Here is a 71,016-nt window from a genome sequence, read left to right on the forward strand (position 1 = left end):
GCTTCAGTTCTTGAGCACCTCAAAATCATCAGCCAAATCTTGATTCCAAAATAGCCAGTGTAACATCACCAGTCATAGTTATGGAGCTGTGTGTTGACATGAAAAATACGTAACACAAGAATTGATTGGTTGATGTCCAATATAACATGCTAGGGTTTTATTCAAAAAAAATCATTCAAAATCAATGCTTGAGAAGTTCCCCTCAGAAAATGAAGGAAATCAGCATCTTTATAATTATTTTTAATAAATAATACTTATTTTTCACAGTGTGAGAGATTGTTCTATGTAGAATATGGTTAAACTCTAAAGAGGAACTGATTGACTGATCAGCAGGACAGGATATGTACAAAATTCTGGTATGATTAAAGAGAATTATTACATGTTCTGTGCTGTAAGAATGCCATTTCTTTAAAGTTATTTACACTGTTGGGACATGCTTGGGCTTCAGTGCTGTTTTTAAATAATGCACAAAAAACATAAGTTTTTTTTCCTGATGCGGTGTTTTTCCATTGAATTTTCAGCTGGGCCATCACACCCTCTAAAAAGACACAAATCTAATTCCACCCAACGCTATCCACTGGCAAAAGATAATGACAACATGGCAGCACTTTTGAGTTTGCATCAGAGCTTACACGTTGTTTCCCTGATGTGCAAACCAAGTTCACAGACCTGGGCTTACGGACAGGTAAAACCCTCCTCCATCAGGTTGTGGGCAGGTACACTGCACCTGCCTGATGACTTTTGAAGGTACTAATCTCTGAAATCACAGGTTTTCTGGCCTTTGTATTTCACTGGATCAAATTACACTCCTGTCCACAGCAAATGTGCTTTCTCCCCTTACTGGATCTCTAGGTCTTAATGCTGCTCTTCCTCACCATCCTCCAGCTGGCAGCTACAGAGAGATATTCCACCAGCCCCACTGTGACAGCAGTATCCGTGGCTCAGTTTTCATGCCCCTGGGTTATGATCATCTACAGACCCGTTACTTCTGGCTCTGGAGATGATTTAGAAGTAGAAATGCTGTATCATATTTTATTTTCCCATACAAGATTTCTGTGTGTCTTTGAGAGACACATGTTGGGTATAGCAGAGGAGGAACAGCACAGGGTGAGAATGTCCAAGTTGCTTTGAGCTCTTCATTTGGTTTGGGAATTTGCTTCACACGAACTTCATCAGAGATGTTGGAAGGGAAAATTTGTGTGCACACGTGTGTATATCTGTGCAAGCACACCGCTTTGCTTACAGTGCAACGGCTGCTGCTCTTCGTATTCACATGGCTGCTACAACAGCGCACTTGCCTGTGACAAAGAGCCAGTTTCAGGCTTCTGGGGTTTGAGGTCAAGTTAGGTCTTACAGACAGTTCTGGGGGAAGTACTACAATGAACACAGACTTGTGTCTTCTGTGAAAGGCTTACTATTTTATTACATAATAAACAGGGCTCCACTTCTGACTCATCACTTTGTTTTTTTCCCCTATATGTAAATGAAACCACAGAGTTGTTTTGACTGGAGCTGGTTGTACATCCCTAGATAACCACTCAGCAACTGGAAGCTTTGCTGAAGTCAAGGAAGCCATGCAAATCAGTGTCTGCGTGCTCCATGTCTGGCTGCTCTCAGAGGGAAACAGCAAAGTTTTTAACGTAACAAAACTGCCTTAGTATTTTGAAACTGAAAATTAGAACTGGGGGAGGGGAGAAGTTGTGACTGCATCAGGAAAAAGTACTATTTTGAAATCATGTTCTGTACATTGCAATGACTTTAAATGACACACAGGTAGTCCTGAATGGCCAGGTTTAGGCTGAAGCTGTTTTGTCTTGTGGTGAGTGAGGAGGTGGGCATGAGCAGCACCAACCTGCACTATGCTCCTGGGGGAATGTGCAGTGAATATGCACAGTGGACAACAGATGCAAGGTACTGAATGGTATTTCAAAACAGCAACTCTTTCCTCATGCTGTGAAGGAGGAGACTGTCACCCGATGTATTAGAGCATTATGAAGGATACCACCAGAATAGCGGGGTTGTCCTGCACCCTGCAATGAAAGTACATGGGACAACCACGTACAGGCAGCATTGCTATCTGCTTCTGCACTGACCCCCTCCAGAGAGCTATTCTCTCTGTTGGGCTTTCGGAGTTTGTTTTGGTTGCTTTGTTTGTTTTCTTTGACACACTTCAGCTTTGTCAGGCTTGGTAAGGAAAATATTACCTTTACTTTCTGAGGCAAAAAAGTTACCCTCAATGAAACAGGCCAACTTCTAGCAAGAGAAGAGCTTCCAAAAAGATAGAGTGAATCTGAACTGGCATTGCGCTCTGCCATTGCATGGCTGTTTTCATACTTTTCCCATAGCTTTTCTTCACTAAAGGGCTTGGCATACTCCAAACTGTGCAAATGGCCAGTAAAATGAGGGGAAAAAAAAAAAAAGCATGGGAAAAAGGAAAGTCTAAGGGCTTCTTCTGGGCATTCATTAATTTTCCAAGTTTATCTTGGACAGACAAAACATTGCTGAGACTCAAGGTGGTTCCTTTTCAGTGAAATTGTGAAGGAAAACTCTGAATTTTCTTTTTTTACCAGGATTCCCTTCCAACTGGAAAACATCAGTTCTTTTAGGAGCGGTGGCTTTAAATTTTCCTTCCCTCCTTCCCAAATGCAGATATGCTAAAGTTGTTTGTGAGGAATATTAAATTTAGCTGCATTCTGCTGGATTTCAACTCTATAAATCCTTGTTTAAAAATACAAAATGAGAAATGGAGGTAAAGAGTTTCTAGGTTAAACCTTTTAGCAAAGTATTTGAACAATGAGTAGTGATAACAGACATAATCTGTACACAACTACACACAGTGTTATCTACTCATGTCTTGTCCACATCATATAGTTTTATATGTGCTGCTCATGGAAATGTACCTAGGTCTTTTCTACCACATTTCTGCATTGCTTACAAGGAATTCAGATTCAAGTCGCAGTAAAAAACACCACACGTTGTTGCGGAGTTGACTTCTGTGGAAGCTATGTGATGACTCCAGGAACATGTCTGTGTTCATACCACATCCTCTGTCTGGTGTTTCGTCCAGCTGGCTCATGGAGCAGTGCCAGGCACAGGATGCTGACCACAGCCTGCAGTGTGGCCAGCCCTTTCAGCCAGCCTGAAGTTCTCTGCAGGTCTGGATGGAAGTGTCTTTCCATTAGGATGCTCACAGTAGTTCTGTATATTCATTAAATTTACTTGGCTGAGATAAAAAAAGGGGAAGGTAGCAGTTCACATAGAAAGCATACTATTTGTTCTACTGCACGACTTTTATTTCATCCAATCTCTTTACAACATTGAACTACCGTTACTGGACTGCATCCTGTGATGGAAGTGGTTTTCTGATGAACTCTCTAAAAATGGTTGACATCTTGTTTGCTTTAGGCAAGCAACAGTTCCTTTGACAAAGTGATTTATTGTTATGATCATCAGACTAACGGTCTCTGAAGTAATTCTTATTCTCAGATGTTAATTATATGTGGAGAGAATTGAAGCAGAACATTTAACATGGATACTATTATCACATATACAAACAAGCATTGCATAGGAATATTAATGTTCTGAGGTAATCAGGCATGTGCTTATGGAAGACATTCTACAATGCAGGGCTTTCTCCTGCTGTTTCTTACTTACCTGTGAAATTCCATTGCTAATTGGAAGACAGTACAGCTTTGGCTCACATTAGAGGAATTTGCATTGTGGAAAGTCACAAAGACAAGCAAACACCTTGCTCACTCAACACGAATCAGAGAAATAACCAGTGAATATTAAGTGTACTGTTTTCATATGATGTTCCTTGCAGTAGCTATTACCACGGAAAGGAAGTAATGCCATTTGTGGCTGGAACCCACATTTGATTGACTTTCTAGTGCTGGGGAAAGGTTTGGTGGAGTTACAAAGAAACTCCATTGTGCATTCATTACATCAGTATCTATTGTGTAACTTTGTTCAGCTTTGTACAGAGAAATTAAATTTTTGTTTTGAGTAATTTGAGGAACATCCTAGGGGATTTTGCCTATAGAAAAAGGCAACGGAAAAGCTGATTGAAGATGTAAAGTTAAAAATTGAATGACACACTTTTGGCTCAAATGGCTTATGAAGTCAAGTAGAACCTGGGTGCTAATGAATCTTTATGCTCTGCAGCTCCATACTGCAGGGTTGGAGACTGAGTTTAATTTCTATCCTGTTCATTCACTCCCCAGCTAGATAGAGTGATGACTGCCACCCCCTAAAAAACAGTTAAGCTTCAGGGAAGAGCAGAGTTAGGAATGGACAGGAGAGTCACCAATCACTGTGCTGTAGCTGCAGGGGTTATTTATTTACTTAGCAGGATACCATCCTCTTCCCTCTGTAATCTAGAAGGTCCTGGTTTCATTACCTTCATACTGTCTGCCTATAATGAGAGCAGAACCCAGCAGAGACTCTCCTTTTCTGATACAGGATCAAATGAGTTCTCATACATGCAAAAAGCAGTCAATTTTAACTTGAATTGAGAATTGTCAGTTTGTGTGCATTTCTGAAAGGCCCTGGGTGTAAGATCTCAAAAAAAAAGAAGCACTGAGTTACATTCTTGGCAAAACCAATCCTAGCAACAAATCCATGAACATCTTAAATGTGGAACGTTTCCTTTTCTTTTTTTTCTCTGTCTCCTCAGACAAATTTCAGACACATCTCATTGCTGCTCAAGTCCAGGAATTTACTGACATTTGTTGATGATTTCATCTATGTGACAGACCTGTTTTTCACAGAGCTGTTGTGCATTTACTAAGGATGATGTCAGAGCCACAGAAGGAGCAAAAGAGCACAATTCCCAATATGAGCAACTCCTGGCACATCCTCATACTCCACGGCGTGATGGTAAGCAGAAACAAACGTGTCCACTCCATGCAAACAGTTTCATCATTTTTTGGGAAAGTACTGAGTGGAAGTTCCCGCATGCAAAGATTTCTCCTTACTTTGACACCTAAATTTCTTGCTGAGTGATAGTTATTGACCAGCCAGTAACCTCCCTAGAATAAGGAACAGCAGGTAGGTTCACACCCAAGATCTCAAAAGACATCTCATAATGATGTGAAAAGCTGCGTCTTCTTTTGCTTTGCTCAAACAGAAATGGAAGCTATCACCTCCTTTCCTGTTTTCCTCTCTCTGCTTCTCGCCTTTCTGTAGTTCAGGCAGTATGGACCTGGCTCCTTTGATGAAGCAGCTTGATCTCAATGTCTTTACCCTTGCACCTATACACAGGGGCCATACCACCCGGCTCAGTGCTCAGTTCTTAGCTGTTTGATGTTGTATCCCTTGAAAGCAGCTTTTTATGAAATTGCAGAACAGCAACAAAAACACTGGAGGATGTCACCATGTCTGTTAATCCCACTGCTGTTAAATCTTGAGGCAAGGCATTGCAATGTCGCTTGCTTCCAGTGCAAAACTGCTGTTCAGTTGGCATCAACACAAATAAGGTATTCCTGATTAGTAATGGCCATGGCAAACTCAGGGCAGGGGCCATCCAGAGACACAGCTTCAGGTTGGCATTATTATTCCATTCTTACAGCTGGCACATCAGCTCCCACAGCTGTCCCTGTGTTGTGAACGAGAAGCCTTCTGCAAAGGTTTCATTCAGAAATGTGTAGTGGTGAGAAATGGAGTTGCTGTGGTTAAGCATGAAACAATCTAATTCCCATTAATCTTGTAACAGTCGTATGTCAATGCAGCTGAGAATGAGACAGATAAAATACAGTTAAAAACTAAAGACTCTTTTGTCTCTTTCCTCTGCTTGTTTAATTGCATTTCTGGCGGCAGAAGGATCATTTTAGTGGTAAAAGAAATTTTTAAAAGACTTTCACTTTTCAAATACAAACAAGATAAATTTAGATAACTGATCCGTATCATAAACCTTGTAACAAGAAAGCTGATTACTAAAAAAGCTCATACTGTTAAGAAGGGAAAACAAAATATATCTGGATCTCCTGTTTTATGGCTATGATAAATAACTGTAAAAAAGGATGAATTCTCACGGACCATATTTTTAAGAAGTGAAAGAATGCAATACGAAGTCAAGGCTAAAAGCAGTACTGCAGAAAGCACTGGTTTTGCACTGAAAGATGACACCGTAAAAATAATTTTGGGGGCTTCCAACTTTTTAATTTACAAAGAAATCAATTGAAAAATATTGAAATATTCATATACTCTCTATTAGAGCTCAGATCTACTCTGAACATCTTTTTAATGGACCAGGTTAAGGAATGTGAATTCTGCTGCATGCATCCAAGTAAAGCTCGTGTATTGCTGCTCTCCCTAGTGGTTTGCTGCGTGATTAACTGTGTGAAACTACACAGCAAGAGTAGTTTTGTGTCCTTGAAATTCCATGATCTATGACTCAAGTGGATATTGAAAACCTGGGTTTCATATTTCTTCAAATTTTCCAGTGGAATTTCAAATATCTGTTGAGAATGTTAGACCACTGTGGTGACCTTACCTTAAGAAAGCTCATTTATAAGCATCTTGGCACAGATTGTGGGCCAGTTTGCAAATCTCTGTTGCAGAAAACGTCTTAAAGACTGGCACATGCATTCATACCCTATGTAAGCCAGAGGATAGACCTTAGTCTTCTGATCCCCTCTTTGAGAATACAGGCAGCATGCTTCCGGTCTGACCATGATCCATTAAAATAGTGGAAGGCTTTCATATCGTCAAGGTTATTTAAGCCATAGCTTGCATATAAGGGGCAACCTTTTTGCAGGCACCTCGGTCAGAGAAGTCTGAAATGAGTTCTCCTGTCTAAGTATTGTAGCTTTAGTACCCAAAGGATTTTTGTGAACATTGGCGCAGAAGCTCTTTTCACTGACATCTACACTGAAATACCATTATATTAGAGGGAGAAGGATTAGCCCTGTACTGTTTCCTCTTTAAACTTGGAACATTCCTTTTTCCACTGTACAAACTCTGCATAAATTCACATTAATCCAAATTTGGCTCTATCAGAAATAGAAAATTAAATCCAAAAGAAGGGTTTTCTTGAAGCTTTCTTTAAAGAGCTTGCTCAAAGTTCCAGAACCTGCTCATAGGTTTCATAGAATCATAGAATAGTTAGGGTTGGAAAGGACCTTAAGATCGTCTAGTTCCAACCCCCTGCCATGGACAGGAATATCTTACACTAAACCATATCACCCAAGGCTCTGTCCAACCTGGCCTTGAACACTGCCAGGGATGGAACATTCACAACTTCCCTGGACAACCCATTCCAGTGCCTTACCACACTAACCTTTGCTTTTGCAGTTTATCAACATAAAAGCTATGTAAAGCTTTGAATTACATAGTTTTAATTAGTCTAGGATAGTACCAAGCAACCTTATGGTTTCTCTGTGTATAGTATTAATAACTCACAATTTTACAGAGATTTATCTTTTCTTAACATAACCGTTCATGTTTAGATTTACATGTTAACACATGAGAATCAATTTCCAGCTTACATTTTTTACTAAAATCAGCTTCTGGCTATTGTGGTTGCAAAGAGCAGCTGATGAGTGCAACGCAGCTGCATACCAGCAGAAGACTGAAAATACTGTTTAAAAAGTAAGTCCCTGGAGTAGACGATATGTGGAAAGGCCAGCAGGGCTGTAGCCCCTCCTGGGCACTTCTATTCCAAATGTTATGTGGTACGTAACAGCAGGGAGGATTTGCCAGCCCAGAGTCCCTCTCTTTTCCCCATTGTACTGTGGTTCCTAGAAACCATCATACGTTAAAGCTCCTGAATTTTTAGCGCTCAGGGGTGGTAATACTGTAGTCCCTCTTATTACAACATGACTTCAGCAGAGCGAACGTTGACAGAAGTTGCAGAAGTGAATGTCGTGTCACAAAGCAACCACTGGAGTCATCTCAGAAATTTCCTTTGACTTTCAGAAGTTGAGGGATGCTTCAGTGGTTCGTTTCTGAAATATCTTTGCTTTCCAAATAGGCCTTGTATGACCTCATTCATTAGTAGTCATAGGAGGCATTAAAGCTCTTATTACATACTTTGAAATATCTCTTCACCCCCTCCAGGAATCTGGAATTTTCTGACAGATAAAAAATGGTGCAACGAGATGCTTACCTCATGACAGGACACTGAATCTTGCTCCTGGTATCCCTTATAATATGGGGTCCCCATCTCAGTTTGAGTCTCTAGGTTTTAGTATCAAATAAATATATAAACATTAATAATTACATGTCAAAGTAGGAAAGTGTCATTACTTCCCTATTCTTCCAGGTATATCCTTCAGTAATTTATGTCCATTTTCTCCTTCAAAATAGCAATAAAGGCAGATAAGAGAAGTATTTTTCCTAATGGTTACACTTTGTACTGACATACATGCACTAAAAGTGCAATCAAAATTCTATTAATACAGTGGTTCATACCCGGATGTCAGCCTGCCCTGCTGGGATCCTGAGCTTGATCCAAAGTTGCACAGCAGTAGTTAGCACAGTGCCAAGCCTGAACAGCCCACCCCCTTAAGAAAGCTTCAAATCTGCTTGTGAAATACCATGTAAATGTAGACTTAGTCAACGGAACTACCAGTAAGAATAACTCCTCTGCTCTACTTTGCTTTCCTGTCATTAATGCTATGATAACAGGCTGGTACATGAGCAGTGTGCTTGTATACAGCACAAATCATTTTCCCCAAAGGAGGAAGTGTCTTTGGATTATGAAGGGCAAGAAGGAGACTTTACTTTGTTCTGCATAAACACATTTCAGTCAGGGTGGTGAGATACTGGAACAGGTTGCCTAAAGAAGCTGTGGCTGCCCCATCCCTGGCAGTGTTCAAGGCTAGGTTGGACAGGGCTTGGAGCAATCTGGTCTAGTGGAAGGTGTCCCTGCTGTGGCAGGGGTTGGAACTGAATGAGCTATAAGGTCCCTTCCAACCCAAACCATTCTATGATTCTATGAGTCTATGATAATGTCTTTCAGTGCCTTTGACAATTTTCCCTTTCTCCCTAAAATGGGAGTTACTGAATGACACTTTTATTCCCAGTTCTTCACTTCATCAGAGCTGCAGATCACTCAGCATGGGCTATGCTAGCCGTGCAAAAGCAGCACTCCTTCACCTATGATTCATGAGCAGCTTTTTCTTCATAAGGCCCTTGGATACTGCATGTAGCCATAGGGATTTAACAAGCTTATACATCATTAAAGGAGAACAATGTCTCATGTTGCCAACAGTTTATTATTCCTTTAATCTTTGAGACTGCAAACCCTAGTGCCTGTTACAGTTGCTGGAGCAGAATAACTTAAAAAAGAACTCCAAAGAGTAACCTGTCCTTCAAAGACTGTGCTATTGGCAGGTGAGTGAGGTTAAAATCAAATATTCTATATAACCCCACAAAAATTACAACACAATGAATCCTGCAAAAGGTGTTGTTACAACACCTCCCTCTGAGGCATGCTTAACTTTTGCAATTCCTTTCTGAATTTGTTGCGCAAAGATTTTTTCCTTGTCTATTACTAATTTACTGTGAATACCCCCAAAAATGTTATATGCAATATTAGAATTGCAAAGAAACCAAGTGTTTGGCCTCCTTTCTATAGAAGTTGCCTGACAAACAAGAAAATGCTGCTTGAATTTAAGTCAATAAGTTACAGCCTGGTTTTTCCCTTTACTTTCAGTTTGATATGTTATTTCCCCCACCCCCAGCACTGTATCCTGGCCTAAGTTATGGTGACAGTGGATTTCAAATAGTTCAACATCACACTTGAGAAATAGAATCATAGAATCATAGAATAGTTAGGGCTGGAAAGGACATCAAGATCAACTAGTTCCAATCCCCTGCCATGGGCAGGGACACCTCACACTAAACCATATCACCCAAGGCTTCATCCAACCTGGTCTTGAACACTGCCAGGAATGGAGCATTCACTACCTCCCTGGGCAACACATTCCAGTACCTCACCACCCTAACAGTAAAGAATTTCTTCCCTATATCCAGTCTAAACCTCTGCTGTTTAAGTTTCAACCCATTACCCCTTGTCCTGTCACTACAGTCCCTAATGAAGAGTCCCTCACCAGCATCCCTGTAGGCTCCCTTCAGATACTGGAAGGCTGCTGTAAGGTCTCCATGCAGCCTTCTCTTCTCCAGGCTGAACAGCCCCAACTTTCTCAGCCTGTCTTCATACAGGAGGTGCTCCAGTCCCCTGATAATCCTCGTGGCCTCCTCTGGACTTGTTCCAACAGTTCCATGTCCTTTTTATGTTGAGGACACCAGAACTGCACACAATACTCCAAGTGAGGTCTCACGAGAGCAGAGTAGAGGGGCAGGATCACCTCCTTTGACCTGCTGGTCACGCTCCTCTTGATGCAGCCCAGAATACAGTTGCTTTCTGGGCTGCAAGCGCACACTGAAGCTGGCTCATGTTCATTTTCTCATCGACCAACACCTCCAAGTCCTTCTCTGCAGGGCTGCTCTGAATTTCCTTTTTGCCCAACCTGTAGCTGTGCCTGGGATTGCTCTGACCCAGGTGTAGGACCTTGCACTTGGCATGGTTAAACTTCATGAGGTTGGCATCAGCCCACCTCACAAGCGTGTCAAGGTCCCTCTGGATGGCATTCCTTCCCTCCAGTGTACCAACAGAACCACACAGCTTGGTGTCATCAGCAAACTTGCTGAGGGCACACTCAATCCCACTGTCCATGTCACTGACAAAGATGTTAAACAAGACCGGTCTCAACACCGATCCCTGAGGGACACCACTCGTTACTGATCTCCAGCCGGACATTCAACCGTTGACCACAACTCTTTGCGTGCGGCCATCCAGCCAGTTCTTTATCCACCGAGTGGTCCACCTATCAAATTGATGTCTCTCCAATTTAGAGACAAGGATGTCATGTGGGACAGTGTCGAACTCTTTGCACAAGCCCAGGTAGATGACATCAACTGCTCCACCCTTGTCCATCGTTTCCATAGCCCCGTCATAGAAGACCACCAGATTGGTCAGGCAGGATTTTCCCCTAGTAAAGCCATGCTGGCTGTCACCAAGCACCTTGTTGTATTTCATGTGCTCTAGCATGCCTTCCAAAAGAATCTGCTACCAGATTTTGCCAGGCACAGAGGTGAGACTGACTGGTCTGTAATTCCCTGGGTCATCCATTTTCCCCTTCTTGAAAATGAGGGTTATATTTCCCTTTTTCCAGTCATTGGGAACTTCACATGTCTGCCATGATTTTTCAAATATGATGGCCAGTGGCTTTGCAACTTCATTTACCAGCTCCTTCAGGACTCGCAGATGGATTTCATCAGGTCCCATGGACTTGTGTACATTCAGGTTCTTAAGATGGTCTCGAACCAGATCCTCTCGTACAGTGGGCCCAAGGTCTAGGTTTTCACAGTCCCTGTGTCTGCCTTCCAAGACTCAGGTGGTGCGGTCAGAGCCTTTGCCAGTGAAGACCAAGGCAAAGTCATTCAGAACTTCAGCCTTCTCCAAATCCTGTGTAGCCGGTTCTCCTGAAAGCTTCCGGAGGGGGCCTACATCGTCCCTAGTCTGTTTTTTAGCCACTACATACCTATAAAATCCCTTCCTGTTATCTTTAACATCCCTTGCCAAGTTTAGCTCTAACTGGGCCTTAGCTTTCCTAACCCGGTCCCTAACTTCCTGGACAACATCCCTGTATTCATCCCAGGCCACCTGTCCTTGCTTCCACCTTTTATAAGTCTCTTTTTTCCTGTGAATTTTTCTCAATGAGTGAACTTTACATAAAGTGAGCAACTTGCATCTAGATCCTCCAGCTGGGTGTATCATATCAGACTTACCAAATGTAAACAAGAGTTTTGTGATGGAAATAGAGGATTGATGTAATAGGAAGCATTGCACTGCAATGCACTTAAGAAAGCAATGAACCATCTTCACATGCATGCTCTGGGGGAGGAGCTTTTGTGCTTCCTATATTAAAGAGAGCCTGGTATCTCTATGGTTTTGCTATGAATCTGTTTCTTTTATATCTCTGCCCAGTATCTTCTGAGTGACTATGGAGATTTGCAAAAGCATATCTCAGACTTAGGTACCCAAATCCCATTGACTTTCTGGAGTCATTTACTGTAGAAGATGTAATTTGGTTCTTAAAACTGTATTGAAATGACATACCTCTTTTTGCTTTTTTTTTTTTTTTATTCTTAGGCAGGATGGTACTAACTCCTTCATGTTATTTTTTCACTTCTAATACTGTTTCTAAGCACAGGTTGCATGTATAATGGAGTCTATAGAGAGAGATCTAGTGTATTGTGAGTTTTAAGTTGGCTGGGAAGACGTGAATTTACTGGGGGAGGAGTAGGACTAAGAGGCGAAAATCCCTTCTTTCCACTTCTCTTTATTTAGAGAAGCATGTGCTCTGTGTCTGCATGTATTTTATATCCATATTCAGCCCTACCCTGAGCAACAGTTAACTCTAATCCAAAGTTGAGTAACTACATTAGCATGATACTGCCCAATTAACTGGGTCAGGCCACAGTAATACGATTGTTCAGCTTCTACTCTGGAGGTAGTGGATGGCACACCAGCTCAGAGCACAAGTGAGGTAAACTTCTTACTGTGCTCTCCATCCAAGGAGAGGTGCTCAAAGTCCCCACTTTGCGTGGCTGCTCTAATTGTGTCACTATGAAAAGAAATCAGTGTTGTATAAACCTTAGAGGTTTTGATTTGTATAAAAGTGGGATTTATTTTTCCCCCCTATTGCTTTGCATTTGTCCCAAGGTTTAATCTTGCAAAAAGTCATCTGTCAATCAAAAGAAAGGAAAACCATTTTCAAACAAGCCATTCCTGCCAAAAAGGAGTGTTTCCATTGCGTTAGAGGAGAACAAAACATGGACATAGAGTTTCCACCATTCTCTTTCAGCATCATAAGGGAAGTAGGATAAAATAATTGGAGAGAAGCTGCTCTCCTCCAAATTTCCCCTTAAGAATATATGAGCTCATAATGGAAAACCAGACTGTCATCAAAGATATTTTCACAATCTCTAAGTTTTAATATTTAAAAATTCCTCTGATGGATCATAGCAAACTATCCCAGCATGGAAGTTCCACACAGATGCGTCTGTGCTTCATAACTGGCATCTAAGATTCTTGACATAAAACTTGGGTACTGAATTACTCCACTTGCCCCATAGTATTAGCTGAGCTAAGGCAGTTCTGCAGGCTTAAGGCAGTCCTGCATCTATGTGCACACTCTAAAAAAGTGCATTTATTTATATTAATCATTAAGTATTCATGTGTCAGAACTGGGCAGGCATTTAAAGACTACCATCAGGTTGGGCAGATGTTTATGCTATGCATTAGTGACATTACAGTCAAAAAAGAAAAGCCGTAATACATGGATGATTAAGTAAGCAAACTGGCAAGCTAAGATGGGTCGAGGAGGAGTAGGCAACATGTATGTGAAGTTACTTATGCCTTTATTCATTTCAGTGACTAAATTCAGCTTTCAGGTTTTCGTGGTCATTGCTAACTTGTTGTTGAACTTGCATGTTATTACAGAGGTGAATTCTGGATATTGAAAATTGTCTTAAATGGGAGAAAAATGTTGCCTAGCCTAGACTGAGCTTGGGGTCTTTCTCATTTGTGAAAGGAGAGCTGCCCTATGTGCTTCTCAGGGGCTGCACTTACAAGAGGCTAAGAATACAAGGGGAAATTAGTGTCACTGCTCACTGGGGCTTCCTCCCTGCCTTTGCTACAAAGTCTTCCCTGTCTGTGTAAGGCTTTCAGCACAGTTAATGTGGAATACTGAAACAACCCTCTTTCAAGTTACAGCGTGCCATCCTGTCAGCTGTTTGCCTCCCAGATGTGTGACAGTTAACAGGAACCCCATGCAATGGGAACTGCTGGGGTTCATAATAAGCTAATTTGGGTTGCTTCTCCTTTTGTTTTATGTTCTTGCTCTATTTGGGAACACCAAATAAGCAACATATAGCAAATGCTTGTGTTGGTTCTTCCGTGAGGAAGACTTCCAAAGACCATGGCCTTCAGCAGAAGGGACAGACACCCTTTTTGTTGCAGGATTACTAGATTATAGCTTTAATCTCTGGGCTGTGGGAATACTCCTGCTACTAGAAAGCCCACAGGATAGAGTTGTGTCTCTTAATGAATTCCAAAAGTATGTCAGGCTGAATTTCAAGCCATTTTTTTTGCTTTTATAAGCAATGTATTTCTTCTTGCTTATAACTTTTCAGTCATCTTAGGTTTGGAACAGGGCTAAACCAACAACGTAGTTTTGGTTTGCCTTGTAAAGTGAATGGTTTTCTATTGTTTCACAAATAACAAAAAAAAAAACAATAGAAACGTTTTCCTCATTTTCAAAGTGTATGTTATGTGTGGGGCTTCTGTTATGCTTAAGGACAGGTCCCAATGGAACATCAAGTCATAAAGAAAAAACAAGAGGTTATATTTTAAAACTGCAATATGTAATAATGTGACCACCTCAGATTTTTAGCTGGCAGCCAGAACTAATAGTTTAATTTTTGGTTAGCCCAAGTCTCAATTGTTAGATTAAATGCAATTCTAAAACAACAATTAAAGATTAACTTCCCATTAGCTTCTGATTGCTGTTGTAGCTGGGATTTTATTTCATGTAATTATCTCTTTTGCGCTTATCAGGTAGAAACAAATTTATTTTATTTAACTTTCTCTTTCTATCTCCATAATATATTTCCCATGAGACAGATTTGAAAGTTTATTTGGTCTGTATTTACTCTTCCTCAGATGATGAACAAGGCTGTATGAGAGGGACAGAAAATCAGGCAGGAAAGGAAATGCCTCTGGCATGCCATAAAGGTCACTGTAACAATCTCATAATCTCATTTCCTCTTTAAAGTTTACCTGGGAGTCCCAACTCTTTTTTTTTTCTGCTTTAGCTCTGCCACTATGTAAAAAAGGAACCCAAGCCACGTGTTGCAATTCTGTGGTATTGCGGTGAAACGGAGCATCCCTTTCCTTTCGGAGTTTAGAAATGTTTATAAGGGAGCCAGCACTTTGCTTCCTTCAGATCACAAAAGCAACCTGTCTGACAACTTCAGTTAACAGGCACCACAGGAAAAGGTGAGAACTCCTTTCTTCTCTAACACTGGGGCAGCACAAGTCTGGTACCAACTGATTCAGGTGCAACTAATGAAAACTTAGAATTGTTTATTTTAAAATGCTTTTAAATAGTAATTGTGACATTTTTCACAGGACAGTATTTATGCTTTTGTGCCTGAAGTTAATTACATAATGTGTATATATATACCTCATAGAATTGGTATCTAACAGAACAGCTTATGGTTTGAGGTAATAATATTTTGTACTTTGCCAGGATTCATTTTGCTGGGGTGTGTCCATTGACAAATATGTATTTATGGTCAGACCATTCTCTGGTTTAAAAAACATACAGTGCCACTGACTTGGCCCTTCCTTGAGCTGGGACTGGGCCAGAGTGATGCCCAGAGGTCCCTTCTCACATAAATCATTTTGTGATCCTCAGTGAAGGAATCTGCACTGATTTACAGCAGCTCCTGCTCCCAGCGTGCAGGGAACCTGTGATGCTGGTACACATTCCTCATCTGTGAAGTGCTCAGGCAACTGCACTGATTAGTGATGTTCAGAAACTGAGTTTATCTCTGATCAATTTTGCAGGTTTTTTGGTCTTTTTTTGGGGGGGTGAGGGGGGTGGGGATATTTTCTTCCTCAATCCCCAAAATGGAGTAATTTTCCATGAAAATTTGAATTGGTTTTTTTTTCATCCAAACTTCAATTATGAATCTTCTCCCTAAAACCAGGAGAAACTTTTCTTTTTTCAAGTTACAGTTTTCATGAAAGGCTGATACAGAACAGAAGGCTTGTTTTACACCCTTCTCCTCCAGATTATAGTTGATATTTCAGATAGCAGCATAGTGATGGATGCCATGTCACAACGAAAGAAATTAGCATCTTTTAGAAAGTTGCAAAACGTGTTTTTCTTTCACAAATTACAGATAATCCTGCCTTCAATGGAAAATCATCAGTAGCTAAAAATGTTTACCTTTTAATGAAGCAATAAACTGCTGATAGGTTGCCTGATAATATCTGGCTTTTCACTGAGCAGTAGTGCCTCTCTCTGAGTATAGATGCAGTGTGAGCTAGTTCCTCTCCTAGATACTCCCTGCAGATACTTGTAGCTTCTGATCCCATTAATAGCTATGTTGTGAGGGGTTCAAAATCAGATAATTTAGCACTGGTACAGAGACAGTTGACTTCTGATCACAATTAATGACTGCTAGTAATAAAAAAGCAGATATGGAGCACATAAAAATACACACAAACTCTTCCTCCATAAACCCAAATGAATATGTCTCATGGAATATGAGAAGAAATCAGGACTACTCCCCTTTCACTGAAAAAGGCTAGTTTGGGAGGAAAAAAATCCTAAACCACTTAATTTTGTGTTTTTCATGTGCATTCTGTTTCTAAGTCATACTCCTGTTCATTTGGTTTAATCTCCAGTTGAAAAGATCTGAAACTGTAACTTGTCAAAGTTTTTTATGCACCCAGTGGTTACTACAATATTTGGCATATATGTTTTGTGTTTCATGAAGAGCTCTAGCTGTATTTTTCAGTCAGGACAAATATACATTTATATATTGTAAATACAGCCACATACTTGCATATTCCCATGTGAGATACATGTTTATCTCTCAAATAAACACAGCTACAATGATATACATACACAGCTATTTCTGCAAATACAGCTGTGGCATTGAATCCAGTAGGAATTTTGGCTGAAATTGCTTGCAAAATGAATTAAGCTATGCAGCCTCAGGTGGACATTATAACTGGCACCAGTTAGGCAAGTGTCAGTATTGACACCAGCTCTACACTGCATTACTGACACTGCTGTCCCTTGTTCTCACCAAGGTGAGGAAGAATACAGTCCAGCAAAACACTCCAGCTAGTCCTTCATTTTATTTGCAATCCTTTGTTTCAGAAAGACTACTGGCATGTACATAAACCAAGAAATATATTTACAAGCTTTGTATGACTGGAATTTAATGTCTATGGATCCTTTAGTCAATGCCTTGTTCATGCAAGTAGCCTCAGTGACATCAGCAAGACTTTTCTTGCCTGAGGAATATTTAACTGAAGGACCTGGGAATGCTTCTGAGCTCCTGACCACATAAGACCTATGCACACAACAATTTCCTCTAAGTTCCGTGGTTTCTTCTCTAAACTGGTTTGTGGTGTCAATAACCAGCAGATCAAAATCTCGGCTTGAGTTCAGTACAAACCTGATTTCCAATTTTTATGTAGTCTTAGAGTTCTTAGTTTACTGGAACTGACTCTCTCTTGCTGTTATCCTGCCCAGCACTGGGCTTGGTTTCGGTACACATTCAGTAATCCTCAATGAAGTTAGTAATTTGGTTTTTTCCCCCTGCAGATGTCTCACCTACTATTTGCCATACTTTCATTATTTTCCTTTTCTGCCCTTCTGGAAGCACAGTGGAAACTGAGGGAAAATGGTAAGCAGTCTTCACTTACTGAGACCTACAGCTACTGTAGGACACGAGGGTATTTCAGAGTCATGCTTGTGTTCACAAGTACAGCATTTGTTAGTTATAGTACCTTAGGCCAGGATTCTTCCTGTTTGTTTGTGGATAACTAGCCACCTAACTGGTATTGAAGTCCTAAAATGTTGTTCAACGGCCATTTGAATTTTTGTATTAGAAACTGTCTTATTTCTCACTCTCTTGTTTCAAAAGTTTCAGTCATGAGGTCTGGAAGCAGAAACAGCATCTTGTGACTTAGGTAACAGCCCACAAATAGGCGAGTGCAGACTTAATTGTTGAAAAGAATATTTCATAGTAAAATCTAAAACCCTAGAAGTGGCTCATCCAACTTTTCTGGTAAATAATTTAAATGTAAATACATTTGCAAAAAGACAGAATCAGTAATAAGCAAATCTGCTGAATAACTTACCAGAAAATTGGGCTAAATTCAGCTAATCAAATTTGCTGTTCTTATTCACCCAGTGTAGCTCCATAATCCAGGCTGTCTTCAATGCAGTTATCCAAAAAGGACCCTAATCAACATGATGAAAACATTCTTAATCTGACTGTGTTTTAATTTCCAAAACTAATTCAATTGCTTTTCCCTGTATCTTTACATTTAAAAATTATTTATCCTGTGGGTTCCCTGGACAATGCCATGATGCTGAAAACTGTGTTTGTCAGTATTGAGAATAATCTGTGCTTGAAATCTGTAAGATTTACCTTGCCTGTGCTTCAAAGGTCCATAAGCAGTTTGGTAAGCTTTCAAGCCACCTGGAGTTGCATGTTTTCTGTCATTTTAGATTCAGTGTTTCACACGTATTTCTTAGTGTTCTTAGTGATAAAGTCTTAAAGCTCCCATTCTGTTGAGGTGCTCTTAGATCTTAGAACTCTGATTTCCTGAGCTGAGCCTTGCTGTGGTCTTGACACACTAAGAAACAAATTTTTGCCATTTCTTGCATGTAGAAGAGTCTCTGAGGTCACTGAGCGTGGTTGAGAAGCCTGTGGCAGCTGTAGTATATCTGAGCAATGATTGTTACATTTGAGAACTGATGCCACACAAAAATGTAGGTGAAGTTCTCTAGCAAAGAGACAAGAGAAGATAACATTTCTTTAATGGGGTTGTTATTTTGTTATGTGGTATGTCTTCTGATTTATAAAGGCCAACAGGGCTCTTCAAAATTACCAGATGGTATTTAGAAGACCTCTGTTGTAGTCCATTTGGCTCTGCTGTAGCTCAGCTCAGTCATAACCCATCTCTTAGTAGTTGCTCCACTGGGACCATGGTGATAGGAGTACAGATTGTTCACTGCAGAAAATTGAAAACAACAACAGCTATGGACAAATACAAACTGCTTTCCCAGAGCTCCCATCTATCTCATTGCTTACTCACAGACTTTGATGCTGAAGAAGGCAAAGAATCATAGCTTAGCTTTAAAACCACAAAGCAATTTTACACGCCATCCTGTGAGGAAAGGCCACAAGCCACGTGCCCAAGGAATACCTGGGCTCAGTGTGTCCTGGCATCCTCACCTTTAAAATAAAGGTACCTGCCTACTTCCTATGGTTATGAACTGCTATAAGGTTCTCTGGGAACATGGAAAAAAAATTAATCACTTCTTCCATTAAAATGTCACCCTGTTGATCAGCAGGTTCTAGAGACATGATTTTTTTAGGTTGAACCTCTTCTTGTGCTTAAGGTTTCCAGGTGATGGTGAGGCTTTGGGTAAGAAAGCCAGAGATTTGTTAGTGGTTTTCCTGGAAAGTAGAGTTGAAAAAAGGGCTCAGCTCAACGTTTATATCGTCAGGTATGAGTAGCTGCTAACGTGTCTTTCTCTGCAATGTCCAGTGTACGTCATAGAATCAGAGTGGAATAATGAGGCACCAGCTAAAAGAGTGGAGCTCACCTGTAACACATCTAATGAGACACTGCCAGTGTACTGGGAAAAGGACAGCGAGCTGAAAGGAACTGGAAAGACTCTGATTGCTGAAGTGAAGGAGTTTCCAGATGCTGGCAACTATACCTGTCTGACAGCTGATACCCATGAAATCGTCAGCTATGATTTCTTCCTCATAACTAAAATAGACTCCAATGGGCAAATGATAAGGTCAATTCTGAAAAGCTTTGATGGTATGGTCATCATATTCTGTGATGTATCTTGTTCAGTTTTGTGCCTTGGAACTTTGTGAGGTCCAGAGGGAGCTCTCTGGAGAAATGTGCCAGAAACACCTACTTTAAAATGGGTCCTCTTCAGATGTTTTACTGACAGTGTAGGGCAAAGCATTACTTTTGTGGGTTTGTTCATGGAGCATCTGATGAGCAGCATAGGAATCTGTTGCCGTGGGATTAATTTAGACTCTCTAGACCTATAGGATGGAGTGATGGTAGGAATTATTAGAATCAGGATAACATCAATACTATGCCACTGCTTTTCTAGTGGGGAATCAAGTGACTTGCTTTGCCTTCATCTCACAGACCCAGCACTCAGGAGAGAGTTTGCAAAACCAGGGCTGCATGGTTTGACATGACCAAGGACTGACCTAGATTTTAAGTGCTATAATTTGGGCTTTTCCATCCACAATTAACCCACTGGACAAGCCTGTGATGTTTTACATTTTCTGCATGAACCTCACTCATCTATGTCTCATATTGCAGTTCCTTACTGTTGTGCCAAGAATTTAGGAATTTCCAAGGCTTTTTCCCTGACTCCTGGGCCCAGATGTCAGATGCAGTAGGCTGGTCTGCCAGTCAGCTACATCCAGGGCACAATATAGAGAGTCTGCAGTGCTGGGCAGCATAAACAAAACACACGCCTGTACTATGGCCTCATTCACTTCTCATACTGGAAACATTCCCCACAAAGTGCCCCAGTGTGTGAAGATGAGAGATGATCCCCTGCAAGCACTCTCATGCACGGGGTAACAAATACAGAGCTTTGCCAACTGAATAGCTGCAATGTTTCTTTGTGAAAGGAACAATGGCTTTGTCTATATAAATCTCTTACTGACAGCTGTTTGCAACAGCTGGGGTGTGCTCTAGCTCCTGTCAATAGCCATGTAGATGTGGTTAATGTGGGCCCATGTAAACCAGCTTCCAGCCACTCACTAACTGTGGTTATATGGCCTTTTAACTACAGGTGGCTGCCCAAAGGCAGTATGAGACTGTCTGCTGATGTACCCCCCAGGTACCAAAGTAGATGGGAGCCTACTGAATCACTGTTTTCTCTCTGCTTTGACCTCTTTGGCAAAAAGACTAAATAAACCATGTTTCTGTCTTTTCCATCTAGAGCCAAACAAGACATTTTTAAAATGTGAGGCAAAGAACTACTCTGGAATTTTCATATGTTCATGGATGACAGAAAATGAGAGTCCAAATGTGAAGTTCACAATCAGAAGTCTAAAAGGGTAAAAGCTTGTACTTTCCTTAACAACTTCATAGTAAGGCTGGAGCAACCTTTTTGTTACTCTCAATAGGAGATCCTGGATTTTAGGCTGTTGAGGACATGTAGAAGGCAAGGAATCCCTCTTCCAGGGTCTGAACATGTGCAAAATGTTTTGAGCCATCACTGGGACTAACTTTAGTAAGGGCATGGAAGATGCTCATAAATTAATAAAGGCTTGAAAATGGACCAACCCCCACTGGACTGTTACAGCTGCTACAGTACAGCCACAGGGTAACTTAAGCAATAACAAACCAGTTCATGCTGTGGAGACAGAGGAAGTTGAGCCAAAAGCAGAAACAATTGTAGTACCAAGTCCCTTCGCAGCAGATCCAGTGCAATGAGGGGAGTGGGAGGCTGCACCCACTGCAGAAGCCACATGCCACTGACGAGTCTCTGTTGAGGAACGCTGCAGAAACCTGCAGGGGAAATATGTGAGGGGAACCTTATGGGGATTTCCTGCCTCCCACTACTCTTGGGGGTTTCTCCAAAACATGGAGGGCTTAAGCAAACATCAGTTTGTTAAAGAAGAAGCAACTGCAAAGTGTTTTATTTTGCTGAATGCAAAAATAGAACTGGATTCAGGTAGTACTTTATAGGTAGCTTTTGCTATTTGTTTCCCAATTGATACATTTTAACCTTCTCTTATTTCTTCCAGCAAGGCTTTGGAAAGGGCTAAGGAACAAAGTAAGATACTAGAGCTTGTCATGGGACAGTGGTAATAAGGAATGAGATATCCTCATTTAGGTTTAAACCCTAATTCATTCTGCTAAGGTAGTGGGGCTTTTGTGATTTACATTAATATGTAATACAGCACTGAAAATGTAAGAGCTAAGAATTCCCACTGTCCTGCAGCTGTTGAAGCACAACCATAAAATGATGCAGGCAACATCAGAACATTACCTTACCAACTACATGGTGTTCTTGTGGCAACGAATTCTCAGGACAAACAAGCATTTCCAGTATTTTTCTCTGTTCTGTATTCAGCCCTCAAGGAGACATAATCTGCAGCAGCCCTGTAGCTCACACTGATGCATCAGTGACTGAATACACAGCCCAGTGCCAGAAAGAAAGCTACTGTCCCTTTGCTGAAGAGCACGAGCCAATTGAGATGTTCCTGGAGGTCATTGATGAGGTGGAATATGAGAACTACACTAGCAGCTTCTTCATCAGAGATATCAGTGAGTAGATCAGGAATCATGATTAAGTCTTAGCTTTATTCTTGCCAATAGTGGAACTAACAACGGGAGCTGATCAAACCAAGCTTGGGAATCCCTGCCCTGTTCTACTGTAAATCTGTATCAATCCCCCAGTTACAGGAACAGGGGAAACAAATCATAGCAGCAGTCTGGAAGAAGATGAGGAAGTGAAGAAGCAACATTTTCCTAGCTTGTGACCTCAAACCCTCAAACACTGCATCTCCCAGATGTTTCTGTAGCCTTCTTTATTAGATGGAGATGTTTTGTAAGGGTTATGTGAGAGAAGTCAGAGAATAACCAATAACCCAGCAGCCTCTTCTCTGAGAGCTGCTGATTTACTCAGATAATGGTTAATGCTCTCCCTCTGATCCATTTTTAAAAATGGGCATCCAGGGCAGGGTAATAGAAACTGACAGGAAAGAAGAGGACCAGTTGTGTCCATGATGCCACAGGGCACAGGAAAAGGAAGCAACATCCTACAGAAACAGATGCTTTGCTAAATATCCTAACAGTCAGCAGGGCCCAAAGACATTCATCTGTGTCCAACAGGGCCCTCTGCAACCCTCTGGGCAAAGAAAAAGAAGGATCTTAACCTGGAGAGACTCTGGGAGTGTGCTTAAGCTTTCATAAGAAGCATATAAGGCAATTCATATCCATCATGTCTACCTCTCTTTTAATCTCATGGGGGCCATCAAAGATGACTCCTATAAAACTACCAACAGTAGTATACCAACATCTAATATTATGCTGCTAATACAAATGCTGTATTTTCTCTTGCAGTAAAACCTGATCCACCTCAGTGTCAGTATGTGGCCACAAATGGAACAGTGACCTGGACCTACCCCAGAACATGGAGCACACCCAAGTCCTACTTCCCTTTGACTTTCAGGGTCAAAGTTGAAAGTACAAAGAAAGGCAACAGCCAGGTAGTGATACAACATTTGAAACAGAGTTTTCTTGCTTGAACAGACAATATAAATAATACAAACTCAGTATGCAAGAATTATGGACTAAACTTAAAAACATAATAACAATAAAAAAGGGTGCTGAGACCCAAATGTAGCAGGATACTGTCTTGGCACGAAGAGACCTCTTCCTAGTTCTGTGAGCAATAAGCTCCCAAACAACACACTCTGGGGTGGATGCAGTGCTGATGTCACTGGGGAGATAAAATCATGCCCAACATTGCATAGCTGTGCTCGTGTGAGAAAAGTGTTTACTAATTCGTTAGTAGGCTGTGTGGTTCCTAATGTGGGAAAATCCCCATTTCCAAACCAAGAAGTCTAGGATCTGTTGCACTGTTTTCCTTGTATGCTGTTTCTACTGGGGTAGCTCAGACTTTCTTTGTAGGTGACTTGGCAAATAAGGAATCAGTGACTCATTTGGTAGCATTTCTGTGGGGATTGGTGCAGACTAAAATCTTGGGCACTAACTTTCCAGTTAATTGTTATCATATTAGTTAATTGTATTGTTATTGTATTGTTAATTGTATTAGTTAATTGTTAACTAAACATTGCTACTCTCTATTAGTCTGAAATCACAAAATGGTTTTGCTTCATTTGCTAATGCTCACGGATACACACTGAAGGGTACACGACAGGAGTATGGCAATTTGCTTAGGTGGGCAAATCAAAAGCAGAACTGGAAAGAAACACACAAATCAGTGGACCACAGCGCAGGTTCTTAACTGCAGTGTTGCTCTTCCTTGGTCCAGCAGTCAGAGAAGTAAACCAACGTAACTAGCATTCCAGTTTGTAAACCAGACACTAGAGGATGTCTTTTTCTATGTGAAAAAAAATCCCAACACGGCAAGCGTGTACCGGCAGATGGGGCCATTCCCCTTAGTGCTGACTCCTTGATCTTAGTGGCGTTAGTAGAGTCCCTTGTCCCTGAGGCAGAGAAGCAGAGAGTGCTTCTTGTAGCAGCCACAAGCCCTCAGTGGAAATTTCAGCGATGCTGAAAAGTAGCAACTTCTGTCTTTTAAGGTTCTCACTCTGGAAGAAGAAGAAAAAAGAGAAAACCCCAGATAAACAAGTTAACCCTTTAATGCTGGTTTGGGGGTTGGATCGCTTTACAACATTAACTCCAGTGGCAAGTGGGCTCTTAGTTTGTTTTTACCGAAGCTTAAGTTTCCACATGTCCTCTTGACTTTGGTATCTGTGGGTGAAGACTGGTGCCTTGGAAGCAACAGACTGCCAGTGGAGTTTTTAAGTTATGTGTGCTTATTGCAGTCTGTCTGGCACTTTATTGTGTGTTCTGCTTGACCTTTACAATCTGCTGATGGAGCTGTGCCCTGTTCAGGTCTCTGGCACTGATGAGCAGTCCATTAAGATTCCAGCAGCTGGGCCCAAGAGGAAGATCTCTGTGCAAGCCAGGGATCGTTATTACAATTCATCCTGGAGTGAGTGGTCTTCACTTTGCAGGTAAGGCTTAGAGAACCTTCTGCTGGAGGAGCAGGGGTGATTCCTTACCTAGGAGAGTAAGGTGCCCATGAGCTACTTCTGTTTCTTAAATATTCATTTGTTTCACAATTCCTCATAGTCCTCACAGACATTTTTGTCTCCTGAATGTTTGGTTATTTAATCCATGTAAATCAGAGAGGAAACAATGGATGTAGGTTCACAGACAAAGGTAGAATTCTACCTCATTAGGCCCTTACAAATATTGCCTGAGAAATAGATGAGCATTTGGTTGTTGCCAATATTGAATCAATGTTGAGCATCCAAATGCAGCAGCCAACCCATATACAGCCAAGTTCTACCAGTAAAATAAGAAAGGGAGTAAGAGAGAGCTCTGAGATATTTGCTATTAGAAAGAAAAGCTATAAGCAGCTTCTGCTAGTCCTAGAAATGGCTGTTTCCTTATTCTGTGAATTGATCAGTGCTCTCTGACAGCTCTGAATTACTCTCAGCCCAGCTTTCCAAGTCAAAACATATTTTTAAATACGGAAATATCCTCCTTCAGATCCAATACCCAAAAGAATTATGCAGATTTTTCTCTTCATCCTCTCTTCTGTAATTTTGGGGTGTTTTTTCACTTAGATGTAGATGCAAATCTCTCTGACCTCCAAGTATCCTGAGTCACACTCTTGAAAAGTTGTAAACTTGTAGCCCTATTGAAACATTTGAAATGAGATCACACTTCTGTCATGTTCACACGGGAACTTCTGAGCCTTGTATTGCGTGGTCTGGAGTCCTTTAGAACAATTGAGGAGTGGCATTTCACTGCATGGCTCAGACCAGCAAAGCCTTACTGAGAAATGGACTAAAAATCTAGATCTGAGGGAAATAAAAATCTTAGTTCTTATGTAAATTTCCTTTCTCTTATTTTACAGATAACCAGTAAGAGATTCTAGGAGAATGGCACAGTGCTCCTAAAGAAAGTAAAGAATGAACTAGCACAAGAACATAATCAGAAGGAAATCTGCATTGAGATTATTAAGAAGCCATGCTTACTTTTTTGTAATAGATTGATGTGGCCCTGATTTTGGCAGCTCTTTTAAATTCCTTAGATTTTAGCAATACCTTTAGCATACATCATGTTATATTAACATGCATAGTGTTTTGATGCATTGTTGTTAGCCATTATTATAGGTTCTGCATATTCTTGTATTGCTTCTATTTATTTATTTATTTATTTATTATTATTTATTTACTTGACATGACTTGCAATGCCAGATGATGGCAGTTGCTATTTAAACTGTTTCATGTGTTAATTTATTTGGGAAGCTAATGTGCTGAAAGAACTGTTTTAGTATTCCATTATTTAACTGTTTAATTATTTGATAACCTATTTATTTTAATTTAGTATTATTTATTGTGTTGAAATGTATTGGCACAGAAAGCCTTGGCTGCATGTGGCAGCCACATATCATGTCTCTGGGCCATCGTTGTTGGCCAATGTGACAGCAGATGTTTTAGTAACAGAAGGAATTGCAAGTTCTGAGTCCCAGCTACGTTTGCTGCTGGAGTTTTTCCACTGGCTGTGTTTACATTACGTTGATGCCCAGGTATGAACACTGCAAATGGTTGTTGCCTGAGAGGTCAATCACTCTTAAAGGCCTATGCCTGTAGCTGAGCCGAAGCTGCAATGGAAGCACTGGCATGGAGGCAGCTTTGAGGTGCTGTGGTTGGAAAAGTCCTGTTGCTGTTGCCACCTTTGGTGAACATGAAAGAAAAAAGGAGCCAATAACTCAATATAACACCTCCTAACAAAACTCCTTTCTTTCATGCCTGTGATCATTAGAGGCCCCTTATTCAGTGACCCAACTGTACCCAATGCACCTCTTGCAGTGGTGTTTTCTGACAGTAACATTAAATCAGATCTGCTGTGCCAAAGGCAAAACCACAGGCACAAGTAGTCATGAATCTGCAACTGAAACCAAGGCAGCTTAAATGATTTAAGAAAAAACGCAGTTTATCTGGTATTTCAGATAGCAATTGGTAACTGGTTTTATCCGTGGATGTTAAACATCTAGTTAGAGTTTTAGAATACAGATCTTTATAGTTCATTTTGAAAGTATTGCCCTACTTCTGCAACATATGCTAGGTGCCTTCACCGAACCTTAGGGAAAAAATCAAGTCCTGCTTCTGTACTGCTTACAGTGTAAGTGCCCAGGTCAGGAAAGGAGTAGAAGCAAGTGTTAAAGCCTGTCCATTTTTGTGAAACCACCTAAGTCCTGATTTCTAGGAGGGCGAAATACATTATAATATCTTTGAAGATTTAGGCCTTAATCCCTGATAGAGAAGCACTGAAATTGAAAATAGGTTTCCATTGTGACCGTGCTTCCTTTTTTCTAGTCTTAGCAATTTTACGTGGTAATTAAAGATATTTAAACACTGAAATGTGGGATGTATCTGATATTTCAGAAAACTGTTGATAATCTAGCTACAAGTGCTGTTAGTATTTATTAAGGTACGCATCTTATTTTTGCTATAAATGCAACTTACTGTGCTTTTTTTTTTACAAAGAATCTAATAATAAATACATCTGAAAACAAGAAAATTTGGTTTACTTATGATATTTGAGAATGGTTTATATCACTCTTCACCTTCCTACCAGTATATTAGACACTACTTTTGAGGCAATGTCTGTAGGGAGAAGTAATATTACTGATTGATGCTACCAAGTACATGGCTTGTGAAAGTGTACAGGAGAACAGAGAAGAGTCATGCCTGTTAGTCTTCAGTCTCTTCTAAACCCTCTTCTGCAGGCCAAGAAAGGATTGTTTCTTCTGCAGCCTAAGAGCACACTGAAGTTCACTGGCCTCTGTGGTCTGGAGGTTTGCAACTGAAACTAGGCTGACATGTATCTTGAGGTCTTTGAGGTTTCTCTCTAATACTGTTGGTACAGTGTGGAGAATTAGTAGGACCTTCCTGTTCTTTGAATATCTGGGCTGAAACCCCAGCACCATTGAAACCAGTCATTGAAACCTCTCATCACCTTTGATTCAGCCATTTTCACTCCCAGAAATACTCAGGCTGAATTTACAAGTATCCTGATAAAGACTATATGAAACTATAACCTTTGGAGGAAAATGCTTTTCTGTGCTTTGATCCCACAATGTGAGTTAAACCTCCCTGAAGGAAGCTTCAGTGGAAAGTCATTGTCTAAGATTCTTCAGAAAAATAGCAAAGCGCAGCTTGAAGTTGGATTCAGTCCTTGATTATCCATACCATGGGCCTTACAGGGATCCAAGTGCCCCTGAGTATCTGTTCTAGGAATTGTCCGTCTCCCATCTCTGGGGAACTCTCTAGATTCTATAAAAGGGTGTCAGCATCACAGAACAAATATTCAGTATGATGCCTCCATACACTGGAGATCATCTCTGAACATATTCCCTCCAGTCAAGAAAATAATAGCTCATGTGTCTGTTAATCCTTGTACTTCTGTATCTTAATTCCTGTCCTGGTGCACTGTAAATGCACCTGTATCCTTCTAGATGTCACAATGGGCACACTCAATCAGACTCCACAATGTAAAAAATTGTCTTCAATACCCTTCTACTGCAAAATCAAAGCTTCTTTGACATAAAATTATAGAACTGATATTTATTCCTGAGGCAACTATAGTTATTAATCATACACATAATAGGTCTTCTACTGGACCCTTGTCTTAGTGAGCCAGCATCTCCTGGGAAGGGGCAGCTCCTCTAGCTTTCTATTCAGACTCTTCATTCATCATGTGGGTTTAGGTTTTGCCTACCACACCTCTCTAAATCTGCACTGCACTGAGACTGACTAATTCCCTCCAGGGCTTTTTGTGGGTGATCCTCATCTTAAAGAAGGCTTTACAAATAGTTGCTGTACTTAATGAGGCACTAATAGGTTGCAGTAGGAGCTTGCTATCCTCTAAGTGCTTCACCCATTACAGCTGGGTAAGCAGAGACTGGTAACAGCAAAAGAGGGGGAAAGGCTTATGTCTGATTAGGGGTTCTGTGAAAGAACACAGATTTCAGGTCCAAATTCTTCACATCTACCCCTCCTTTCATGTTGGCCTTCATCTTATGCCTCTTCTACTTAAGTCGTACCTTCTCTTTTTTATAAGAGATTTTATAAAAATAGAGGTAAGATTTTTAATACAGGCAAGACCAACATGTGTCCTCTAACCTTGTTCTGAGACATGAAAAAACTTCAAAGATAGCTTTCCTCAAATATGTCAGTTTGACTGACTTCAGTGTGACAGAACTTCAAAGTGCTAAGCTCCTGGAATTTTGATCTTAACGTACAAAATAGAGTGTGATTCAAAATCAGTCCTATTCAGAGCTCACTGTCCAATTCATACAGAACTAAGTGCTAAGCTGCTAATGCCTGTTTTGCATATATCTGTGAAGAATCAAGTAATTCAGAAACATCAGTGGTATAACACTAAGTAACTCAAGGGATTCACAAGGGAGTTGCACAATAGCAGGTATCACAGCCTTGTAATTTACCTTAAAGAGATCAGAAGATGCAAAGAAAAAGAATAAAGATCAGCTCCAGTCTTTGCAGGGAGTCTGGTGTTGGGTATTTTTACTTTCTAAAATAACACCTGAAAGCCTTAGTGGGGACCTGTCCCAGCTTGACAGCTGCAATTTTAACTAAACCCTTCTTTGATCTCTCTTAAGGTGTGCAAAATGGGAAACTCACCTTCCTTCAGGCAGATACCCAAATGTTTTGGCACGGTTTGATGCCTTAAGAAATACATCATTTGGTTCACAAATCTTCCATTGCGCAAGACTTTAAAAGTCTGATACACTAATTGCACATGGGTGGACAACCCTAACCACCCACTCACAACAAAATTGATGGAGCTTGTGTACCAGGTTGCGTATAAACATGTGCTGGAATCACTAACAGGTCTGAATTTCCACTTGTGACTGTACCAACATCTACCTTGGCTTGTGCATTCTTCCCAGGCATACATGGGGTGTGAGAATACGTTTTTTAGCTGGTCCATGTGCCATTTTTTTCAGCACTGTTGATGTCCTCAATATGAGGCACTCCACATGAATGGGAACAAGCTGCTGCCACCAGCGCTTTCTGGAATGCAGCAAGATAACATCCTCCCATGCAGAATAAAGCAGGCACTTAGCTAATGACATGCTACAGCAGCATTCTTGGCATCACATTTGTGCACCATTCAGGGCTCCAAAAATAAAAGGAATGCATCAATAATTGTGACAAATGTTCTCACTCAGAAAAATATGCACTAATATTTCATCAGATGTAACAGGCCCATTAAAGTGAATAATCGTGTTCAACAAGCAACTGCTTTTTCTTCCAAATAACAACTCAGAGAGATAAGAAGTTGGGAAAAGACAAGATACGATAAGGAAAGTAGAAAATTACCAGAGGCCCACAATAAACATACATGTATTCAAACAGTATGTCCCAGCCAATGGAAACCAGTACAAGTTTGCTGATGAGACCAGCAGCTATTACAAACGAATCTGAACACTTGTTTCCCAACAACTTTTTTTTCTGAGGAGCTAAAATCAAATCAATATCCTACTCTATTGTCAGTGTCTGCTTTGTCAAACCTAGAGATGTGAACTCGTAAGGACAAATACAATATGCCACAAAGTCCCAAAGCAGCTGACTGCCAGCAACAGCTGACATTCACCTATGAGAATCACAGAATCAGTTCAGGTGGGAATGGACCACTGAAGGACTCTTGGTTCCCCACATTCTTGCCCCACCACCAGACCATGGTAAGAACAGATCCGTTTTTCCGTGGTGTCTCTGGGCAACCTGTTCCAATGCTTGACTGCTCCCATTGTGAAATTTGTTTTCCTCACCTCTAATTGAAATTTCTCTTGCTGCAATTTGCTCTATTCCCTTGCTTCCTTTCACTGTGAACCTCCAAGGAGTCTGGCTCTTGCCTGCTCTGTACATCCCCATAACGTAGCTGAAGAAAACAATGAGATTTTGCCTTCTTTCTTTAAACTGAACAAACCACTTCTCTCAGTCTTTCCTAGTATGCTTCATCCCTCTAAACATCTTTGTGGTTCTTCGCTGTATTTGATATGGTATTTCCCTATCTTTCTTGTGCTGTGGAGCCCAGAACTGTACACAGAACTCCAGATGCAGCCTGAACAGGTGGAAACAAAGACTTTTTTTCACTTCATAATTACATTCTTACTAATACAGCCTAGTATGCAGAGCTGAAAATGTTCACTGTAGGGGCAAACCATTTGTTTGTGTTCAGCTCGCCCATCAAAAGAATTGCTCTATTCTCCTCTGAGCTGAGCTGAATGTTCTCAAAGACATCACTGTGATGCAGGTGAACCCTTGGCCTACCTGAGGATGACAGGATGACAGCTGGTTGTCAGACCAGCTCCGTATGAAGACTACCAGGGCAAACAACAAGCCTCTGCAAGTTCGGACAGAAAGACACCTCAAATGAAGCATTTTTCAATCAAATGGTGACTATTACGGTTAGTGTGAATTCTGCCCGTTTTTAAAGTGAGGCATATAGATACAGAGATACTTTAGTGTCCTTTTAAATGGGAGGTGCAATAAATGTTTTGTGGCTCTACTTTTTATTGAGATTTTGCATGAGTATTACCCCACTGCAGAAAGTGGAAGAGACTGTTGTTTTCTGTGTACAGCATTTTAATTTATGAAGCTTCAAGATAGCTTTTATGTTTCCAAAAGCTAAAATCTCCAGAACTTCAGCTGACCCCCTGTTGTGCTGTGCTTATATTTAGTGTCTATTTGCACACCCTACAGTATGCCACAGCTTCTCGTCAGAACTGTATCCCTTCTATGTGAGTTGTCTGGGTATGCCCTACTAAGCTTAAGGTCCACTGCTCAGAAAATGAATCTTAATTTGATTCAAAAGCCTTAATCAAACCACTTAAACATTACCAGAGAGAAAACATTCACACCATGGCTTTTCTCTTACAGGTCATAGAATAAGCATAAGGAATCCTGTCAATAGCAAGGTAATTTTCAAATGCTGAGAAAAATCTGATCCAGACTCTACATTCTCCATTAGTTCCCTCCCACTTCCAAAAGTCCTCTCTTCCTTTCCACACCAACCCTCAGAGAATTTTCCTGCATCAACTCGGAAGCCTGCAAACAGATGTTTATATTCTTCTGTTAGAAGGATGAGATGGATATTCAGGTTGCATCAGACAGTAGACTTTGTAGCACCATATTAGGCAAGAGAGTGTAACCAAAGTGGCAGATTTCCTCATACCAGTGTCAAGGAACCTGCATGTTCTGTCAAGCTGCAGTTTTATAGTTCGAAGCTATTCTCAAGAGACTTGCTTGCTCAAAACTATTCAGACGAGGAGTACCTTCTGGGTGGTTTGGGGTTTTGCTCTTGTTGCCTAATGCTGGTAACTGTCCATCAACCAGCAAACATGTCCTGAATATTCTCCAGGAGTTTATACATGCTCTGTGGGAAGCTCTTCAGGAAAGATTTGGGCTTTCCAGAACAAAAATTTCACAAAGCAGCAGAATGCAGACCAACCCCATTTTAAATTACAGCCTGTCTTCTGCCATCTCCACTTCACAGGAATATGCACAGATGTCCAGGTTAAGAATAAAGAATAATTAAAAATTAAATCTCTGAAGTAAGGGCATATAAAGAAAAAAAGTCTACAGGCCTGCAGCTCAATCCAGATCTTTATCTGTCCTGGAACGGGAATTTGATGGCATCTGGTTTGGGCTTTTGTTTTGTCCCATTAAGTGATGAGAAATTAACTGTTTATTCATCATTTGCATTCTTTGGAAACAAGATTATCTATATCCCTCTTTGAATGAATTAGTGGGGTCTAAGGTCTACTTCACCTATTACAACTTTCTCTGTAAGCACTCTCAATCCCTCTGTCTAAGTGAAATTAGCATGTATGACCCTAGCTCCTGCATGGGGGAGAAGCCACAGGTAGGGAAGATGATGACTGAAATACTGTGAATTGTAATGATGTGCATGGATCTTTCATATTGAAACAACTTGCAAATCTACATTGCAAATCACTAAAGTGAAGGCAATTCTGGAAGGTTCAAACCAAACTATAGGCTCAAAACTCCACATAATTTTGAAATTTATGATAATTAAGACTCAGAGTTGAGTCTCCCATTGTGACTGAACCCCTTGTATATATTATAAAAGGGAGAAAATTATGCCTATTGATTAAGTCACTAACATACTGGTATGTTGGATTTGTTTAAAGGATCCCACACGATATGATTCCTATTGTGCTGGAAATAGCAGCAAAGGAGAAGATGGACAGGCAGAGAAATATTCTCCTTATCTCCATGACAGCAAAGTAGGCAGCAACTCAGCAGGATGCACAATGGCTGTGAGCTCCTCACTTCACTAGGCAGAGCAATGCAGTGTCTTTGCTCCTTCTGTCACAAAGCTGTTTCTGATCTGTGAACTGGTGGAACATTAAAGACAGAAGAACACTGAAATACTGGGGGATCTTTTGAGCTGTGTGTGAAGGTGAGAGTATTCATGTGAAACATAGACTTTTCCAAGTAGCAACTACTACCACAGAGCAGTCTGAAAGGGCTCAATGTATGGCCGTAGTAACCAGCATCACCTCTATCCACAGCTGGTGACAAGGCTCTCCAAAGTTTCAAGAGATTAGGAATTATGCATTTCAAGCTCTACTGGCATGCATCTTTTGAAACACACCCAGCACAAATTTTTCCCCTGGGAACTATGTTCAATTCTACGGGTCAATATGGCAATAACAGCAATAAGTAACCACCTTACTGAGTCACTCCCTGAACTCGCTAATGGAGATGGAACAGTTAATTAGGCAAGGAGCTTAACCAAAGTACAATACATCTCCTGTATCAACACAATCCATGCTGTGACACTCATCTTTGCCCTGTACTTATGACCTTCATGTTGTACAGAAGACATTCTTATTGACACTACCCATGGGCAACACCTTCTTCTAATTACCTTCTCTACAAGGGGGATTTCATCATCAGGGTTCCTGCTCTGTGCATGCATGTATATATATATCTGCTCTCACAGATACAGGAATACACATCTCAGATAATCTTATTGGAATACCAAGAGCACAGGCTAGCTGTGAAACAAGTCAAGAACCCACGAGTACCATGAAGATAACAGGTGCCTTTGTGCTTCTTGCGATGGCAGTTCTTTGCTTAGCAAGTAAGTAACCATTTTATTTTCTGATATATTATAGTTCTCCTGTTCAAACAATGCAAGTTTCTCAGTCTACTGGGATAGAAAACAATGACTGGGTAGCAGAAAGCAAGTGAAATTTTATGCCTGTGCATTGTTTAGTAAACAATAGTGCACTGGCTTTACAAATTCCAACTTAAACAGATGAAACCTATTCCTTTGATGATGGTATGAATCAGAGCTGCATTCTACATTGTAAGTAAAAAGTGAACTGTAAAGCCTCAGAACTAAAGCAGGTTTTCACCTACTTAGTTTTGTCTTCCATCTGAGCAGGGAGCTTGGAGCTGATGTGGTGCCTCTCCTACCACACTGACCAAGCAGAAGACAGTCGATTATACATGGGCTATATAACATGGCTGTGAATAACCTCTTCATGAGACTAGTTTGCTAGGCTGGAGAGAGCTTTGAGGCGCAGATTGCTCTGTGGCAAAATAGGGAGCTGGGAGCAAGCTCTTGAGCCTCCAGTTGGCAATTGTTTGGTTTTTTCTTTGCTAAAAAAAAATTTGGAAAAAGAAAATAGAAGAATATGTACATTTACAATAATTGAAATCTTCACTGCCAGTAGTATAACAGTTCAATAGCATTAAAGAAGCAAAACAATGAAAATGTTAACATCAATATTATGAGCCAAAATCATCTTTTTCCATTTTGAATAGCTCTGAAAAGTTTGCTTTGAAAATTGTCTCAAAATCAAAATTCTCATGAGAAACGTCAATTTCAGTGAAATGGCATGCTTCTGATTGAAACTGTTCTGTCAGTGTTTCAGTGAGTGCAGAAAAATAAATGAATATTGTTTTCTGAAGAATTCCACCAAATCCTTTCCTTGAACTTTTTAATTTATCTGGTCTGTATTAAAAATGTATGGATTGATACTTTTTGAGCCACATCTTTTTTGCATTCACTCCCAAATACATAGTGGCTTCGAAAAAGTTACCAGAGAAAAAATAGTATCTTAATGTTTTATGGGAGGGGGTTACATCTGATCCAGTTCCAGAATAATGAAAACTCACTCACAGTTCTGGTGACAGACTGAAGCATGACATGGAGCATTTTTTTTTTTTGCTAGTTTTCTTCACCTTGAACAACTTTATTTGTTGGGAAGTTGTAAGCAGCACCATGAAGGAAAGTTTCAGTGGAAGGCTTAATGGCTTTAAAAATCAAAACCAGTTACACTTAGTAAGAAATACAAATGCTAGAGCTACATTGCCATAATATGTTTTCTTCCTGCTCCTTCTGTACAGAAGCCTCTGCCTGATCACTTTTATCCCTTGGAAGCCACAGAATGACAGTTACAGGACAAAATACATTCCTAAAGAAAGTAGCAAGTGTGTCACTGCAATGCAGACATGCCAGCGTTGCTTGATGACTTTCTGGGAGGTTGTACGCGTCATTGTGTTGAAGAAGCTTTTTGAAGTCCCACCTGAGAACAGGGCTCAATTATATCAGATGCCATGTATATACAAAATAGGAGCCAGTCCTTCTACCCATTAGTTTAGAATCCATATGGACCAGCACGGGAAAACACTTTTTAAAGTGATATTATGATCCAAATTGCATTATTATTATTATTATTAATCTAGTATTGTATTTCAGTGAAGATACTATCCTCATTATTGACAGAAATCCAAAGCAGAAAAGGACCTTGTGATTTACTTACAGCCATATTCAATATTTCATTTTTTTTTAATAAACTTGGGAATCAAAACCCAGGCATTTATCCTAAACAGACTGGCCATTGAACATTAACATTGACTTTAGGTCTCTAATCTTTTTCTGCTGAAAAGGGGAACAATATCCTTCCACCCCTCCCACAGTAAAGGCTGTTCTAGCTGCTGACACAGATTTCTAAGGTAAGCAATACAACAAGGTCCACTTGTTTAATAGGTTCTGACACCTGCAGCTTATTAAACACTTTCAAGCTAGTAAGAGATGTAGTGTTGCTGGAAGGGCTGGGAGTGAAATCATCCTAGTTGCAAACTGAATGTTCATTAACAGTAGTTTTTAATTTATCTTTTGTGATTCTGCTTGCCTTGCAGATGCTGCCAAAGAGAATGAGGTGAGTAAGTTTCTCCTTTATTGTTCTATAAAAATATGTAGTTAGTAAAAACATGAGGTCAGATGAAAACATATTAAGCATTAATTAAATGGTGTCAAACTATTGATATTTCAGAGAGAAATCCCTGAGTTTGAGAGATGTGGTTTCCATACACTTGACCTGAGTACTTCCAGATGTTTTCACTTATACACTTATACTGCACAGTGGGCAACAAATTGGGCAAGGCCAAATTTTAAGTGAGAGAAATCAGGATTTTTTTAGTATTTACCTGGTGATGACACTTTAATGTTTCTGGACTTTCAGATCATAAATCATGTACCTGGAGATTTTAATTTCTGACTATGCTGCAATGCCCATTCTGGGGTCAACCTCTGAAAGAAATGGGGCACCAAATGATAAAAATCCTTACTCAGATGAGCAGAGACAAGCTCCCTCAGAGTCCGGTGGACAGTAGGAAGGAGTGGAGATTTGCACACACACAGACCTGGTCCCATATTAGCACAATATATGCAGCTTTTGATGCCTAGAACTACACCAAGACATCCATTCTTACCCAAGAAGAGCCTGTTCCACTCTCCACACCAAACTATGCACCTTCCCCATTTCACCAGCTGTTACATATATGTACATGGGGCAAATTTGCCTAATTTCTGTCTTTTTTTATTAGCTAGTCCTTGCCTCTCACAGATTGGTGACCGACCAGTTTTAAAAGGCTAACTTAAAAACTACAGATTCCTTCCCATGCCATTGCTGGGTTATGTTGTGGGATCACTTTTGCAATTGAGGATAGGTGTGCTGCCTCCTGCTTTACAGACAGACTTTGAAATGTGTGAGCAGCCAGGGCTTTGGAGGACAGGGAAAGGGCCAAGCAAAGGAAAAACCTACAAAAATGAACAACCTCTATGCTTCCCACCCCCCCCACCTGCTCCCTGGATTTAAGCTTATTATTAAGCCTATTATTCCCAAAGGAGTGATTGGTTAATGACTCTTTTTGCTGCTGGAGACCTCTCAAGTCTGTGCTGAGCCATGGCGCAGGGCCTGGGCTGCTGAGGGGCCTGACCACACACAGCTCCTCGTTTCACTCACTTGCAGACCCTGGGCAATGGCTACCACAAAACCAATCATATAATCTGTAATGAATTCCATTGTTTTGCTGAAGTAATAGTCCTGTCCTTCATTAAGAATTAGAATGAAGGGTGGGAAAAAAACCAGTCCATAAGAAGAGAACAGCAAATCTGGGTTCTGTTTTAAATATATAAATCTATAATACATATTTTGGCTGGATTTTCAGAAAGCAAAAGCTGCAGACATAGTGTCCTTCCAAAGACTGATATGTTTCAAACTGCCACTAGACTAACAGCAAAAAAAGCTCATTTTAGTTACAACAACAGCTATAAGGACAGGCAATTTACTAGGCAAGCAAATCCTAGGCTTTTGAGGGTGACAAGCAGCAGATTAAGTAGAATATGTGCAGTGCACAAGGACTCCTTGCTTGTCAAATACTAGGAATTAATTCTCTTGACAGAAGATAAAGCTCCAAAACTAGGACAGGAGCATTTTCAGTCATTTCTTTTATTAGTTTGTACTCCCATTTTCATATGTAAGTCTGTAATGAATACAGCCCCACTATCAGTGAAGGCCTTTCAACAATTTCTTTTCATGCTAATACTTAAATAGGACTTAATTCCACCTGGGCAGATCCTTTCACTTTTCACCAGTGTAAAAAGCATAAAGAGCTGATACTTGTGCAATAAGAGACAGAAACCCTTCCCACTCTTGAGATCTAATCTCACCTGAATTTACTGACAATTGCAAGCAGGTAGAAAAAAAATATTGACTCCTCTTTTCTGTAGATGGAAAAGGGACTGTATTTTCCCATTGACTTATTCTTCTACTGATAGACAGCAAAGTCTAATTGTGCCTGGGTTGCATCGCACGCATCTCTCTCGGAAGGAACATTCATTTCTTTAGGCTTAGGCTCAGCAAATACAGATGGTGGAACCCCTTGTCTGTGCTGTTCTAAAGCAGCTGGCAAATTCATCCAAAATTTTCATATATTCAATATTTCTGTATATAAATGGAGAATGTGAGAAAGATGGATTCAGAGAAAATTGATACTCTATTTGCAGGTAGACTGCAGTGAATACAGTCGGTTAGAGAGAGGAAGACCTATTTACTGTGAAAGACTCTATCAACCTTTCTGCGGCTCTGATGGGAAAACATATAACAACAAGTGTTCTTTCTGCAAAGCAGTGCTGTAAGTACAGTACTCTGTAATTACTCCTGAATATGCCAAAAACTGAGATTAGCTCAGTTGTCTGGTGTTTCCATTCTGCCTAAGTGCTGTCATATTTTTCAGGGTAACTACTTCTCTGTTCCTTTGCTTAATCTTTATAGACTAATTGCTTCTTCCACCAATAAGGTCCAATTGCTCTAAATGAATGACTTTGATATTTGCTGTGAGCATGTGCCTATTCTAGCACAAACGATAGAAATCAGACAGTAAAGAGAAGAGTCCAATGAACAACACAGGGCTAACAAGGCACCTGAACCCAAATCAGGTCAGCTAAGAATTCAAAAGTAGTACCAGAAATATATAGATAAAATATAACTTTTTAAAAGGCAAAATGTTTACAGATCAGTGCCTTCTTGCCTCCTACAAATGTTTATAGTATCTTTGGTGTTTAGCAAGTTGTTAGCTGAGGACTTCAGAGATATTTTACTGCATAATGTTAAGCTTATTGTCTGCAATGTGTATGCCTTTGCTTCCCTTTGCAGGAAAAGCAGAGGTACCTTACACATGAAGCAAGCAGGGGCATGCTGAATGGATGCTGCATGGTAGAGAAGAGGGCTGAGAACAGCTTTACACTGCCTTATCACAATCTCTTAATTTAATTTCATTCATTCTTCCTGATCTGGTCATGGTGAACAAAGCACACAGTGTCTTTTTCAGCTGTTCTCTGTCATTTGCTGCTTCTCTCTGCTCCCAAGTGTTGGGATTGACACTTCTGTCCTCCCTGCAAAGCACCTCCTCAGGATTCCTGGTTTTCACATGAGCCCTATTCTTCTGACAGTGCTACCTGACCTTAGTGGACATGTCTGTGCAGGCACTGCTTCTGTTTCCTTGTTGAAGTGTTTTCTTTCATTTACTCAAACTTTTGCAGATGCTTTTTTTCCAAAGGCTTCAGCTTTCCCAGGTAGTGCTTTGATTCTACCAGGTTTGCAGCTAAACTTTACATGCTCATTTTTCTTCCACCTCTCTACAATTGATTCATACGTGTTGCTACTTAGTCTGCATGTTTATTAAAATAAACGTTGACTTGTTTTTCTTTTGTCCATGGTGACCTTTCTAGAGAATAAGTTTATTGCGTCCATTATTCACAAATGAGATACTTCCCAAGTTGCAGAAAATACTTATAGAGCAGGAGCTAGAGAGAGAGGTAAAAAAAACAAAGCCTGGAAAACAAAAGTTGTCTTCCACTAGATGGCCTCATGTTCCTGGAATTTATCCTACAGTCTGGCTCTCTTTTTTAACTTCAAATGAAGCAAAGCTGTTAAACTGTAAGACTATCTAAACTTCATAGCAGTGCCTCTGTTAAATCCTGCATTTAAATGTCATCATTAATGATTCTGTTCACTTCTGACAAATTGGCAGCTTTTAGACCTGAAGAAAAAAATCTGTTCTGCTCTTACATCCTTAATATCTTCATTATTGAACTAGCTTGTCTTTTACACTTGAATGATCAGACAAGGAAACACATTTCCCAGAATTAAAACCTATGAATGACTGACTTCACTGGGGTTACACCGGAACGAAATCTGGAACTGGAATGTGAGTGTCATATGCTGTCTGGTACTCGATCCTCTGGACAAGAGAGGCTCTATTTCATTTGCTAGTACACACTGATGTAGCTCTAGTCTTTAGTTTGATTTATAATGTGACCTGGCTGAACTATTTTTATGGTAATTGCCCATTACACTTAGCACATATCGAACAGCTGAAAGAATTATAAAGTTAAAAACAACAAAAAATGAAAGGAAAAATGAGGATTAATGAAGTGCTAGATTAAGTATGTAAATGGAGTGTTCTTGTCCAACCAAGCAAACATCATAAAAAGTAAATACTCTGCATTTCTTTGTCAAATAATTCTAAGTAATGATTGTATTTAACAAGGGACATATTTTTCCTGACTCTACAACTCCCTAATGCATTGCATTTCTGGAAAAGAAAAAAAAAATGCAGTTGCTACTGAATATTCAATAAATCTCGGCCAGATAAATTTCTTACCATTACTATGTGCTGTTCCCAGTCACAGATGTGTCCCATGAAACCACAGATAGCAGGACAGAAGCCCAGACACTGTTTTGGGGTGGAGTGGTGTTTATTCCCCACTGTGGGAGCTTTAAATTCGAAGGGACAATGGTGCTCTTAGTACATCAAAAACCTACTCAACACTGGATCATTCAAAGGCCATTGAAACTTACAAGGTGCTACCTGTGACCTTGGCTTTAACCCTCATCTTTCAGCAAGCATAAGCAGAAGATGCTTTGATGTTCTATTGTGGTTTTCAATTTAGAACAAGTGTTAGTCAAATGCCAGGATAAAATAGGAAAATTAAATATTGAGACTAATGATGATGGGTGAAGAGTTTCTACACAGACCACAGCCCCCTTCTCTTTGTAACTGAAATTAGTATTAATTAGCCTCTTCACAAGTCACAGGACTGACTACTGCTCTCAATGCTGAACCACACAAGTATGTGAGGAACATAAAGCTTGTACAGTGAGGAGTGTGGTCAATCTCTACATGGTACCTGAGCGACTGTGTTTCTGCCTGGTGTATTTCTCTCAGTAAACTTTCTGTACAGTGTGTGTAGGAGAAGTGGTGGAGGGGCTTGTCTTCAAGGGCTGTGTTCTTCATGAAACAGAAAAAGCACAGTTTATTACAAGCAAGCTATAGTCCCCTACAGTGCCAATTTATCAATGTTATTCCAGAAATGCTGGCAGAACAAATCACATTTACATTCTTCATCTTTGCACTTTGTTAACCAAGGCTGTTTCCATGAAGCCAAATGTTTGTTTCACAGTGACAAGAGAGCTGCAACAGACAGTAACAGGTTTTTATCCCATATATTTCTTTAATTAGTCTCTTCATCGTTAATGTTTTGTGATTGTGGGAAGTTTACGTTGCTATGAACTATTTTGTGATGGATATGTTTAAAACATTTTTTTTTCACGAGAGTGTCCCAGCTGCTGAAGTAAGACATCAGACTGACACATTTTCAAAAGTAATTTGCACTCATGGTTGCTTTGGAAAGCAGACCTTCCTTCTAAATTAGTGAAGAACACATGCACTAAATCACGGATCCTGAAACTTGCCACGTTCAAGCGTTTTCAGATGGTGGCAGTGACAGCACCACAGGCAAATGGGTGAATATCAAGCAGAACCAATGGACGATGTTTTAACATGACATAGGAATCCACCAAACAGAGATCAACACATATAGACTGGAGTTTAACAACCCCTAAGATCTATTGAATTTTGTTCATCTCTTCCTCTTCATTAGCCCCCACACTGATCCCTAAAAGAGAAACGGAAGACAGACAATAGATAGATGATGCTGGAGAAGAATATATCAAATGATGAGAAGGAATTCAAGTCAAAGAGGCTTATTTTTTTGTGGAAGGTAAAATATATTAACACAATTAAAGGTGAAATGTAACAAATACTACAAATCTTAGGAAAAATTAGAGGAAACCTTCAGGAGAAAAAAGCTCAGAGAAGATTTTAAAGCAGGAAGTTGGACAGCATTTGTCTGTACCTTCTTGTTGTCTTTCCAGGCTTACTTTACTGCACAGACCAGAGTGATATAAGGAAGAAGTTATTTACTGTGAGAATGATGGAGCACTGGACCAGGCTACCCAAAGAAGTGACAAATGCTCCATGCCTGGTAGTGTTCAAGGCCAGGTTGGATGGAGTCTTGGGTGACCTGGTTTAGTGTGACATGTCTGTGCCCATGGCAGGAGTGGTGGAACTAGATTATCTTAAGGACCTTTCCAACCATAACTATTCTATGATTCTCTGATATAATCTTTACTGATTCCTAAGGACACATCTGTCAGCTGAAAAGAATCTGTAGTGAAACACATATTGATCATACTGCCTTCTTTCTTTTCCCATGATTGCTTGGTGGAAAAGACTCCATTTATTCAGCTAAGCCACGTACTCAAGAATCCTGCAGGCTGCCTGAAACACTAATAAAGGGTCAGGTGCAGATGGCATAGTTTTCTCTTCTCTATGAAATAAAGTATTTGGAAGTCTTTGTAAGTCTAACATAAACAGAGTCACATGGACTTTTTTTGTGGTTTATATGGTTATCTTCCCACTCTCTTTCAATTCAGCGTAAACTTCTGTGAATAAATGACGGAGAACGCTAGAATGGTGGCATATATTAGGAAAATACTGATGTAAACTGACATTACAGGGTTGGGTTTTTTTTTCCATTTTTCTCTGCCCAAATATATGAACATTACATACCATTTAGTTATTTTCTAAAAATACTCTTAAAGAGTCTAGCGACATGGCTATATCTTGGTGTTTCAGGTAAGACATCAGACTAGAAAAGCACTGCAGTAAAACTCCTCCATTGGGTCATCAGACTATTCAGGTACTTCCAATGCACTTTTAGTTTCTTCTTTAGTGCTCATATTAACATTAATTAGATATATTGCTCATAAAGAGATGAATTGTAAATCTGTACTAAGGTAATTAGAATTTGTTGGCTAGAGCCACAAGTGCTCATGACCTCTGGCACAAGAACAGCAAGACTTAAGTGCTCTGTGCATGGGCTGGTCAAAGAGGCTTGTAAGGTGGCTTTATTATCTTTTGGATTAGGATATGTATAAAGCATGAGGATGTAGGCTGGTACTGCAACTAAAGATAAATCAGTGGCAGCAGAAAAATCTGCCAGGATGAAATGCTAATGCTCATCAGCTAGAGTTATTTCCTGTTAAAGAGGCAAGCTGAGAAACTTCAGGAACCTCATTCTTCTGGCACTGAATGAGAGCAATTAATGAAGGATGTTGGCAGAAAATTCTTCTCTCTATCCTAGGACACAGGCTAAAGCCACCACTACAATAATTCTGTTTATCTGGAAGTGAGGTCTCAGCAATTAGGTAGTAGGAATGAAAATGAACAAGGTAATATTGTAAGTTTCTCATAGCTCAAAGGCTTGTGGCTCTGAACAGTCAACCCAAAAAGATTCTCAGAACAAGTCATCTTGCTGTAAATGTGTCTTGACTGAAAAAAATGAGAAAACAAAGCCAAACTCTGATGTTTACCATGATGTCAGAAAATCCAGCAATTTGGGGATAATTTCTGCCTTCCAGCTTGGCTTATTACAGCCTAAATGGGTATTGACACCATCTGCTTTAGTATACTGAGATACTTAACTGACTGTGTCTGTAGACCAAACCTATAATACTATGTTTCCCATGCAGCCAATGCACATCCACAAAGCCCTGTAAGTTAGAGATCTAAAACAGTTCACTGTGGACACCTGCATCTCCAGATCCCTGGAACTTTAATTTGTTTCTGATTATTTCTGACATGGAACAGTAGATGAGAGCAGCTGAGAGCAATAATTTCCAACACAGAGTGTGCTTTTTATCATCTCCTGTAAGCATCACGTGTTGGCCCATAGCTGCAGATAATGCTGAGAAGCAGATCAGCTTTTGCCACATACCGGAACAAAGAACATGATTTGCAAATTGCTGTAAATAGCATCTGAAGAAAATGCTGAAGTGGCCAGACAATCTGGACTGTCAAGTTTGTGTGATGAAGCAATGACATAGAAATATGGGGAAGGAAAAATGTACATAGCTTGAATGAGGGGATGAAACATGCTCAGAACCTGTTTGCTGCAAAATAAAACAGAGCTAGACAGATATTGGCACTGAAGGGAAAAACAGAAGACATCTCCTTGCATTTATTGAGGAGTAAAGTTTTCAAAACTTTGCACTGAAAAGGTGCTCACGTATCTTTGATGTAGCTATTTATATGTGGAGGACAAGGAAGGATTTTCATAGTAAGATGTTATGACATTTTCTCTTTCACTTCTGTGACAAGAGGTAATGAAACACAGGCCTGAAAACCAGATGGGGCGGACTGTCAAAACAGAAAATGCCAGTGCTATAATAAATCTACTTCACCTATCCTAAAATCCCACAGCGTATTTTTTCATATTGTTGTTACTGTTATCTTTTGATACTGTTGTTACTGTCATTGTTCCATCATAGAAGTACAGCAGATGAAGAGCATCGGTGCTCCACGTGCTCAATGTAAGAGATAGACCCCACGCCTAAGACCTCAGAGACTGATCTGGAGAGCAACCTGTTGGGGGAAACACAAACACTTTAATCAAAGCCTCTTATATGTCAGAGATGTATGAGTGAGCCAGAACCAACATCCAGGTCCCATGACTCCCACACCAGCAATTACATTTTTAAAGGCATCAGGGCAAGATGAAAAATTGCCCTCTGTGTTCTGCAGTTGCTGTTGTCTCTGGATTGAAAATAATATCAGGTGACTGACTGGTGAAGTATAATGGAATATAGTAGTTCACATTTAGGTGGCTTCCTTATAGTGTATCAGTACCTGGTCAGCCTGGAGAGCTGCATTGTAACTGCTCTAAAACCAGCATGATACTGCATAGGCTTTTTTACACTAAATAGCTCAAAGGTTATCTATCTCATGCTTGTTGAGTGTTTCTAGTTACTACAGTTATCCAGTGCTTCTGAATCTTTTCATAATACAAAGTTTTTCAGGGAAAAATAAAAAGCCCAACAAAAAACAACAAAACAGTTCCTTAGTGTCACAACTTCAGAAAATGTAAGCAGAAAACATTTGCAACTGTTTGATCTGAAGATCATAAAGTCTTACTCCATAAGACTCTCTAACTCATGACTGCACAAAATGGTAAAAAAAATATCACCACCAAAATACCAGTGAAGCCCTCAGCACTCTATTTCAACCATGCACCAAGAAGGAGACATCTTAAAGGTTTAAGTCTGATAACATTTGGGTTCTCGGATTCAGCTACTTGAGGAATTGGGAAACTGAGGAAGTAACAATCTTCCTTGGGAATCACTCAGAAGGAGGCATAATCAAATTTAAATAGTAACCTAAACTGGGCATCTGAGTGTCTCTGGACAACTCTTGAGCATGTAGTAAGATTTTCAACCTCTATTTTACAAATGCTTTGATAGTTTGGACAATTTCTAGTAATGCAAAGCTTTGTATGCAAGTTATAGACACAATGAGTTACATGAATTAATTGTTCATAAAGGGATATTTTTGCAAGCTGTGGGACATGAGGTGTGTTAAGCTATTGAGATACAGGCAAATAGAGAGATACACATTAAAATTCTGAAAAACTGAAAAGATTTAAAATGTTTTCTTTCCTTTCTTAGTTGGACTTAATTCCAGCACAAGATAAAATTCCAGCACAAGATGGTCCCAGGGATCACTAATTACAATGCTTTTCCCTGGTTATGCCTAGATATTCTCAGGGAAAGCAGGAAGTTAGCATGCATCAGCTATAAGCATGACAGTTCTAGTAACTCATTCCCAAAGGTTGCTGATCCCTCAATCCCCCAAAGAACAACAGCCCCTTGACAGAGTAGAGAAGCATATTACATAAGCTTTATGCGAATTCGGGCAAGCTGCTTCAGACCTCGAAGAAGCAACACCTGAAGGCTGAGGAATGTGGCCATGGGGAAGGCTGTTTTCTCATCTACGCCACTGAGATGCCACCTCCTGGGAGAAGCGCAGTACATCTGTAGCTACTGGCCTCTCACCAGCACATCTCTGCTCTTTCTGAGCACAGCTAAAAGGTGATTTCACCTGACACAGAGCATAACAAAAGAAGAACAGGTTTACAACTGCCACTGTACCAAATGTACCCACTCTCACTGGTGGTTTCCACTCTTGCAGCCAACAAGCTCATACAGGAGGTGCTCTAGTCCCCTGATCATACTCGTGGCCCTCCTCTGGATTTGTTCTAACAGTTCCATGTCCTTTTTATGTTGAGGGCACCAGAACTACACACAATACTCCAAGTGAGGTCTCACAAGAGCAGAGTAGAGGGGCAGGATCACCTCCTTTGACCTGCTGGTCACGCTTCTTTTGATGCAGCCCAGAATATGGTTGGCTTTCTGGGCTGTAAGCGCACACTGAAGCTGGCTCATGTTCATTTTCTCATAGACCAGCACCCCCAAGTCCTTCTCTGCAGGGCTGCACTGCACCTTTCCAACCCTAACTATTCTATGATTCTATGATTGCAAGGACCAAAGCTGCATTTACTTCTACAGACTACACTTCAGTGAGGCTTTACAGGAGGGCTTGAGAATTTTGACAGGGAGGGACTCACACCCTTCCAAAGAGGAGAACGGCAAAACAAGGGAGTTCCCTCCTTGCTCTCAACAAGTGAACTTAAACTCTCAAATTTTAACCCCGTTAAAATAGAATATTTCTAAGTGAAGAAGACACAAAAATGTGAGGCAAGATATTTAAACCTTGATGAAAATACTACTGACATGTAAAAGGAACCCTGTATGTCATAATCCCTTTGATTCACTTTTATCAGGTATCAGCTGTGGAGGCAGGAAAAAAATACTAACATGCTAATTCAGTAATGCAGGTGAGATATATTTGATACCAATTTCTTATAAATACAGGGAGAAAGAATATCCATGGAAAGGAAATGAAGATCTGTTGGAGTTTAGGGAATGTTAAGGTATTTTCTAACAAGTATGTTGATGGGATAGGTGCAGATATAAGAAAAGTATTATATAAACTGTTAACCACTTCATATGCAGATGGTACCTAATTTTGTCATCAATTGGGATGAAGAGCATTCATTGTCTCAGAAGATTAAAGCTTAGAAACATCACTTAGATAGACTGGTAAGTATTGAGAGGCTGTGGGTTGTAGGCTGTTGGTTCTTTGTTTTGTTTTTTCTTTAAAGCCTAAGGGAATGCATTAATTCCCTTAAGTCTTTTATTTTTGATTCAATGATACCTGTGTTACAGAAATAAAATTATGAAACCTCCCTACAGTATAAACTTGTGATGTGTATGTTCAAATAGCTTCCACCAGACATAAATAACATGTCCCAACACCCTACATAAAAGGAAGCAAAGGCAATGCTCTGATATTAGTTTAAGAAACAATACCCTTTTAACTTTGTAAACTTCTCAGTAGTATGCTACATGCGATGCAGTGTACTATCTCATTTCAAATTTGACCAAGACCAGACCAGTATTTTTATTGATGGATATTCAGCATCTCAAGTTCCTAGCTCTTTTGCTTTGGGTTTTAGTTTAGATATACTCAAGTGATCCAAACTCTAAACTTTCTTATAAGTAGCAGTGGAGAGAAAAGAAATAGAACCAGCAAGCTGCTTTCAAAGACCCATGTATAACTGATCTATGTGATAAGTAACTGGATTTCTCTTAAGAAAAAAAGAGTGTGTTTTGGTTTCTGCTATTTATCTTGTAACCACTAAACCATTCATATACAGTGGCTGTTTATACATAAGTCTAAATGACAGCTAAACCAAACTGCCCTGCCCAAATTTTTTAATTCCATTTTGTCTCTCTTGTGTCTTTTTAGCAGTCTCCTCTTATTGCCACTCAACACATGCCACTTGCCTTTGTGGGGAAGGCAGGAACAATAATTACTAGATTTGAATCCTGCTATTGATGAGCTAATGTTTCCCTTTTCTTGTTTTCTTTTCAGAGGAGGCCTCACTTGCCTACTTTTCCCTATATTTTGGGGTCTAAACTTTTTGGATGCTGCTTAGTAACTCATTTAAAATCCACGCTGACTGCCAAGAAGAGGGTCTGTCCCTCTTTGCACAGCTGTTACTGGTCTAGGTTCAGCAGTAGCATCAGTGGCACCATTTCCTCTCTTTTAGCAAACAGCTTAAATTATGTCCTGCATGTGTTCCTGTCACTGGTTCATTCTTTCCTGCTGCCTTCTGCACTAATGTAATGTGCCAGGCTGTGAAAGGCTTGTATGAGGTATCAGCCAGTATATGTTCCTGTTGTCTTGCTGTAGGTAGCAGTGATGTTGTGAGAAGTTAGCTGAGGGATGAAGAGAAACAAGACTTGGATATAAATTATATGGGTTTTTATAGTCATGAGAATTACCTCTAACACGTAAGAGGAAAAGCTAAACAGGAGCATTTTCTGAAGCCTTTTCACAGCTAGGGTAACATCAGACTAACTAAACGTGAATGCTACTGCATGCATTTGCTGTATGATCCGTCAAAAGAGATGGTCTCAATACATCCTGCATGTGGTTTTCCCACTTCTCAGTGACTCATTGTGCAAAGTCAATCTGGTAACTGATTTTGTTGCTTCAGATTTCACTGCAGTTTTGTGGGTTATTCTGGGGTGACCATTAGACCAATAACTGTTACTCTTTGTAGGTTGGTCTTCACAATAAACCACTAATAATCTGCTTGGTAATAAATGGGCTTTGTTACTGAATTCCTTGGTGCTTACATGAAGTTATGAAATGTGCCTCCAAGACGTTCAGTAAAGTGTGATTTCTGCTGGGATCCATCCAAATGCACTGAATAAAAGATGGCCTAAATAGACCCACAAAATGCTGCAAAAACACTTTGGCAAAGGCAACTAGCAGGACTCTTGGGGCCAGGCTAAAGCCTCTGCAAATAATGTATTACTACCACATGCCAGTTCATACAGAACTGTGCGTTAGAGTATAATTTGAATAAATTACACTTCTCTCCCTATCTGCGCAAAGTGACTTCAGGGTCCAAATGTTTTAATGCACCGCACAGGTAGGGTTGCTGTTGTCATACCAGAACTCATCACCAATCTCTCAGGGTTTCCTCAGTTCCTTTCAAAACACCCAATTTATGGCCCTGTACCGCAGCGGCTCTCGGGGTCTGACCGGGAGCCCTCCACTCTGTCACCGGCACAGCTGCCCTCAGGACGACACCACACTCACCACACCGGCAGCACAGCCCCGCCCCTCGCTGCCCTTAACATGGCCGGCACCGGAAGCGGGACCGGAAGCGCGGCGGCACTGGCGGAAGTGGATGCGCAGGAAGCCGCTGCCGGGTTAACCCTCCCCCTGCAGCCACAATAACAGGGCGGCGCTGAGCACAGGTAAGGAGCTGTGGGGCTGGTGGGCAGCTCCCTGGGAGCCAGGGGCTACCGCCCCTTATCCGCTGGCGGGGGGTGGGCCCGGTGCGCGGAGCGGTACTGCTGTCTCTGTTCACCAGCTGGGGCTGTGTCCAGCACGGCGGCCTTGGTGTGGCCCGGCCTGGGGCCGATGGGTGCTGTTCTCCGCTGTGACAGGTCCTGAGGAAAGCTGCTGTCCTTCCCGCAGCTGCCGGGAGAAGGGAAGCCCTGAGACACCGCGTTAGGGGTGGCTGCCACTCATGGTTCACCCACTCTCTCCTCTCTGAGGGAACGGCGCCGTTTGGGCTGGTGCAGCGAAGGCGGCTGTGGGGAAACCTGCTTTTATATCGCTTATCCAGCGAAAATAAACTTGTTCTTTTTGTTGTTGTTGTTGCTCCTCTAGGTTGTAAGGAAACACCCCTTAAATTGGCGCCTGCCAGGCCGTCCCTAGCTGTTTTCTCCGCGTTTTGCTCTAAAGCGGCCCTTTCCGCGGGTCTCCCCCGGAGGTTTAACCCTTTTAAAGTCGATGTAGTAGTTACCATTCAGCTGTTTCATACATGGACTTGTGAATTGAGAATGAGAGAGGAAAATTCTGTTTTGTCAGCTTCATAAAATGCCTCCCGCGTGGGGTTTTTAGGTTGGATTTTGGTTTTTTTTTTCGTTGCTGTTGCTGGTTTTTAATGGGGTCAGCTTCCTAATGTAGAATGAGGTGGTAAAGCTGCAGACCTTAGCTGAAAATAGTTTCAAGAGAAGCATCTGTTTTCTAGAAACTGCTGCCTCATAAGAGACTAGGTCATTCTTATTCCCTGCTACTTTATGGCAGGAGCCAAATTAAGCCACAGTCCGAACTCGGGGCAGGTTATGCTCGTTACATTGAAGTCTTACAGGATTCTTTAAGTCTTTTTTCTCCATATGCTGGTCAGGCTGTTAATATCCTTCTTTCTCTTACCTTCTATCACCGTTGTTTTAATGCTGTCCTTTAGATGCTGCTGTATTGTCCTCCATCATGTGTCTGTATCAATCTAGATTTTTTTGCATGGTATCCTGCTCACTGTTCAAGTTAAGTCAGGTGACATTCACTGGGACTGTGTAATACTGGTTTTCATCGGAATCCAATCTTATGAGTAGCTTGAAGTCAATTTTTGGCTCTGTGAGGTTGAACAGCATTACAGTGCAGCATTGTGAGCATACTGACACCTTCCAGTATGTACCAGTAGGAAGGGTAGTGTGTGTATGGGCAACAAGCTCAGTGTCTTTATCTTTGGCTGGAGAAGTCTCAGCCAATTCAGAGGAGCAGAGACATGTTTCATGCTATTCATGGACAGAAGGTGCTAATTTAGGTTTTTAATTTCACCATTTAAAAATAAAATTAATTATGACAACATACAGTTGTTAATTTAAAATGCATATGCAAATGTGTGAAAGCGCATGTTTTTCAATAATTAAATCACAGTGAGGCTACCAATATTTCAAATTTTATGCCAGCATAGAAATCCTGTATGTTTTTTCATTTTCACAAGGTACTTTATTTTTCTTCTCAGTTGCCACTTTCACGTAATGTGAAGCAAAAACTGTGATATTCTTACATCACAGTGAATGCTGTAACGGAAGCATCTCTGTTAAGTTTTCCAAAATTGGTCTTTTTTTAAGTTGTTTCTCCATTGAATTTTATTATTCAACCTGCTAAACGGGTTTACTGCATTAATGATGCTTTACCTGACTTACTAGAAAGCATTCCTTAGCTAAAAAGCAGCAGTGAAGTATTGCTGTTCATATGCATGAGGTGTTAACTCAGTTATTTTAGTGTTAATAATAAGTTTGTATTTATTTAGTTACTTCTTTCTTACTTTTTGTAATTGATTTTTATGTTTTTAAATGAAACATACGATTGTTATTTCAGTTCCCCTCTGCCTCTATTGTGTGCTGCAGGAACAATGTAGACACAAGCACATTGATTCAGTAAAGAGGAGAGGATATCCTGCATGTTGCTGCTGAGGCAAGGTCTTTCAGTTTTTCTGGGGCTTTGATCTTTAACTAAGCAACCTGAATATTTTATTTGGTATCTGGACCTCTAAGGAGAGCTGGTTTGAGCATCTTTAATAGGGAATTTATTTTTCTTTTTTTCAATGATTGGTAGAAGCCCATTTTTTATGAAAGGAAAATTATGTATTCTTTGGCCAAACAAACTTTGAGCTTTCTTTTTCACTAGAATGGCTTGTTGGTATTTGCTTGGTAAGCTCTGTAGTCTCTGCATGGCTTTTCTGTGATTTGTCTTGATTACAGGATAGTATCTCTGAAGCTATTTTATTCACATAAAAGAACTGATCTTTGATTAAACCTGTAGTGGTTTTCCTCTTTATCAATTTTCCTTAGCTTAGAAGGACTCTCTAGTTTATCTGATCATTGTCAGCTTATATCTGAGACCTCATGTGGTAGGAAAACTAGCTTGTTGGAAGAGTTTTTGTGTTTGTTATTTAATTCATCTGTCCTGGGTCTTGTCTATTGGCACATTTTGCTGTTTTGTTGGTTTTTTTCAGCAAACAGAGCTTAACTGGTGTTTCCTCCTTTTTCTGTACTTTTCTCTTTCAGTTGCACTTAATTTACATAACATTGTAAATATTTCCTTTCATCAGAAACCATTGCAAATATGGGTCCCCGGCGGAAAAATGTGAAGCCATGCTCAGTGAACAGGGAAGGCTCTGAGTCTACCAAAGCTGATGAGCCAAAAGATTACATGAACCAACTCTCTCATGAAGTGCTTTGTCACATCTTTAGGTGAGTGGCTTGTCAGATGTCAATTTATTGTTTATTATCATATTGTTTTCTACTTTTTCCCATTCTTACCTGTATTGATGCTTGTGTCAGAAAGTTCAGATGTACCGTGAGTGAACTGATGGATAAAAATGGGTGATAAATGTTTATTTTAGCCCCAGAATTAATTTGGATATTAGTTTTTATGAATGATAGAACAAAGAAGAAACAAATTCTTTAACTCTCTTCACCAGTGTGTGGTATCAAGTGTTTAAATATCCATTTCAGTGCAGAAATGTATCTCAGGTAGTACATAGTTGAGGTGCAAGATATGAAATTGTTTCATCTGCTTTGTACTCTGCAGAAGGGCACTTGAATGAACATGCAGTCTTCCCTACAGCACAGTCCTCCAAGGTGTTCACTCATCTTATTATATTCAAAACAATGCCATACGGACAGGTTCTTTAAAAACAGTAGCTCTAAATGTTTGCAAATTGAGCATACTAGTATGTACTGGAAAATGAAAGTACCTTTAATTAAAGCATGTAGAAACTGTTGTAGCAAATGGTTTGGTCACCAGTATTTAATAGAGAACTAAAGCATCTCTCCATTTTAATATTGTACTTATACCTCAAATACTTATATTCAATGTCAAAAATTGAAATTCTGCTAAGCAAAATTTCATGCTTTATTAAAGTGCAGTCTGACAGTTCTGTCTGAATTAATATTATGTTAGAAATAGATGAATTTGTGTAGTCATGCTTGGGATGTTCTTTAGTTTGGAAAAAAAATTGAAAAGGATCCATCTTTGATAAATCAGAGGGGTGTTTTTTCCTCTCCCAAAGGTACCTTCCCTTGCAGGATATCATGTGCATGGAATGCCTGTCCCGGAAGCTGAAGGAAGCAGTCACTCTTTATCTGCGAGTAGTGAAGGTTGTGGATCTATGTGCAGGCCGTTGGTGGGAATACATGCCCACTGGTGAGTAATACACTCACTCAGGATACAGCATAAAAATGGTATTGATCAAAACTGTCTGTGCTGTGCTGCCATTTATAATGATGTATGCAGGGTAAATTTTCAAGAGCAGTAAAAGGACTTAGATGTTTAATTCCTTTTGACTCCTTGAGTAAGTGGTTTAGAAAACTCATCTGAGCATGTATGTGTTTATGTGTGTATATATATATATATTGGATATTGCTGTAGCAGAAACAGGGATTTCCTGTAGCAATCTGTAAATGCAATGTGTGTTTGTCTGATTATTGTAAGGGAGTTTTTCCAAGGGTTAATCCAAGAAGAGGCTGTTTGCATGCAGGCAGGAAAAAATACAATGGAATGAGAGAGCAACTCATCTGCCAACACTTAACAATGTAAGAATAAATAAGTTTTGATATGACACCTCAAGACGACTTCAAATCAATAGATAAATTTGGCAGCCTAGGTCAGCTGTGTGAGTATTAGGATTTCTGTTGGATTTAATTTGTACTGCTGGGATTTGTTGGGGGAGACAGCTGAAATGAGTGAATTCTGAAAGTCAGGAGACTTGCACAGTTAGATTTATTAAGGCTGATATCAGGTGGGTGGTTAGACCTAATCTAAGACAGCTGTAAATAAGGTAACTTACTAGTTTAAAATCCTGTTTGTGTTTTATGGTAGAATGAAATGCTTTGCTTTAAGAAATGGTGCTTTTCTTTGAGAACTGTGAGCTGTGGTGAATAATGATGAACTGTGCATAGATGATCCAGCTGGGCATTTTGGAGCCATGTAGTTTATAAATGGCATACCAGGAAAGACAGAGACAAAAGCCTGACAATCTGCAGAGGTGCTTCATCTGAGAAGGGAGAAAGTATTGTTAACCCTGCAGCCATGTTACTCCAATGAAGGAAACATATAGCAAGCCTGCAAAGCTCGGGCCAGAAGAGTCTCTTTCAACATTGTAGAATTTATGCTACCATGTAAAGAGAACAGTGTATTTGGCTTTCCCTTTACAGCTAGGTGTCTGCTGTCACACAAATGCCAAATCTGTTGTTGTCATCTTAGGTTTCACTGATTCCAGTTTCCTAACGCTGCTGAGGAAGATGCCAGACATTGAACAACTTTATGGTCTTCATCCCAGGTATCTTGAAAGACGCAGAGTCCGTGGCCATGAAGCTTTCAGCATTCCTGGAGTTTTAGAGGCTTTGCAGGCTTGTCCAAATCTTCTGGTGAGTGGTTAGACTTGAGAGAGAACCTCCTTCAGCAGCTGAGGTGAGGCATGTTAACAGAGCAGAAGAAATGTGGCAGGGACTCATTGCTTACCAGGACTTTGTGTTCAAACCTGGGCTTTATATTCAGATCAGGCTGTGCAGAGTAGCAATTAATTGTGACTATATTTGCAAATGAATACTGTTTTCAGTTATACCAGTGGGAATCACAGGTGCTCTTAAGTGCAGAAATAAATCAAACCTGATTCCTCTGCTTTTAAAAAGACAAGACTTGCTGCAAATTCAAAGTGAAATAACACACTGTATTAGGTATGGTGTGTTATTGAGAAGTTTACATGGTTAAGAGGATGTTGTTTTCTTGAACTGGTGTTAGAGCATTTGCTTTGCTTCCTTTTATCCAGGGTGTTGAGACCTCTCATTTAGAGCTGGTGGAAGCTATTTGGACATACATGCCACAAGTTCACATTTTAGGGAAGTTTCGTAATCGTAATGGTGCTTTTCCAATTCCTCCTGAGAACAAGCTGAAAATTCCTATAGGAGCTAAAATTCAGACTTTGCACTTAGTAGGTGAGTGTGGTAATGGTGAAGTAGTTGGCTTCAACACAGGGGAATTTAGCGGTTTTGAAACTCTGCAAGATTGTAATTCTTTTTTAAGAGAGGGAATTTGGCACATGGCATTTTAAAAGTATTAGTTGCTATATACATGATAACAGATCCACAGGGCAAAATTTAGAAAAGCTGTGTTGACAGACTGAGGTGTTTAAAATGTTTACAGCTTTTCTTATTTGCCACAGGGTTCCTTTTAAGAGCCATAATGTAAATCCAAAGGAATTTATCCTGGAGTTCATAGTTTAAAACTTGTTTAAATTGTTTGTTTTGTTTATTTTTATTTATAGGGGTGAATGTCCCTGAGATTCCTTGTATCCCAATGCTGAGGCACCTTTATTTGAAGTGGGTGAGGCTCACCAAACCACAGCCTTTTAAAGATTTCCTTTGTATCAGCTTACGTGCTTTTGTCATGAGGAACTGTGCTGGTAAGAGGGATTCACACATGGAGTGGATGGTTTTAACATGCAGGAGATCTAATTTTGTTAAAGTGTATAGCACCCAACTGTAAATGGAAATACTAGAATGCAAGATTCTGAAAAGTCAGTTACGTTCATGGTGTTGAATAAAAATGTATACCTTTCCTGTATGTTATTTAGTGCTGTGTAGTTCTGTTGACCTCCTGACCTAGATGGATATATGTGGACATTTTTTAATTCTCTAATATGGTACATTGGTTTGTTCTGTGTAGGACCCACAAATTCTCTGAAGTATGTTCCTCTAGTGACAGGCCTGGCATCTGCTCGAAATTTGGAGCATTTAGAGCTGGTCCGTGTTCCATTTCTTGGAGGACTCATCCAGCACGTGGTAGAAGATAGCTGGAGATCAGGTATGAAACTTCCTATCCCTCATGCTTCAAACAAATGAATAAAAATATTAGCAAATACTGGAGGCATATGAAGCTTAGCTTTTTTGTCTGTGGCATATCATTTCTTGATCATTATTTTAAAAGTATCAAACTTGGAACTATGGTTATGGTGCTAAATATATCTCTGAGTATCATTTTGATCTTTTAACTGCAGTTAACTCTTGATTTGTAAGCTTCCAGCTGCATGTGTTGGTGAATCAAACTAGCAGGTTTGGGGGGCAGTTGGATGCAAATGTGTTTCTATTGGTTTCCTAAAAAAGATGTTAATTCACTTGTTAAAATAACAATGGTGGAAATGTATAAGGCTTTAGGTTTGATCTGTGACTCCAGTGAAAGAATGGTTTGGGTTGTTTTCATTTGTCAGGTGGTTTTAGGAATTTGCACACTATAGTTCTGGGAGCTTGCAAGAATGCACTTGAAGTGGATCTTGGCTACCTCATCATAACTGCTGCACGAAGGTATGTGCTGTCAGATCTTTCTTTTCCCCCTTCTTTTTCAAAATAAGTATCTTAGTAATGAAGTTCAAGAACATGAAGCAGCAGAACCACCTTCAAAAATTAAAAGAATACACATTTAAACTCTACATAACATATTCCTTGGTGAAAATAACTGGAGTTATGTCTGTTTCAGAATCTCTTTGTGTCATAATCTGCTGCCTTAGATTGATATGTGAAAAGCACAATGCTGCTATTCTCACAATATTGCTTTGTAGCTGACAAATACTGCCATAAAGATAGAGCAAATACCCTCTTAATCCTGCTGTCGTTGAAAGAACGTTCTCATTTTGTTATGAGAGGGCATCTACTTGAGTGGTTTCTATGGTGATTGTGTTTTGGCATGCCTTTTAATAGGAGCAATTCTTAATTACATTCAGGTTGCATGAAGTGCGGATCCAGCCTTCCTTGACCAAAGATGGTGTTTTTTCTGCTTTGAAGATGGCTGAACTGGAATTTCCACAGTTTGAAACTCTTCATCTAGGATATGTAGATGAGTTTTTACTACAGTGTATGTCAATTTTTTATGCATATAAATTATTTGACAAATATAAGGATTAAACAAGTGGATGTGTTTTCAGTAATTTTCTAAGAGTGATTAAAAAGAACATTAAAGTATCCATGTTGAGGCTGCTGATCTCGTACAGCCTCAGAATATGTTTTCCTTCACTTCCTGAAGTTAAGTGGAGAAAGGCTCAGCTTTATTGAACTGAAGTAATAACCTGATCCATTTTGCAAAATTGGACTAAAACAGGGAGTTAGAAAATCATGCTATAAAAGGCAAGTTTCTGAAATTCACTGCTGTGTTTGCTATTATCTTTTCCATAGGTAAAATGACCAATGGAGACTTAGTGAAGTATGGCTTGGCAGATGTGGTTGAAAATCCGGGGATTATTACAGATATTGGTATGAAGGCTGTAAATGAAGTTTTCTCTTGCATCAAATATCTGGTTATTTACAACTGCCCACATCTACATAACCCAAATAATTGGATCACAGGTATTGCACACTTTTGAAATTTTGGAGATACTATATGAATTGCTGTGACACTTAAACAGAATTATTCTGCTCATAGTACTACGTGTTCTGTGTCTTCGTAGTAAGTACAGTAGATGATGCTTGGTTTGGAACCATAATGACACTGGTAACGTTCAGAATGGAGGTACAAAAGATGTCTACTCTGAAAAGGGTATAGTGAAAACTGAGATAGGAATCCTTCAGGAAATGCATTTCTTCTCTTCTGCAGATCATTCAAGGTGGACCCGACTGGTTGATCTCACCCTGGTGCGATGCCATGCGATAAAGCTAGATTCTTTTAGTCAGTTCATTGAGTTATTGCCAAGCTTAGAATTTATTTCTCTGGACCAGATGTTCCGTGAACCTCCTAAGGTGAGTCAGGGAATGGTTTTGCTTTTATTGTTGCCAGCTCATTGGAAATATGGTGAGCTCCAGTTGTTATGCATTCTGTTAAAAGTTGCCATTAATTAAATAGCTTGGTAAATAAATTACTTTGGTTTGCAGTTGCTGTTGTCATGATATGTTAGGGAGAATGATGCTGCTTCAACAGACGGGAGCAGTGGCAAGGTATGATCTTGTATGAATATGTGACCAGGAAATAAGACTGGCATTGATTGTGTTTCTGTTGAGGTCTCTGCTGCTACTTCATTTTGCTGCTGCTTTTTATATGATTTTTTTTCACTTTGGGATTTGTTTACAATGCTGAGAGGTTTTGAAGATTTTGTAGTGGCACTGTTCTCTTTTGGAGTCCTTTCAGGGCTTAGGAATTTTATTTCTTCATGTTGTCCCCTCTCCTACACTGTAACACAAATCTCTGTATCAGCTGTCGTAACGTAATGAAAACTGCCTACATAAAAACCTGCTTTCTTTGATCATTAATTCTGTCTCGAGGCTACTGTGTTCTGGGAAGACTATGTAGTCTGCTATTTGTATTGATGTAATATTATTTCATAGCAAGTGAAATACCATTTAATAAAGTAAGATTATATGCTTTGTGGAGTTCCCTTTCATTAGGAGCTTAACATAGTGTAAGTTTTCTGGGTTGCCCAACTTAAAATAGACCTCTGAAATGTAGAGCATAAGGAAGTATTAGGGACAGTTTCCCTGTTCTTCACGTGCGTATTATTCTGCTATCCTGGATACTAATGACAGAATGCTTTTTCTGTGGGCATTAGGATATCTTGTTGAGATAATGTGTCTGTGTTTTTAAGTCTTAATAGTTGCTGTTTGCTTTCAGGGTTGTGCTCGTGTGGGCCTAAGTGCAGGTACAGGAATTGGTGTCTCATCTGCCCTAGTCAGCAATCAGAACTCTAACAATGACAATGACAACAACAACAATCACCAGAATAACAATAATCCAAACATCCACCACAACAATCACCAGCACCCAAATGATCAGAATGAGGAGAATGAGCTGCGGCAAGATGGTCAAGTGGAAGAGCAGCAGATTGCAGCTGAGGGTAATTTCTGATCTCTGGATCCTTTGTAGGAAGTGATTTTATTTGCATTGCCACTTATGTAGGGTCCTAGAGAAGACCGGAATATACACTGAAAGTTTGTAGCATTTTCAGTCTGGGTATGTAACTAACCTTTTCTGAGGGCTGTCTGCACATCTGATACCTGTGAGTTAAAAGCTGTATTTGTACTGTATCTCATAGTTGTTGCCGGCACATTACAATTCAATGATACTTGTCAGTACAAATGTTAGCAATGTAGTGTTTCGATGTGATACTCATCCTTGGGAGTGTGGAGTGTTCTCTAGGCTCCTCTGGTCAGAGCTGAGAGTACCTCACAGTGTCAGATGGTATGTTTTTAAACTTCACCAACAAAAGTAGAAGTTATCCAGGTTATGCAGCTTACTGCAGTAGAACAAGACTTCTGATGAGGAGTGGAAAATTTGGGAAAAATAAACCCCAAAAGTTAGGATGGGGCCTTGGCTAGAGAGATATAGAACAAATCTGTGAGAGGCTGTGCAACCTAGAGACTCACTGAAGGAGTCAAGGCAGCTGTTCCTTACTTCTTGATTCTGTGACTCTTTGTGGGTACTGGTTGAATTCATCCAATGCTTATGAGCTCTGTTCTTTCTGTTTCCTCTTCTTGACCTCACTTTAATCTTTCCAGCACTGAATGAGATGGAGGAGGTGGCACAGGAAGAAGGGGTGGCGGCTGGGCAGGGCCCGAGTGAGCTCCCAATTCACAGTCAGGCTGTTGTTCCTATGGAGATTGATGAAGAGCAAGCAGGTAACTCTGAGTTTGGAAAAAAATAGCCTTTTGGAATTCTCTTCTTGGAAAGGGTTAAACTTTTCAGTGTTAAGTCTGGGTTTGGATAGTTTTTTTTCAGCTGGGTTGTCTGGTGTGTTTGCAGTAATGCTGCTAACACAGCTTACTGCTATGAAGAAATGTACTCTGTTCTAAAGTCTGTTTTACATTCTCCAGTTTTCTTTACATACGGAGTAAAATATTTTGATCTTCAAAGTGTTATTTTTGTGCCCAGTATAATAGCAAACTCAGAAAGGCTGAATGAGCTCATCATGTTCCTGTGTTGGTGTTAATGGCCTGACTTATTTCACTGCAGCATATGGATTCTTTTTTGCCTTTTTTTTTTTCCCTTCCCTCCAAGCCAGAACAACTTGTTCCAGTGTTAATTAATTTGCATTAGTGACACACATTAATGACATAAGGAAGTCTTGATTCCTTTTATAGTCACTATTTGCTGGACAACATAATTTTCTAGTAATTAGCCAACAACATGAAGTGACACGTGCGTATGCTGGATCTGTTCACTTTTTCACAGTAACTCCTGAAAAGGTTATTTAACTTCATGTTCGTTTCTTGTGTTATTCACAGACAGATACATCATAGTGATGGGCTAATGCCTTTGGTTAGTAGCCAAGAGAGGTAACTAAAAAAGCACACTTATACTGAAGCTTGATAGTTCATGCTTTTTCTTCCCACTGCTCATTGTGGGATTTAGAAGGATAATTGCAGATGTTCTGACCAACATTTCTGCCTTTGTGGTGGAGGTTTCAGGGACTGCTTGTAATACATGGTTGTACTGTTACTCATGCTATTGTGGAAGAACTTTTAAACTGTTCAAGCAGAGAAACATTACAGAAAACCACTGTTTTGTCTTAAGTTGTGGCACTCTTCTAAACTAGAACACTTTAATGCTGAAATGCAGTGTTTTGATCTTATCTTTGGCTTTTAATGAGGGAGCTACAGAATGGGTGGCTAGATTGAATCAATTTAATCTTTTGTCATTTTTTCAAACACTTCTGAAAAGTTCCTCAGCCCTTTATCCAGCTTGGCTTATTTTTACATGAACTGTTGACATTTTTCTATTGTTTTCAGGACCAAGTGGCATTCAGCCTGTTGTAAAAGCAGCACCTATTACAGTCCATGATTCAGACAGTGAGGATGAGGAAGAAAACATAGGGACTTCAAGAGCTTGCATCTCTAACAGCATTGCACAGAATTATTCTGATGGAGAAGAGAAAAGCAGAGATCCAGTGGAAACTAGAGAAACTTCAGGTGTGGAGCAGATGGGTTCCTGGGCACTGTTAAGCAATATCTATTCTTAAGCTCTTATTTTTCCATCTTGGTTTTTATTTCTAGCTTTGTCACAGGCATGCTTGTTTGTTTGCCCCCTACTCTTTTCTTTGTGTTACAAATCTAGAATGAAGGTGTAAGGACACATAGCTCCAATCACATACTTGCTGTACAGAAACACAAAAATAGTGGTGCTGCAGTGATTTGCATGCTTCTCTTTTGGATTTCCAAGTGCACAGAATTTATCCTGTCTGTGAAGCCGAATTTGCAGCTATGTTGTCTGATTCATCTGTCAAAACACTGCTATTGAAACAAAATGTGACCACTGGGGCAAATGCTTGAGAGTTGTAAGCTGACTTTTGGTTCATGGTAGCCCTGGGGGAGTGTCCTGAAGGGGAAACTTTAAGATCAACTTTGCTTTGATGGGAGCTTTGGCAGTTAGTTAGAATTCTTGAGCTGACGTTCAGTACTGTAGCCTTCACTTCTGAACAACCCTGACTATTACAGTGTGTGTATATATTATTACTAGTAATGGTTATATTATTATGACTCATTCAGATTCAGAGGCCTAGAACTTCATGGTAGTATGACACCTATAGAGAGACACAGAAAAGACATTTCCCGTCTTTTGAGTGTTTGCTGTAAGCTGTACATCTGTGACATTAAGTCTGACTCCTGGGTCTAGTGCCATATGACATATGCCCTTTCCAGCAACAGAGATGACATGCTATTTCTTGTAGTTTGCATTGTAAATGAAGTAGTTTTGTACATATGCAAGATAGGAGAATGTTGAACTGTGATCTGTAAGTAGCTGACAGATGAAGTACATATACTGTTAAGCCTTAATGAATATTTAATTAGCTAAGCAGTTAACATAAATATCCTACATTGTGTAGGACTGAGAAATGTACTGGTCTGGCTTAATTTTTGCAAAGCAAGGGACCTGGGGGTCCTGCTGGACAGGATGACCATGAGCCAGCAATGTGCCCCTGTGGCCAGGAAGGCAAATGGCATCCTAGGGTGCATTAGCAAGGGTGTGGTTAGCAGGGCAAGAGAGGTTCTCCTCCGCCTCTACTCTGCCTTGGTGAGGCCACATCTGGAATATTGCGTCCAGTTCTGGGCCCCTCAGTTCAAGAAGGACAGGGAATTGCTTGAAAGAGTCCAGTGCAGAGTCACAGAGATGATGAAGAGAGTGGAACACCTCCCTTATGAGGAGAGGCTGCGGAAGCTGGGTCTCTAGCTTGGAGGAGACTGAGAGGTGACCTCATCAGTGTTTACAAATATGTAAAGGGTGGGTGTCAGGATGATGGAGCTAGGCTTTTTTCAGTGATATCCAGTGGTAGGACAAGGGGCAATGGGTATAAACTGGAGCATAGGAGGTTCCACGTTAACATCAGGAAGAACTTCTTTACTGTAAGAGTGACAGAGCACTGGAACAGGTTGCCCAGGGAGGTTGTGGAGTCTCCTACATTGGAGATATTCAAGCCCCGCCTGGACAAGTTCCTGTGTGATGTACTCTAGGTTACCCTGCTCTTGCAGGGGGGTTGGACTAGATGATCTTTCAAGGTCCCTTCCAACCCTTGGGATTCTGTGATTCTGTGATATAGCAAAGCTGTAATGTATCAAGTATCTTCCTGTTGTAACTAGCAATCTCCCTACTCATCAGTCCCCCTGTCATTTTAGTGCATTTCAGTAAGACTGGTAGTTTTCACCTTGAAATCTGTACAGAGTGCTGTGCTTGTAGCATAGATGTCAGTTCTGGTTTGAGGGTTGAAATAACCTGGAGACTGGAGACGATTTGCATGAATATTTGTAGTGCCAATAATGTCTTTTTCAGGCTTGGTTTAGTGTAATTAGCTGAGAGGATTAAGACAGCAGACATTAAGTTCCAGTTGTGATTTGTACAGTATTCACTATGGGTTTTTTATTCCTCTGTAAACTGTAACTACTGTTACCTATTGGCATCGCTTTCCATACCCAGGAGGGGGAGCTAAGGATTGTTATCGAAAGCATAAACTTTAGGCCTATTGATGTTTAATTCCTCAGATTTATTCCTCATATTTAAGAAAACAGAAGCCTATAAGCAGCATGTTCTTCATACTTTTGTGCTTTGGCCTTTTTAACCAGTTAGCTGCTTTATGAAAATATTAGTCACTCTGGCAAACATGCATCTCATTTACTGAAGAACACCCTAGCACATCACTGCAAAGATAGCTGAAAGATACTATAGATATCCAGGAACTGTATAGGGTTACTATTAGCTCCCATAACATATGAACAGATACAGCATGGTATGATAGGATTTGTCGTTGGCCTCTAGGCTGCCTTCTGTTTTAAGCAGTGTATAACAGAGTAACGTTCAGCATTTATTTCAGCTGTGGTTTAGGTTGTCTCATTGCTCTCTCTTGCTTAACTCTTACAGTGAGTGGTAAAGGCAAGACACCATTGCGGAAGAGATGTAGTGCCAGCCAAGTGGGCCAGGCAAAGCAGTTACATACTGAGGAAAGCAGCTGTGAAAAAGGTTGTCAAGTAACAAGTGAGCAGATTAAAGCAGACATGAAAGCAGCAAGTGACATGCCTGAAAGGAACAAAAGCAAAGATTCTTACCCAGTTTGCAGTAATGCTACAGGATCAACAGGAGCATCCAGCTCTTGCAGTGCTGTTTCTCCTAGCCCTGACTCTGCACAGACAGCTAATAGCCACTCTGCTGACACCAGTCCAGCAACTGGAGATGAATCCAGGCAGTGTGCCTGCTCACCTTGTAAAAGTGAAGATTCCAGCGACAGAGAGACTGAGGAGAACTATGTTTGTTCCAGGTGTACCTGCTACAAGCCACGGGATGCACAACAGAGGACTAGAAGGTGTTGCGATGGGGAATGCCCATCCACAAGTGGAATTTGCAGGAATGGACCAAACAGCACTGGATCAGATTTTGCACTTAGGACTCTGCCAAACTGTAGGCCTCTGGGAGAGACAAGTGGTGAGAGGACTAGTGGGAGTGCCTGTGAGACTGCTGCTGAGGGGGAGAGCACAGGCTCACAGCAAAGGAGCTGTGAGATGGAGTATAAAGAAGAGTACCCTCGCCGACCACTAACAAGAGCTAGAAGCAGGCTGTCCCATGTCCCTCTGGTGTCAGAGTCAGGTATGACCATATGTATGTATTAATTTCTGTGTAAACTACTGTGCTGGCATAAGACAGTATTGAACAGCTGCATCAGCCACAGATAATACTGAAGTTTAACATGAAGTTTATTCATTTATAGTTTTAAAATAAGTGGTTTGTCAAAGGGTCGGAATGTTGATGGAACAGAAATGACTGACCACTGCCATGGCTAGGTAAATAACAGAGCTCTGTAAAATACCAGAGTGTCAGTGACTTTTTTTCCCCATGCAAGTATCTGTTTGTTACCCATACATGCTAAACAGTGTCTGATTTGCTTGTTTGGAAACCAAATGCATCTTCTTTCAACAGTTTCTCTCTTCCTGTGAAGGCTGTTATTCATTGAAATATAAGACTGTCTCCTCCATTAAAATTTTCCCTTTTAAAGGAAGAAGACAGCAGCTACACTCAGATGTTAGCAAAAAGGCAAAAGTTTATAACTGATACTTTATCAGCTGCTGAAGAATGCCATAATTATAGTTGAGCTAAGCTTGTGCAGCTGCCTATTGGCTTCTGCTTCCAAGTGTGTAAGGCATTGTGATCAAACTTGTTGAAGATTGTCTTTTTATTAAAAAGGTTAATGCTTCACATTATGTAAACCAAACAAAACAAGAAAATAAAACCAAAATCCTGAAGGGCTGAAATGAAACTGGAAATGTTGGGAGAAAAGAATAGATGTGGGAGAGGAACTTCCTGTTTCTTCCACACATACTTTCCAAAATAATCATCTTAGTCTGGCATAGCCCACTTTATAATTTCCTCATATATCCAGGATTTTTCACTGAAAATATCTGGCAGGTAAAATGAAATGTGCTAGTTGGAGAACTGTGTGCATTGGAGGTAAAAAAGATTGATAGGAAGATCATATATCTGTTAAGATGAAATGATTCAAACCCAATATGTCCTAGTATTATTCCAGTCTATCTTAATATTTCCAGGTGTTAGTGAAAACTAAATCACCTAGAGTATTGTTCTGTAGGAAGATGCATCTCAGATTGAGGAAACGATCCTGCTATTAAATTTAAAATGTCTGTTTTCTACCTTGCTCCATTTTGACTAGTAATTAGTGTACAAAAATCAAAAGAATATTTCCTCTCTATCATTATCCATTGCCAAAACATGAAGTGAAGTCAGTCAGATCTAAGTATTAAATTAGGGTATCTTTCTGAAAGTATCTCGGTTTTCATGTTTCAGTTATTAGTCAGGAAAAAGATCTGTTCTGCTCATGGAGAATAATTTGTCAGTATTTTCTATATTTAACCTATACAAGTCAGCTGTTTTCCCAGCTCCATACAATTATGTGTATGACTTACACACTTATTTTCCTCTTCAAAGCATCGGATACTAGCTGATGCTTGAGGCAGAATATGAGACTTGATTTGTCATTTTTATCTTTTAAATCTGTGTTTAATATGTAGGGCAATGAGGCTTCTTCTACCTGGCTGTTACAGTGCTTTTCTTCACTAGCACAGTATATAAACTTATTACAGTATAGCCTGAAATTGCTTTGTTACAGAGTTGGAAATGTTTTTTACATAAATTGTCTAAAAATGTGCCTTGACTATGAATGCTTTCTAGTATCCTAGCATAAATGGCATGAGGCTTTTCGGCTCCTGTAACAAACCTATGTTTGATAGGAGGTTTGTTTTTTCTTCTTAAATTATTTACTCATATTAAACAGTGGAATAAGTCAAATATTAAAGAGAGTGAAATTTTAAAAGCATTATGACCCCAGACTGACTGAAAGATGACTGAAGTGTGTCATTTTGATTATTACTTTAGTAAAAATGTGAGCCACTCTTGTAAAAAATGTTAAGTTTTTTTAACTTGATTTAGTTTGCATTTTGTAGGGAAGCAAGCTTTTAGCATTTTAAAATATATATTATGGTAAACCTTTCTGTGAAGATCTCTGCCTTAGGCTGCACCTTGAGCAATTCAACACAAAATTGGAAAGTTAAGGAAGTATTTTGCTATGTGTAGGTACTCTAGGAACTGTCAAGAAAATTCACTGGGGATGATTCATGGGTGCCACAAGTTGAGTACTTCAGTATTATATTTTTTAACCTGTGGATTCCCTAAAGCAATAGACTGAATTCTGGAGCTTGTGGGCTCAATGAATGCCACATGTTAATAGTTTGCATGTATTGGTGGAATTTGGTGATGATCTTAGGAAAAGAGAGATTTTTTTAAATGTTAATGGTAGTATAGCATGGAGTAGTTCATATATAGTCTCTAATATTTTGCAGTTGTATCTTGATTGTGGATCTTTGAACATGCCATATATTTCAACAAAAAAGTCAAAAGAAGCTTAATTTTAGTAAAATATGTTCTTGATTTAGTAAATTAGAACATTGATTTTAGTAAAATCAATAATGTATTTCTGTGATATTAATCACAGGAAATTAATTCTAGGACAGTTTTTTTCTCTATGGGAAGTATGGTCATCTGTCATAATTTCTTTTCAAAGCTTCATCTTTTAAATCAAGGTGGAACTTGATGTCACTGGTGCATGAAATAGAGTAAGAAGCAGTTTAGGATCATCAAAGAGTTTTTTACCTGGGCATCCTTTGCAATATTGGGAAGAACTTAGTGATGGTCATAAAGAGTACACTTTTAAGTAGTTTGAGATTATTTCTGATATTTAGAACATTACCTAAAATTTAATTTAAAGATATTTAAGTTCTTGTATTTATCAAGGGTATTCTCTTTGCTGAAGAGAGCCAAGTGTAACCTAACAGTTCGTCTTCTTTTCTTGGCTCCACATCTGTCTGTGATGTTGAGCTTATAGGTGCAGCATTCTTGTGTTTTCATCTACAAAGAGCCCACCCCCTGTGCCCAACTTATTTAGTATGAATGATTCAGAGCAACAAACGTGAAAGTGGGGTTTTTTTTGTGCAAGGAAGAGAGTTATTTTCCATACTCAGACAGGTATTTTGGCTCCTTAGAAACAGATTTTGTTATTGGACATTTTCAGCTAGGGAATGCCTCTGTTGTTATCCTGGAATGTATAAAAAGAAAAGATTTTTCTCCTTTTCTGTTCCCAGAGGTGGCTAAGCCAAAGCTGCGGCAAACCACAAAGCGGAAAAGGACAGCTGACAAGTCCACAAGTACAAGTGACCCGGTTATTGAAGATGATCATGTTCAAGTAAGGTCTTTTTCTTTACTTATTGCAGGTTTATTAGCTGGGGATGCTGATAAACAATGATGTAATTATGCAAGCTTATCTTCTGTGTAGAGCCAGATGAGTTATAAATGATGTTGCTGCTCTCTGGTGTTAACCACATCAGGAAATTTCTCTGTGAGGTGCAGCAATACTTTGGCCCAAGAAAAGCAAAGTATATGTTAAAGCTAAACTTGAAGTTTGGTCATATGCTCCCGGCTATAGTGCTGCAAAAAGTCCTTCCTTCCTACAGTGTTCTTGATGAGCAGGGGAAAAGAAATGTGTCCTCTAGCATTTGTTTTTGAAATGACAGTACAGGCTACTGCTGTTAAAGGAACCGCAGGGTATATAATTACCTCTGGACATAGCAACTCAGCTGTTACTCTGCAGACTGGAGGTTCTCTTATTATATAACTAAGAGGAGTTAACTCTTCTGGAGTGAAGATCAATCATGGAAGGAGAAATTGCAAGGTCTGGCTTCACTGTATACCCAAGGCTTATATTCTGGCAGAGCATGAGATTGCTTCACAAGGTGACTCTGAGCATCAAATTTTACTTTTGAGCTCTGCTGTAGAGGAACCTGCCTGTGTTCATAATCTTCTCTCTGTCCAGTGAAGAACTGGTACAAGATCGCTTTTGTGAATGTGTCCCATAATGCTTTCCTGGTTACTAGGGTTCATTACAGCTGTTGTAGTTAGAATAAAAGATATTTTGGGATATGTGTTTTTTCTTCAAATACGTGATTTTGAGAGAACAGTGTTGTGGGGTGGTTTGTGGGTAGGGTGTTCTTGTGTTTGGTTAGAATCCCATGAATAGCCTTTTCCAGCTGGCAGTATTTTAGTTTTCCTTTTTTTTTTCATCCTGTCATAGATATATATATATTTTTTTTTCCACCAGGTTCTGACTTTGAAATCCAAAAACCTTGTTGGAATCACCTTGACCAATTGTGGCATAACAGATTTGGTCCTGAAAGACTGCCCTAAAATGATGTTCATACATGGTATGTAATTTATGTCGTGCATCCCTCCTCCATCTGGCATTATTAGAAATTTCTGCAAGAATTAAAGTCAGTCCACTGCTTATTTTGTATTCATCAGTTGCTTTGCTATGTGTCAGACTGATGCTTACAATGCCAAATATTACTGCTTCTCAGTTTGGCTGCCTCTTTCCCTGTAAGTTGTAACAAGTTTAATAAAGATTAACATCTGAAAATCAACAAATGAAATTACATAACAGGAAGATGGGATGTTTATTGAAGAGTGATAATACAATAATTGGAAGTTGATTAAATGTCTTTAATCTCATTTCTTCCTACTTCCATAGATTTTTTTTTTTTTTTAGCTGACAAGATGATATTTTACTCCTTGACATGATAAAAATCTGTTTTCAATTATGGCACTTAGGCTGTACTAGATTCACATGCCAGGGTGTCTGTGTGACTAGTCCTGTATTGCAGCATTGGATCATTTATTGTTTTCTGCAGCATCTACATTAAATAATACTTTTTCTTCTGAAGTGAGATATCTCTACATAGCAGAGAATGAGGAAATAATTTCTTTGTTCCAGAATAAAGAGCACACTTCTCAGAAACTTCTGAGAATAAAGAACTTTTCTGAACACACATTCATTTTGAATTGAGTTTTTATTACATGAACAGCATTGATGGAAAGGAAATAGCTTGATTTTGCATTCTGTGGCTTCACAATACTCTGTATTTGGTCTCATTTTGAACTCTGTGGTTTTCAGTTGTGGCAGTCCACAGAGCATTTCAGGGGCCTTTGTGGATTGAACTAAAGTCTGAAGAAGGTCATTGTTAGATTAAATTTGACACAGCCTTCTAAAAGGACTTTTCTTACAAGTTCACAAATGAAAAGTTTAATCATAATGTGGAAGAAACAGACAGCTAATCTGTTTCTTCAGTATACTTAAGTTCCCAGCTAGCCAAACTGCTTCAATAACTGCCTGTTATGTTATTTGTTTGCCTTCAAACCAGTTGTCTCTTAAGGTTCAATTCTTTTAATAATTTTGTCTGCTGATTTATAGCTACCCGATGCCGTGTATTGAAACACTTAAAAGTAGAAAATGCACCAGTTGTCAATCGGTTTGACTATGCCCAGTGCAAGAAGTTAAACATGGATCAGGTACTAGATCAGATTCTCAGGATGCCACCAGAAAGAAACCGGATCATTTATCTTCGTCCAATGCAGCAGGTACACAGCCAACTTTCATTTAATTGTGGACAGACCTGAAGTTCTGCCTGTACTCTTTTACCACTCTCGGCTTCACGTGTTTTTCAATAACCCACGAAATGTAAATGCTACAATAACAGAACTCTGGGAAACTTCCTTATTAAAACTTTAGCCTATCAAGGCGTTTATTGCAGAATGCAGTACCTGGACGATACTGAATGTTAAGACTTAGTGCTACTCTTTCCAATATTCATTTGCATTAGAAGATCCTGTAAAAAAATGTGATGCATTGAATTCAATCCAAATTGAGTAACTAAAAGTAGATGTAAGAACCTGGATGTGCTAAGTCAGCTTGAAGTTATTTATAAGCAGAAGCATGACACAGGTATTTGGAATCTTTAACTATGTCCTGTTAGATTTAGTAACAATAGTTACTGTTTTGAATACTGCTTTGCTGCAAGCCCCATCCTCTTCTGATGCTAAACAGTGTTGCAAAGACAGTTGTGTTATTGAGAGCCACCCTTTCCTCCTCCAGACTGTGTAGGAGATGTAAACGCTGATGCCTAGTGGGTTGTTGAGGTCATTTGACAAGTAATGAAGAGGTTTTAACTTAAGATCTGGAATGTTGGGGTTTTTTTACTCTATCACTTCAGCCAGAGCATTCTGTATTATACTCCGATGCTGCTTCCCTCATGCAAAGAAATTCTTTTTCTGGCTTGGTTTGCCTGACCAGTGAGGGAGGGATGATTTGGTATAAAATCAGCTTTTCTTTGAAACTAAACTTCTTGGTTTAGCTCCTTAGAAATGCCAGAGACAAACACTAAGAAAGTGAATGTAGTTTAGAGCAATATTATAGAATCACAGACTGGTTTGGGTTGGAAGGGACTTTAAGGCTCATCCAGTTCCAACCCCCAGCCACAGGCAGGGACACCTTCCACTAGACCAGGTTGCTCAAAGCCCTTTCCAACCTGGACTTAAACACTTCTAGGGATGGGGTAGCCACAGCTTCTCTGGGCAGCCTCACCACCCTTACAGGGAAGAAATTTCTAATATCTAATCATAATCTCCACTCAGTCAGCTTAAGGCCATCCCCCCTTGTCCTGTCCATACAGGTCCTTATCAAATGCCCCTCTCTAGCCTTCATGTTGGCCCATTTAGGCACTGGAAGCTGCTCTAAAAATCTCCCCAGAGCCTTCTCTTCTGCAACTGAACCAGCCCAGCTCTCTCAGCCTGTCTCCAGAGCAGAGCTACTCCATCTCTGTGGCTACAGCATCTCTGTGGCGTCCTCTGGACTTGAGCAGGTCCACATCCCTCTTGTGTTGGGGACTGCAACAGAAATTATGTAATTTTATAAAAGTTTACTTATATACTGGAGTTGTAAAATGCATCAGAAAATAGACATTTCCCATCAAATTCAACTACTTGAAGATTCATTGGCAAAGCTGCTCTCAGAAAGTTTTACTCTGCTTAGTCATGTATTTAGCTGTGTGTGCTGTTAAAGTTCCTTTTTATAGGACATGTTCCCTCAGAATTTGGTGAGTTTCATAGATGTCTGCTCTTGACTTTCAAATCACATCTTTTTGTTTGTCTTGGTTACAAGTCTGTTTGCTGCCCTTCACAGGTTGACACGCTGACTCTGGAGCAAAAGATATTTAGTGGCCCTTACCCATACCACATCTGCATAATTCATGAATTCAGTAACCCACCCAATGTCCGCAATAAGGTGCGCATTCGGAGCTGGATGGACACAATAGCAAATATCAACCAGTGAGTACTTGCCCTTCAATAACTTTACAAAAGAGGCACCCAATGCTGAATCAGATTCAGCAGCTCCAGCTTCAGTCAAGCTGTAGACTTGACTGTATTTGGTTAGCCAAATGAAAAAGACCCAGTTTGTTGTTGAATTCTAGATGGTACAATGTAGGA

General features: G+C 40.0%; 3 protein-coding genes across 5 annotated transcripts in view; all 3 read left to right on the top strand.

Moving 5' to 3' along the window:
• The first annotated feature begins 17,420 nt into the window (after nt 1–17,420).
• IL12B (interleukin 12B) lies at nt 17,421–24,627 on the top strand. Its single transcript, XM_005144979.4, has 6 exons — nt 17,421–17,502; nt 19,379–19,660; nt 20,817–20,934; nt 21,957–22,150; nt 22,949–23,094; nt 24,470–24,627. Exons 1-6 carry the CDS (start codon nt 17,421–17,423, stop codon nt 24,593–24,595), a joined length of 948 nt encoding a protein of 315 aa, XP_005145036.2. The 3' UTR covers nt 24,596–24,627.
• A 9,012-nt stretch (nt 24,628–33,639) lies between these two features.
• On the top strand, nt 33,640–39,215 carry SPINK9 (serine peptidase inhibitor Kazal type 9). The gene is made up of 4 exons (XM_031045398.2): nt 33,640–33,790; nt 35,860–35,879; nt 38,009–38,136; nt 38,658–39,215. Exons 1-4 carry the CDS (start codon nt 33,736–33,738, stop codon nt 38,701–38,703), a joined length of 249 nt encoding a protein of 82 aa, XP_030901258.1. The 5' UTR covers nt 33,640–33,735; the 3' UTR covers nt 38,704–39,215.
• A 9,807-nt stretch (nt 39,216–49,022) lies between these two features.
• FBXO38 (F-box protein 38) overlaps nt 49,023–71,016 on the top strand; it is a 24,780-nt gene continuing 2,786 nt past the window's right edge. For 2 of the 3 annotated variants that reach the window (XM_031045385.2, XM_031045386.2), the window contains exons 1-19: nt 49,023–49,079; nt 51,728–51,869; nt 52,691–52,824; nt 53,884–54,047; nt 54,449–54,614; nt 54,944–55,081; nt 55,345–55,482; nt 55,886–55,979; nt 56,396–56,526; nt 56,844–57,014; nt 57,262–57,404; nt 58,270–58,492; nt 59,154–59,273; nt 60,384–60,563; nt 63,004–63,723; nt 66,786–66,886; nt 67,799–67,901; nt 68,945–69,111; nt 70,712–70,857. In XM_031045385.2, coding sequence (XP_030901245.2) covers nt 51,742–51,869; nt 52,691–52,824; nt 53,884–54,047; nt 54,449–54,614; nt 54,944–55,081; nt 55,345–55,482; nt 55,886–55,979; nt 56,396–56,526; nt 56,844–57,014; nt 57,262–57,404; nt 58,270–58,492; nt 59,154–59,273; nt 60,384–60,563; nt 63,004–63,723; nt 66,786–66,886; nt 67,799–67,901; nt 68,945–69,111; nt 70,712–70,857 — 3,167 coding nt within the window. In that variant the 5' untranslated portion in view covers nt 49,023–49,079; nt 51,728–51,741. Of the gene's footprint in view, nt 49,080–51,727; nt 51,870–52,690; nt 52,825–53,883; nt 54,048–54,448; nt 54,615–54,943; nt 55,082–55,344; nt 55,483–55,885; nt 55,980–56,395; nt 56,527–56,843; nt 57,015–57,261; nt 57,405–58,269; nt 58,493–59,153; nt 59,274–60,383; nt 60,564–63,003; nt 63,724–66,785; nt 66,887–67,798; nt 67,902–68,944; nt 69,112–70,711; nt 70,858–71,016 lie in introns of those variants that run through there. The other variant, XM_034067066.1, reaches the window with a different exon arrangement.

Source organism: Melopsittacus undulatus, chromosome 10 (assembly GCF_012275295.1).
Source record: "Melopsittacus undulatus isolate bMelUnd1 chromosome 10, bMelUnd1.mat.Z, whole genome shotgun sequence".
Lineage (NCBI taxonomy): Eukaryota > Metazoa > Chordata > Aves > Psittaciformes > Psittaculidae > Melopsittacus > Melopsittacus undulatus.

Excerpts from the sequence above, each read along its gene's own strand:
- IL12B (XM_005144979.4), top strand. The coding sequence starts at position 17,421 with ATGTCTCACCTACTATTTGCCATACTTTCATTATTTTCCTTTTCTGCC. Across the intron at positions 19,661-20,816 it reads AATTCTGAAAAGCTTTGATG|AGCCAAACAAGACATTTTTA; the intron begins GTATGGTCATCA and ends TTTTCCATCTAG. Across the intron at positions 22,151-22,948 it reads CTTCTTCATCAGAGATATCA|TAAAACCTGATCCACCTCAG; the intron begins GTGAGTAGATCA and ends TTTCTCTTGCAG.
- SPINK9 (XM_031045398.2), top strand. The coding sequence starts at position 33,736 with ATGAAGATAACAGGTGCCTTTGTGCTTCTTGCGATGGCAGTTCTTTGC. Across the intron at positions 35,880-38,008 it reads ATGCTGCCAAAGAGAATGAG|GTAGACTGCAGTGAATACAG; the intron begins GTGAGTAAGTTT and ends CTCTATTTGCAG. Across the intron at positions 38,137-38,657 it reads TCTTTCTGCAAAGCAGTGCT|GAAAAGCAGAGGTACCTTAC; the intron begins GTAAGTACAGTA and ends TTCCCTTTGCAG.